Source organism: Lactuca serriola, chromosome 3 (assembly GCF_051521515.1).
Source record: "Lactuca serriola cultivar US96UC23 chromosome 3, Lser_US96UC23_V15, whole genome shotgun sequence".
In the NCBI taxonomy this organism is placed as follows: Eukaryota; Viridiplantae; Streptophyta; class Magnoliopsida; order Asterales; family Asteraceae; genus Lactuca; species Lactuca serriola.
Window position 1 is genome coordinate 158,744,380 of NC_136410.1, and position 72,089 is coordinate 158,816,468.

Below are 72,089 nucleotides of genomic sequence, written 5' to 3' on the forward strand. Positions count from 1 at the left end.
TATGTAACTAATTATGTATACAGGGACACCACCAAAGGATATGGATTTACCGGTGCGGTAAGTAGGTAAGATCACCAACGTAATACTCTTCGTGAGGTGCGGTGATTAGGGCCAAATGATACGGGATCTTCCCGGTGCGGTTCAAACCTACAAGTCCTTCTTGTAATATAGACATTGATTCGTTCTTTTCCTTTATCATATAATTATAATTGAAAAATGGATTAGGTCTAGTAAATATGAATGTTAGTACAATGTCTGTGTTTGAATTCACTAAGCTCGTGCTTACGTTTTTCCCTTATAACTTTTCAGGTGTTAAGATTAAAGAGGCTGAGGCTTGACATGGAGCATCGGGACATCGCTACTAGTTATTTTGTTGAGACCTTATTATTATTATTACTTCCGCACTTATTTTATATGATTATTAAGTTGATGGATTATGTTATGACTATTTCAGTTGTTTTAATTTAATTTAAGATGGGTTTTAAAAGTTAAAAATTTTTGAAAAAAAATTGGGTGTCACAAGTTGGTATCAGAGCCACAGTTTGAGGGAACTAGGCATTCTTGTGGATGTTCTAGACTCAAATTTGAGGCTCTATAATAGTTTATTCTCTTTTTAAAAGATTTTTTCAAACTTTCTGAAGACTAGTAGTGAAAGATGTCGCGGTGTGCCAGTCGGCCAGCCAAGTAAGCCTTATTTCTTATGTTAAATGTTTATGTTAAATGTTTATGTTAAATTGTTGACTATGAATTGGATTCTACTAGTCTTAAAATGCTAGATTACACACTTATTTAATGTTAACATGTGAGAGTGATGTAAAATTAATGGCTAGAGCGAGCTGGAAATTTTGAAACTAGACGCGATTGCGAAATTGGAACTTGTGTGGAAGGTAGTAGAAGGGCCCCTACTGTTTGAAACATCGGTGCTGGTTTCGGGTCGGGGCAAGGTTGAGAAATTTTCGGCAAGCTGAGTGTTTCGTCTTCCTAGAAATATCTAGGCTGAATTATTTCTAAATATTTTCCTCCTTCTACGGATACAGATGGCTCCGCCTACTCGCCTTAATCAGCTCCAAATGGAGCAAGTTAGGAATATTGTCGTTGAGGAATTCAATAAGGCTTTCAATGAACTAATCACGGGCATGACCAATGACATAATCAACCAGGTCAAAGATCTTCTGGATGAGCGCCTCGCAGCTATTCCCGGGGGAGCGTTATCGGCTCCGCCCGTTCGGGATTCGGCATACTACTTCGAGAAGTTCAGCAAGTGTAGCCCTCCTCTTTGGAATGGTGAATCGGACCTGGTTGCTGCTAAGCACTGGGTGTCAGATGTTGAGGGAGCCTTCATGACTGTTGGGTGTCCGGACCAGTACAAAGTTGTGATCGCCATGAATCAGCTGCGAAAAAGGGGAAAGACATGGTGGAGCACCATCACCGCTCTATTAAACGAGGAAGAAGTGAGGGCCATGTCTTGGGCCCAATTTGTGGAGAGGTTCAACGCACAATATGTGCCCAAGGTGGAGCAGCAGCGGATGCAGCAAGAGTTCATGGCCTTACAGCAAACTATCGAGTCTGTTAGCGACCTGAACGCCAAGTTCTTGGAGATGCTATCTTTTTGTCCCTCGTTTACTGGGAACGAGGCCTGGTTGGTCAGCCAATACACTACCATTCTACGTACCGAGATTCGGGAATTTGTTAGCATGCAGGAGTTCCCGACTTTATCCATGATCATGGATGCAGCGAGGAGGAGGGAAATCGAGTTGCAGACCCATTCCAAGAGGAAGGCCAATGACACCTCCTCCAAGACATCCGGAGATGCCCAGAAAAAGAAAAAGCAGGGTGGTAAGTCAAGGTATGAGTACAAGCCGTCTTCAGGTCAGGGCGAGAAAAATCTGTTGATATGCTACAACTGTAAAAAGCCGGGGCATCATTGGAAGAATTGTAGGGCTCCCCCTGCGAGTGCAGTTCCTCAGATTACTTCTGCTGCTCCCGTCTGCTATCACTGCAACGACACGGGACACAAGAAGCCCGAATGCCCGAAGTTGAAGGCTGGTAAAGGAAGTAGGGGTACAAATCCTGCAATTGCATCGTCTTGTAAGGGACCCACTATGGTGACACGAGGTCGTGCTCACCAGATGACTGCGGATGAGCCGGTGATTACCACGACAATGGCAGGTAAATTTCTTTTTTTTCTTTTCTCTCCTGCCATTATTTAATAAATGGTACTTACAATTGTTTACATGATTGTATGTGGTAAATCAAGCACTTATTTGCTAGATTCCGTGCCTGTTGTTGTTATCTTTGATAGCGGTGCTACCCATTCTTTTGTATCTCGTACGTTTATTAAACGTTTGGGGTGTAGTATTGGAAAATTGGCTCGCCCAATGGTTGTCGAAGTTGCCGACAACCGCACTATTTATGTCACTAATGTTTATCGGGGTTGCACTCTCGAGTTTTCTAGAGTTGAATTCCCTATCGATCTTATCCCTGATGCGAGAGCTCTGCATTATCGTAGGCATGGATTGGCTTGATGCGTTTGATGCGGAAATCCATTGTCGTAAGAAGCAAGTTCGTGTTCGAAACCCTAGAGGTGGAGAACTTATTATTTAAGGGGACATTCCCCGCCTGCCTATGGGTTCTTCCTCTTCTGCTATAGCACTAGACGACGTTCCTATTGTTTCTGACTTCAGCGATGTCTTTCCGGAGGAACTCCCTGGCTTGCCACCTATTCGGCAAGTGGAGTTTCGCATTGATTTGGTGCCGGGTGCGACTCCGGTATCAAAATCTCCTTACCACTTGGCACCACCTGAAATGAAAGAGCTCCAAGATCAACTTCAAGAACTAAGTGATAAAGGGTTTATACGGCCAAGCTGCTCGCCTTGGGGTGCTCCTATTCTCTTTGTGAAGAAGAAAGATGGATCCCAGCGAATGTGTATTGATTATAGGGAGTTAAACAAGCGCACGATAAAGAATAGGTACCCGTTGCCACGTATTGACGCTCTTTTCGATCAGATTCAGGGAGCATCTTGGTTTTCCAAGATTGATTTACGTTCCGGTTACCATCAGATGCGGGTTCGTGAAGAAGACATTGAGAAAACAGCATTCCGTACTCGATATGGACACTTTGAGTTCATGGTGATGCCTTTTGGGCTCACCAATGCACCCGCAACGTTTATGGATCTCATGAACCAGGTGTGTAGACTGATGCTTGACCGTTCGGTCATAGTGTTCATAGATGATATCTTGGTCTATTCTAAGAGCAAAGAGGAGCATGAGCAACACCTTCGAGAGATTCTGGAAACTCTAGCAAGAGAAAGGCTTTATGCTAAATTCTCAAAATGTGAATTTTGGTTGGAAGAAGTTCAGTTCTTGGGGCATGTGGTAAACAAACACGGTATTAAGGTCGATCAAGCCAAGGTTGATGCGGTTAAACAATGGAAGATTCCAAAAACACCTTCTTAAATTCGCAGTTTCTTGGGTTTAGCCAGTTATTACCGGAGGTTCATTGAAAATTTCTCTAAAATCGCCTTACCACTCATCCGATTGACCAAGAAATTAGTGAAATTCGTTTGGGGCCCAGAGCAGTAGCTGGCGTTTGATGAGTTAAGGAAACGATTGTGTGATGCTCCGATTTTGAGCTTACCTGATGGGGTTGATGATATGGTGGTTTACTGTGATGCATCGCTTCAGGGTCTTGGTCCCGTATTAATGCAATGAGATAGGGTGATAGCCTATGCCTCCCGACAGCTGAAACCCCATGAACGAAGCTACCCCACTCATGATTTGGAGCATGGGGCTGTTGTTTTCGCTCTTAAGATTTGGAGACACTATCTCTATGGAGTGAAGTTTATCATATACACTGACCATAAGAGTCTGAAATATTTGTTCGAGCAGCGGGATTTGAACATGAGGCAGATCAGATGGTTGGATGTGGTAAAATATTATGATTGTGAAATTCACTACCACCCCGGTAAAGCTAATGTGGTAGCTGATGCTCTCAGACATAAACAATCTGCCGAACCGATTCGAGCTAAATGTCTCCGGATCACGATGGTGTCGTCTTTGTTAGATCTAATCTGGGACGCCCAAAAGACGGCAATACTGGAGGAAAACATCAGGCGTGAGAAGATTGGGAAAGAGTTGCCTAAGATGGAATGAGACGGGCGGGGTTTGCTGACTTGCTACGGTAGGGTTTGGGTTCCATATACCGGAGGAAATCGGAAAACCCTAATGGATGAGTCTCATAAGTCAAAATTTTCTATCCATCCTGGTGCTACTAAAATGTATCGGGACCTTCGGGAGGCTTACTGGTGGCATGGAATGAAGAATGATGTGGCTCAATTTGTGGAAGAATGTATGACCTGTCGGAAGGTCAAGGCGGAACACTAGAAACCGCATTGGAAGTTGCAACCATTGGAGATTCCTGAATGGAAATGGGAGCATCTAACCATGGACTTCATTACAAAACTTCCTAGAACTGCCCGAGGAGCCGATACGATATGGGTGATTGTTGATCGTTTGACTAAAAGTGCTCACTTTCTGGCTATAAAGGAGAGCTCATCGGCGGAGAAATTAGCCGAGATCTTTGTTCGGGAGATTGTCTCATTACACGGGATGCCCGTTTCTATCGTCTCCAATTGGGACACCCAATTTACTTCTCGGTTATGGAGGAAGTTTCAAGAGGAGTTAGGCACACGATTACATTTTAGCACTGCCTTCCATCCGCAGACAGACGGGCAGAGTGAGCGGACAATTCAGACCTTGGAGGACATGCTTAGGGCATGTGCGATTGATTTTGGGGGTAGTTGGGATGACCATCTACATCTAGCTGAGTTTTCTTATAACAACAGCTATCACTCGAGCAATAAAATGCCTCCGTATGAAGCCTTGTACGGGAGGAATTGCAGGACGCCCGTTTGTTGGGGCGAGGTTGGGCAGAGGGTACTTGGGAGTACCGATATCGTGCTACAGACTACGGAGAAAATCCAAGTGATTCGGGATCATTTGGTCACAGCGAGCAGTCGTCAGAAAATTTATGCCGACAAAAGACGCTCCAATCTTGAGTTCCAGGTGGGAGATTATGTGTTGCTTAAAGTCTGCCCCTGGAAAGGTGTCATTCGATTTCGGAAGCGGGGAAAGCTTGGACCCCGATTCATTGGACCCTACAAGGTCATAGCCCATGTGGGGAAGGTGGCTTACCGTTTAGAGCTTCCTGACGAGCTTAGTCTAATTCATAATACGTTCCACGTGTCTCAATTACGAAAATGTGTTGTTCATGAGATTGCTATGATACCACTGGAGGACATACAGATTGACGAGCGTCTCAATTATGTTGAGAAACTAATCGCTATTTTAGAACGAAAGACGAAAGCTCTCCGCAACAAGACTATAAACCTAGTTAAGGTGCCGTGGCAACATAGGAAGGGTTCGGAATGGACTTGGGAACCGGAATGCGAGATGCGGGCTCATTATCCGGATTTGTTTCTAGGCGTTGACTTCGAGGACGAAGTCCGTTCATAGCGGGGGAAAGTTGTAACACCCAAATTTTTCTCGGTACGTTTGGTTATTTTAATTTAATTATCCTTGTAACCTTGGGTTAATTTATTTAACCAATGTCTGATTTCTTATGTTATTGGACTCTTTTGATCATCTTGTAAACTCCTTTTATTGAAGTCCATGGGCTATGGGCCTATTTGCAAAGTCCATCTAGTAAATAGTACTTAATGTGTAAATTGAATCATTTGGAACACACACAAGGAAAACACTCAAAACCCTCCCTCTCTCTCTCAAAAATCGTCCCTCTCTCTCTCTTTGGGATCAAGAGCAGCCAAGGGGCTGTTTGGAGCTTAATTCTTGTTCATTTCCAGCCTTGATTCGTATTGGTATGAACCTCCTTATCCTTTCTTACAACTTGATTCATAACCTTGTTCTAGTTTTATGATTTCATCTTCACTTCTTCTCCTTCTTATTTGATTTGTAATTGTATGTTATACATCATCTCAAGATCCTATCTTCACCCCATATATGGTGGATGATGGATCTAGGGGATTACATGTGGCAAAAGATCATGGAAACCCTAAAAGGGAGAATGATGATTTTATGTGCTTATGTTTATTTTCATGTTGATTATTATTACATCCTTGTGGCTAAATGAAATCCTAATGATCCCTAACCCTTTTTAGTACCACCATTATCATGGGCACTGAATTGGGATGATGAACACATGTTAAAATGTGTTTCAAAAGGAGAAGGATGGATAAGCCAAAAAGGAATCACGGGTGGCTACGATTCTGTTTTCCATCAGATCTGTAGTCATTTTGTAAAAATCATATCTGAAGCTCTAGAACTCAAAAGGACCCCAAACCAGTTCCAAAAGTTCAAAAACTGAGTTGGATAACTTTCTTAAGCAGGCCAACCTCACTAATAAGGGCTTTATCTATGTGAAAGAATCGCATCTTTGCTGTTAGGTCTGATCCGGGTCTGTTCTGATATGTCATTTTGTTTTCATCATTTCAAAGGCTTGGAAAAGGATCCAGAGTGATTCCAAGTTTCTATATGTTCCTTATATTATGAATTTAATATCTGGAGAATATGGGGTGTTATTTCCAATTATAAATTGGTAAGAATGGATCCACACTCCAGGTCAGTGGGCAGTCACCAGCTTTTGCTAGTGCTGTGATTGTCCACAATGTGAATTTTATATCTGGAGTTTGAGAGATTCTATTCATTCAATTACAACTCTGAGACTTTCACTTGTATGTCCTTTACTTCTCTTAATTTTGTTTTGGACGAATTCTACTCACAAGTTGGGTAGAATTGGCCAACATCACTTGACTGTATTGTTGGAGACAGAAGTGATACACCATTTTGTAAAATTCATATTTAATTCATCTTTTGGAGTTAGAATGAGTTCTTTATAGTTGTGGAATCCTGAGAAATCATAGTTTCCTATAAAATTTAGTTAAAGCTATGTTTCTGTTTTAGATTTTGGAGTAAATCCATTTTGAACAGCAGGTCTGTTTTAGAGACCTTGCTGTGATTACTCTTTTCTCAACTCATAGCTTCATTACTTCTCCTTTCTAACCTTTAGTCCTTCTTAGGTGAGGTTTTGAAGTTTGCTCAAGCTCAGTAGCATTATTTGATTCTTAGCTATCCTTACTACTCACTCAAGGTGAGTTCTCTCACACCGTTGTATTGATGATTGTGTTTGCTAGTTAGCTCGTGTGTGATTATTTGAATTTATTATAAAAGCATGCTATATAAGTATTGTTTTAATTCGTACATGTGCACTGTATGTAACTAATTATGGATATGGGGACACCACCAAAGGATATGGATTTACCGGTGCGGTAAGTAGGTAAGATCACCAACGTAATACTCTTCGTGAGGTGCGGTGATTAGGGCCAAATGATAGGGGATCTTCCCGGTGCGGTTCAAACCTACAAGTCCTTCTTGTAATATATACATTGATTCGTTCTTTGCCTTTATCATATAATTATAATTGAAAAATGGATTAGGGCTAGTAAATATGAATGTTAGTACAATGTATGTGTTTGAATTCACTAAGCTCGTGCTTACGTTTTTCCCTTATAACTTTTCAGGTGTTAAGATTAAAGAGGCTAAGGCTTGACATGGAGCATCGGGACATTGCTACTAGTTATTTTGTTGAGACCTTATTATTATTATTATTTCCGCACTTATTTTATATTATTATTAAGTTGATGGATTATGTTATGACTATTTCAATTGTTTTAATTTAATTTAAGATGGGTTTTAAAAGTTAAAAATTTTTGAAAAAAAATTGTGACAGGAGCATCATCTTCATCATCGCTTTTTGACCTGGTAGGGACTGTAGCAAACAGAATCGAAGGTCATATCTTCCCCTCCCAGAAATGTCTCGGTTTCGGCTGAGTGATTGGGAGATGAAGGCGATGGTGGAGATTCGGTTGTGTGAGTAGGTTCGGGTGTGGAAGTATGTTCAGTTACAGGTGTGTGTTCGGGTGCTGAAGTACGAGCCCCTGTATCAGATACGTTGGTTCGAACTCCAGTGGTTGTTGTTGTTGTCGCGTCTGAGAAAACGGGAGGTGGTACAGGAATAGAAGTGGGTGGAATTTGAGTGGAGGAAGTTATGGGGGGAATGGACATAGAGATAGTGATAGGTGGAGAAGAGATAGGTTCGGTTATGATTGGTACCTCATGTGAAGGCAAACGGGGAGGAGAGTCGCCTCGAACCGACTCCTATGAGTCTGAACTTTCATCCTCTGATTCGCTTGAGGAAGAAGCAAGAACGAGTTTTATTTTAGGCTGGGTTTTGCTCTTCTTCGGTAGAGGAGATTGGGCTGCCTTTGTTGGTTTTCTCTTTTTAGGAGAAGGGCCTTTTGCTCCTTTTACCACTTTCTTGTCTTTCCCTTTCTCAGGTTTCTTGCCCCTAGGAGCAGCTTTGTCAGCTTCGTTGATTGACTGAAGCATCTCTGGTGTCAGCTCTCTTGGACCCGAAGAAAGAAACTCCTTGTAGGTCTTGATGATGCGGCTCTCCCCTGATACACAAGCATACATTGACTCAGGAATTGAGCTAACAAAGAGAAATTTGGAAGGATCAGTAACGATGATCTTTGTAGTGTGGAAGATGCCAATCGAGGAGAGTGGAGAAGTGGCCACTATAGGAACATGATACTTGTCCATTGCCCATTTGGTTACGATCGTCCAGAACCTGGCATAGGAGACTTCAGTGTGACGAGAAGAAGAGGCGAGGCTTTGGATCAACTGCTTCCATAGAACTGAGCCATAATCGAGGTTGATCCCATTGTACAACCCATAGAGAATCGTCATGAACAGACGACTGGCCCCATCAGAACCTGCACTCCTCTCTGATAAGCCTTTGAACAGTATCGTGAAAAAGCCATTCCAAAGAAGAGGAAGACACGACTTCTTGAACTTCGTGACAGTGGTAAGGATTTCAATGTACCCCATGTTGTAAAACATGGAGAATAATTGTCCCACAAAGATCGAATCAGGATTAACCCTCGATTCATGTAACACCGAAATTTTTCTCGGTACGTTTGGTTATTTTAATTTAATTATCCTTGTAACCTTGGGTTAATTTATTTAACCAATGTCTGATTTCTTATGTTATTGGACTCTTTTGATCATCTTGTAAACTCCTTTTATTGAAGTCCATGGGCTATGGGCCTATTTGCAAAGTCCATCTAGCAAATAGTACTTAATGTGTAAATTGAATCATTTGGAACACACACAAGGAAAACACTCTAAACCCTCCCTCTCTCTCTCAAAAATCGTCCCTCTCTCTCTCTCTCTCTCTTTGGGATCAAGAGCAGCCAAGGGGCTGTTTGGAGCTTAATTCTTGTTCATTTCCAGCCTTGATTCGTATTGGTATGAACCTCCTTATCCTTTCTTACAACTTGATTCATAACCTTGTTCTAGTTTTATGATTTCATCTTCACTTCTTCTCCTTCTTATTTGATTTGTAATTGTATGCTATACATCATCTCAAGATCCTATCTTCACCCGATATATGGTGGATGATGGATCTAGGGGATTACATGTGCCAAAACATCATGGAAACCCTAAAAGGGAGAATGATGATTTTATGTGCTTATGTTTATTTTCATGTTGATTATTATTACATCCTTGTGGCTAAATGAAATCCTAATGATCCCTAACCCTTTTTAGTACCACCATTATCATGGGGACTGAATTGGGATGATGAACACATGTTAAAATGTGTTTCAAAAGGAGACGGATGGATAAGCCAAAAAGGAATCACGGGTGGCTACGATTCTGTTTTCCATCAGATATGTAGTCATTTTGTAAAAAATCATATCTGGAGCTCTAGAACTCAAACGGACCCCAAACCAGTTCCAAAAGTTCACAAACTGAGTTGGATAACTTTCTTAAGCAGGCCAACCTCACTGATAAGGGATTTATCTATGTGAAAGAATGGCATCTTTGCTGTTAGGTCTGATCCGGGTCTGTTCTGATATGTCATTTTGTTTTCATCATTTCAAAGGATTGGAAAAGGATCCAGAGTGATTCCAAGTTTCTATATGTTCCTTATATTATGAATTTAATATCTGGAGAATATGGGGTGTTATTTCCAATTATAAATTGGTAAGAATGGATCTACACTCCAGGTCAATGGGCAGTCACCAGCTTTTGCTAGTGCTGTGATTGTCCACAATGTGAATTTTATATCTGGAGTTTGAGAGATTCTATTCATTCAATTACAACTCTGAGACTTTCACTTGTATGTCCTTTACTTCTCTTAATTTTTTTTTGGACGAATTCTACTCACAAGTTGGGTAGAATTGGCCAACATCACTTGACTGTATTGTTGGAGACAGAAGTGATACACCATTTTGTAAAATTCATATTTAATTCATCTTTTGGAGTTAGAATGAGTTCTTTATAGTTGTGGAATCCTGAGAAATCATAGTTTCCTATAAAATTTAGTTAAAGCTATGTTTCTGTTTTAGATTTTGGAGTAAATCTATTTTGAACAGCAGGTCTGTTTTAGAGACCTTGCTGTGATTACTCTTTTCTCAACTCATAGCTTCATTACTTCTCCTTTCTAACCTTTAGTCCTTCTTAGGTGAGGTTTTGAAGTTTGCTCAAGCTCAGTAGCATTATTTGATTCTTAGCTATCCTTACTACTCACTCAAGGTGAGTTCTCTCACACCGTTGTATTGATGATTGTGTTTGCTAGTTAGCTCGTGTGTGATTATTTGAATTTCTTATAAAAGCATGCTATATAAGTATTGTTTTAATTCGTGCACTGTATGTAACTAATTATGGATATAAGGACACCACCAAAGGATACGGATTTACCGGTGCGGTGGGTAGGTAAGATCACCAACGTAATACTCTTCGTGAGGTGCGGTGATTAGGGCCAAATGATACGGGATCTTCCCGGTGCGGTTCAAACCTACAAGTCCTTCTTGTAATATAGGCATTGATTTGTTCTTTGCCTTTATCATATAATTATAATTGGAAAATGGATTAGGGATAGTAAATATGAATGTTAGTACAATGTCTGTGTTTGAATTCACTAAGCTTCGTGCTTACGTTTTTCCCTTATAACTTTCCAGGTGTTAAGATTAAAAAGGCTAAGGCTTGACATGGAGCATCGGGACATCGCTACTAGTTATTTTGTTGGGACCTTATTATTATTATTACTTCCGCACTTATTTTATATGATTATTAAGTTGATGGATTATGTTATGACTATTTCAGTTGTTTTAATTTAATTTAAGATGGGTTTCAAAAGTTAAAAATTTTTGAAAAAAAATTGGGTGTCACAATTCATCAGGTTCAAAACCTAGAAGCGAGCAAAATCGCTGATTTGAGATGGAGGTTTTGGTATCAAGGATGTCGAAGTAGATGCGATCAACGGATTTATCGTAGTGGGCTGTGTAGAAAATCTGGGATAGACATTCCATGGGCATAGTTTCGACTTTGGACAGTGCGAGAACCAGTGGAGAGTATTTGAGACACTCCACTATGGGATACATGAAGGCATCATAAGAAACAGGGGTGAGATCAATGACCAAGCTTTGCTGGGGTCGGATTGGGAGAATGTTGGAGGTTTCATGAACAGAGGAGGAATCTGCCATTGTTGAGTGCTTCGAAGAAGAAGATGAACAGTGGGAGAAAATCGTCTTTGTTTGCTCTTAGAATTTTGGGTGCAGTAAAGAGGTAAAACGACTAGGGTTTAACCCTTTATACCGTGTGTAGAGGTGAGAGAAAAATCCGCCCCCAAATCCTCTTGAAACGCAAATCGGTTCCTGAGTTGATTGAAGCGTGACAGTTTAAAACCCCGATGATTACGCATGAGAGAGAAAGACGTTTCGATTTAGCACGCCTTCCCATCAAATACCTTTTGGAATTCTTGAAACCTTCAGTCTCCCGGCTGAGTCATCATCTTATCTTCAAAATGAGATGTCATCATTTAATAAAAACAAGCACTTAGAAAAACCACAGCATCCCTTTGTGAACCAAACCAGACTTTTGGTGAAAAGTAAATTAAGAATTGGAGCTACATAAAGAAAAGTAAATTTTAGTGAACCAAACCAGACTTTTGGAAAATCAAAAAGATTTTCGTGCGTAGAGTGTCAAAGATGAGGAAATAAAGCAACATTTATGTGGGAATTTGTGATGTCGATATGGACACGAAACAGTGGATGTCAGGCACGAATCTCTTCCTTCAAAGTCAAGAGAGACTTTAAAGTGTCTGTGTGGATTCCCGTTGAATTACGATCAATCACTTGTTAAGAAGTGTTGAAAGGCATCTTTTGATGAGGCTTAGAAGGGTGGCCTTCGCTTTAGTTCATAATTCCTGATCTTGACATAAGATAGAAACCAAATGAAGTACTTGTGAGACCGATGTGGTCTGTTGAACAAGTAGGTTTGGACGATATTGAGTGACTTGTTGGAAGTGTTTGGTGTGAAATCTCCAAAACAAATTAAAATTGGATTCTATGGGAAGAAATGTTATGGTGTGTAATAATTTCATAAGAATCACACAAAAAGAAAAAAAAATAGAGATTTCATGGTACAGCCACTTGGGTGGTTACGTTGATTCATGGGTGAAAGCTAGAGCAAATTTAATTATTCACCGTCAATTCATAGTAGGTATTGAATTTTGGGTTTCACTTAGCACATAGTGACACAAAGCTAAGATCATAAACACAGAGATTGTGTAACCATAAACCTCAGTGGTTATTTCTGAGAGTCTCAAGGGTTACTGGTATGAACCGAAATATGATGGAGAAAAATGTTTGAGGTGGTGTAAAGAAACCAAAGTACCTCTGCTATAAAAGAGTGACCAAGCAGAAAACTCTTATCTCATATGAGAAAAGAGTAAGGTAGCTCATGATTAGAATAAATTTAGCAACCTAATTGGGAAGATAAGGTTTGTATATACCTAGTCAATAAGGCTTTATTCAAAATCAGTTGAGGCTTTGGACTACATGCAACAGCATGCTTCTAGGGACACTTACCTAGTATAAAGTGTGAGAATGATACCTGCCCCGTCGATATTCCATAAACTGTTAACATAAACAGAAGTAGAGACAAAAAGAAAGGAAATATTTTTGGAATTTTTTTGATATTTTTGTAAAGAAAAACAAAACAAACCAAACAGAAATTTTTTTTGAACCGAACCCGAAATGGACCGAACGCTCGGTTCATTTCGGTTCCTTAAAAAAAATATTTTTGGATTTTTGGAAAACAATTGTACAAAAATATACAACCAAAGACATCACCTTTTTTAGATAAGCGAAATCAAGTGTAGTGGGACCGAACCCGAAATAGACCAAGAGTTCGGTTCATTTCGGTTCCCGCGTGAACCGAGCCCGAAATAGACCGAGCGTTCGGTTCATTTCACTTCCAACTTTAAGTTTTGAGAAGGTGTTTTTGGTACTGACTCCGATTCCATCATACCTAGGCCTTGTAGGATTTTATTGAAACTTGCTTCAGGAAGGGCTTTGGTGAAGATGTCGGCCAGTTGATCAGTTGTTCGAACAAAGTGAATTTCGACGTTTCCATCTTCCACATGATACTTAATAAAGTGATACCTCGGTGTTATACGCTTGGTCTTGGAATGTTGCACTGGGTTATGATAGATCCTAATTACACTTTCTGAGTCGCAATATAGTGGGATCTTTTTCATATTGAGTCCATAATCCCGGAGTTGGCTTTGGATCCAAATTACTTGTGATGTGCAGGAGGCAGCTGCAATGTACTCTGCTTCGGGTGTAGATATAGAAACACATGTTTGTTTCTTCGATTGCCAGCTAACCAACTTTTCGTCTAGGAATTGGCAGCCTCCTGTGGTGCTTTTCCGATCTAGACCACATCCTCCTAAGTCTGCATCTGAGTAGGCTTGAACGAAGAAGCCTGAGTTTAAGGGATACAAGAGACCGAGAGAGGTGGTTCGCTTCAAATACCGGTATATGTTCTTCACTGCCAGCATGAGTGGTTCATGAGGATTTGCTTGAAACCTGGCACAATAGCACACTGAAAACATTATATCGGGCCTGCTAGCTGTGAGATACATCAGGGAACCAATCATTTGGCGATATAGCGTTATGTCGACTGCCGGTTTTTCCAAAGATGGTGTGAGCTTGGTGCCGAACGCCATAGGGACTTTGACCTTTGAGTCTCCCATCATGCCGAATTTGGCAAGGAGAGTCTTTGTGTATGCTTCCTTGTTGATAAAGATTCCTTCAGGTCCCTATCTGATATTTAAACCAAAGAAAAAGTTAATCGGACCCATTGAGCTCATTTCAAACTTAGTCTCCATTAACTTCCTGAATTCAGCTGTTAGGCTAGGATTCGTGGAGCCGAAGATGATATCATCGACATAGATTTGAACGATCATAAGGTGGTTACCTTCCTTTTTACGAAAGAAGGTTGGGTCAACCAAACCTTGTTTGAATTTAGACATCTTTAAAAACTTGGTTAACGTTTCATACCATACCCTAGGAGCTTGTTTCAGACCATAAACTGCCTTATCCAATATGTAGCAGTGATCTGGATGCTTTTCATTTACAAAACCAGGAGGTTGCTCCACGTACACGGTTTCTTCAAGTTCCCCATTCAGAAATGCACACTTTACGTCCATCTGGTAGACCTCGAAATTCTTGTGTGCAACATAGGCAAGAAATATCCGAACGGATTCCATCCTTGCAACCGGAGCGAATGTCTCTTCGTAATCGATTCCTTTTTCCTGGCAATATCCTTTCACCACTAACCGAGCCTTATTACGTATCACATTTCCCTCCTTGTCCATTTTGTTTCTGAACACCCATTTGAGACCGACAACCAAGGCATATTTTGGTGTTGTCCATTTTGACGGTCTTCGGCTCTATTTTGGAGATGAAAGAATTAAACATGTAGAATTCTACTTTGGAGAATAAAGCAGTTTGCTTCGCATTCAGTTGTGATCGAGTTAGAACCTTTTCTGATGCATCACCCACTATTTGAGATATAGGATGATCTCTGGTCCATTTGGTGAGAGGAGGATAATTTGGATCATAGGATGGATCTAATTCAGCATTTACCATTTCGTCCAACTCTGATTGAATATCATCATCATGGTGCATATCGGAATTCTCCCCCTCGACAGATGATGAATCATTTGGATGTGAACCAAAAAATCTTTCTTCGACTGGGCTTTCGGGCTGATCCGGACTTACGGTTGCTACAGGACTTTCGGGTGCAACTGGGCTTTCGGGTGCTACAGGACTTTCGGGTCCGTCAATGATTGGATTCTCCCCCTGGATATGTGAGTCCTGTCAATTTGAAGAAAATTGATTCTCCCCCTCGACAGAAGTATCGCTTTGGGGAGGTTGGTTTCGAACAGGTTCTTCTTCTCCTATTTGTTTGGCTGCGTCATCGATAATCTTCTTAAGGTGATCCATCTTGTTGTCTGCTGCCGTGGCCTCAGAGTGAGAAGCTTTCTTAGGTTCATCAAATAAATCCATGAACTGGTCAAAGAGATTGGCGATTGAGGCTGTGACTTCACTTGTTTGAGAGAAAATCTCTACAATTGCTTCTTCGTTGGACTTCAGCTTCTTAACATAATTGTCATCGAACGTTACATAATAGGTTTCTTCAATTCGTTTAGAATGCTTATTCAAAACCCTGTACGCCTTTGAAGTAAGAGAATATCCCAGAAAGATGCCTTCATCGGCTTTGACATCGAATTTGTTGCGATGCTCTTTGGAGTTGAGAATGAAGCATCTCGAGCCGAACACATGAAAGAACTTGACATTCGGCTTCCTATTGTTGATAATCTCATAGGGGGTGAGAGAGAAACGTTTATTCAGATAAGATCTGTTTTGAGTGAAACAAGTTGCAGCAATGGCGTCTGCCCAGAAATATAGAGGAAGAGAGGCGAAACTCAGCATGGTTCGGGCCGCCTCACACAGGGATCTGCTTCACCTTTCGACAATTCCGTTCTGTTGAGGTGTGTAGGGGGCTGAGGAATTGTGACCTGTGCCTTTTTCTGCTAAGATATTTTCGAATTCTTTGTTCTTGAATTCAAGTCCATTGTCGCTCCTGATGTTTCGAACGACTTTTCTCAGTTGTACTTCGACCTGCTTGATAAATATCTTCAGCTTGGGAGTTACCTCAGATTTGTGCTTTAGAAAGAATACCCAAGTAAATCGTGAAAAGTCATCAACAATAACAAGGATGTACTTGTTACCGCCAATGCTCTCGATTGATGATGGACCACATAAGTCGATGTGAAGCAACTCAAGTGGTTCAACAACTTTGGTGTTTATGATTGTTGGGTGACTTTGGCGACTTTGTTTCCCCATTTCACATGCAGCACATAAGTGTTCTCGATCGAACTTAAGCAATGGAAGTCCCCGAACATGACCACCGGTGACTAGCTTGTTGATGTCTTTGAAGTTGAGGTGTGAGAGCCTTCTATGCCACAACCAACTTTCGTCTGAATGGGCTTTGGACAATAGACATATGGCTGGATTCCCTTTGATTGGTTTGAGATTCAGAGGGAACATTTCACCTTTTCGTTCCGACTTGAGAATTACTTTGTTGGAATTATTCTCTATTATCTCTGAACCTTCGTCATCGAACGAGACTTTGAGACCTGTACCTCCCACCAGTTGAGACACACTAATGAGGTTATGCTACAACCCTGCTACATACGCCAGCTTCCTGATTGTAAAGTCGCCATTGGTTATCATCCCATAACCCTTTATCGTTCCATAAGAGTTGTTACCAAACTTGACGTTGCCACCGTTTTGAAGTGACCGAAAATCCCTTAGCTCTTCCTTCCTTCATGTCATGTGACGTGAGCATCCATTGTCTATGTACTATTCTTCGTCGAACTGCTCGTCACTTATAACCTGCAAAAATTAAGCAGATTTAGGAACCCAAAGTTTCTTGGGTCCTCATGAGCCTTTTACAGAAACAGGAATAGTAAGAGAAACATCAACAAGATATGTTCGTTTTATTAAGGTAGTTTCATCTTTCCTCTTAATAGTAAACACTTTGATTTTATTGGAGTTAGATGCAGGGATTTTGGATTCAGGTTCAGGAGTTTGGACTTTAGCTTGCTTTCGGTCTTCATTTGCTGAGGAAATCTTCCTTTTTCCTTTCAAATCCTTCATTGATTGTGAGCTTGGTGTAGGACGAGAATTAGGCTTAGAAGAAGAATGAGAACGAGAAGAATTAGAGGAATAGAAATTAGAATGGGAATCTTTCCTGACTTAAGGTTCAAAATCATCCTTTTGGTTGTGATCATTTGAGGGACCGAACCTGGACCTTCGGTTGCTGTTTGTTGATGAATCGAAACTGGCTTTTCGGTTGTTGTGGGTTGCTGGACCAAAACTGGGTCTTCTACTGTAAAAGCTTGATGGACTGAACTCTGGTGTTTGTCTGTTGTTGTTTGCCTGACCAAAACCAGGCTTTCAGTTGTTGTTACTTTCAGGACCGAACCTATCCTTCCGGTTTTGTTCTTCCCGTGGCCCGAAAGTCTTTTTTTGGTTCTTTTGATCCGATGGACCGAATCTCTTTTACTCTTATTTTCTTCTCCTTTTGACTTGGAGTTTCTATCAAAGTGAGTATAGTGAGGATTTTGGGAGCGCCAGAATTGCTTTCGCTCTGAGAGATTTTTCTTGTATCTCAGATTTCTCTGCTGCTTTTAATTTTTCACCTGTTTCGGTTTTCTGTGAATGTTTGCCTTTTGTTTCGGCTTCTGAACAACTAGTTCACTTTCCATGGAAGAGGTTTCGCTTGTTGAGGAGACGCATTCTACCGGAACCTCTTTTGTGCCACTAGTACTGGGCACGTCAAAGTTGGTAGTTTTGTTTAGTGGTTCTGCCACATATCTACCTTTGGCCTTCCATGATGTTCGCTCCGACAAACCAACTGTTTCATCTGCATTGTCTATCGGTGCAGACCATAAAAACTCATCACAACCATCTGCATTATCTTCATTCACCAATGCAGTGAGTTTGGCTGTTTGATGTCCGGTGACTCCTGTGACCTTGTAAACTTGATTGGGAGTGGTTCTTACCTTTTGGTAAACAACCACCTTCTCTTTAAGGATTAGGGACTTATTTTTGGACAGACGAGCGAATTCCACAGAATTTTCAGAAATCAAGTTTTTGTGGTTTTCAGGTTCACTCCTAATAAACTCTTAACAATCAACCTCATCCTCTACAGAGATTTCACTCATGTCATTGTCCTTATTAAGTTCAGATGCATTTTCAACATCAATTTTATTTTCTAAACTTAATTTGGTACTCAATGAGTCAAATTTTTGTATAGTTTTGGCTCTGAGTTTCAACCTATCATTTTCATCCAAAAGATTCTTAAGCATGTTATTATGGTCTTTGGACTTTATAAATGATTCAATTTTGTCCAGACCATACATACAAGTGGGATTAACATCATCTGAAGATAAAACGCTTTCACAGTTGTATGCTTCGGCATCGATTTCATCCTCCTTTAGCTCAAGGAAGGGCAAAATCATACGATGTATTTTCTGGCCTATTTCACAGTCTAAATGCAGTTTAGTATGTTAGTATAAAGTCTTTTTGCAATCAAACAAAAAACATTTCTCTGTTTCAACAACTTAAGATTATCTCTTTGCAAATAGATATTCTTATCCCTAGACTTAACCAGCTCCAACTCCTTCTGCTCAATCCACATTCTTCGCTCCTCACTCTTGAATGATACCCTGCTTATTTTGTGACAACCCCATATTTTCCAAAAGCGATGTAACACTCAAAAGTCAAATACAACGAAAACTATTTGGAATCAACGATATTAACCTCAAAAATAAAGTGTTCAAATATCTAAATTGGGATGCATCAAATATTAGATATCGTGCCAAGGTTTCCAAAAACATAAAGAACATTTGAAACCGAGTTATATTGAAGAAATTATACCCACACGAATATTTACGGCACACCGTTAAAACATTATTTAACGTAAAAAGTGAAATTACAATAAAATGCATTTTAGCCTTAAGTATCTAAACAAATGTTGTAGAGTTCGTTAAACTGTAAACGTACATAAAAAGATCGCCCAAATTGGACCTCGTATGAAGAAGTTACGAATTGACTACGTTTCGTAACAGTAGTAGAGGGCTAAAAACTCGAATTGAAGATCGAGCGTTATTTACCTATCGCAACCTAAACGAAAGTTGAAGACCTCCATAGCAGGAGTAAACTGATAAAAAGACAAACGAAAACCGACGTCGAATAAAGAAGCTATGAATTTTTAACGAACTTTAGCAGTCCCGGCCTATTAAAAACATATCATTAAAAATAAATTCAAAAATAGCCGACGGAGTCTAAATGAAAGTTGTAGAGCATCATCTCACCTACGCATGGATATAAAGAACGCGAAAAACGGAGCCCGTATGCGAAAGTTACGGAATTTAGAAGACGGAAGTCGGGATTACGCCCAACGTAATATAGGAGTACGCCCAGCGTACTTAGGAGCAGGGTCGAGTCCCATCGGTTGCACCTCTACGCCTAGCTAGACTCGAGTCGTAAGCCATGATGCAAAGTTACGCCCAGCATAACCGAAGTACGCCCAGCGTAACGCGTACGACCAGCGTACTCCGGTGGTACGCCCAACGTACTCGACTTTCCAGCACTATAAATAGAACGCATGAGCTACGGGTTTTAGCACACCTTCTCTAAACTCTCAATCACCCTCTCATACTTTCAAGCTCCATAAGCTGTCCCGACGCCCTCGGTATCCACACACGAGCTGGTGGTTGTCGAGGCCAACACAAATAATAACCCTAAATATTACACACTAAAATAGTGTATAGTGGTAAAGGGATCGAATCCACGGAGATTGGTTCAATTTATAACTCTATGAAAAATCTCTTTGTAAAAATACTTGTAAGATGACAATAAAAATAAAATGGGAGGTTTTGGTGTTTTGAAATACTTGAAACAAACTAGAATTAACTATGATTTAAATAGACAAATGCAACAAAAATAAGAGTTTGATGTAAAATTAATAAGGGAGAGATGGTTGACTTAAAGTTTCCTCACTTTGACTTTTGATGAACATATCATTAGAATCCAATGGTGCAATACTTTGATTTAAATCCTTAATTTGGCTATAGTAATCCAAGGAGCTTGAGATTACCTAGACTTTTCTTAATTGTTGAAATGGCTAGAGAAGCTCATAACAATTTCCTTAGTCAAAGTCACTAATTCCAAATAGCATGTAATTAGTGAAAGTCAACTAGCGTTAAGAACCAAAAAGTCACCAAATCCAAGAGGGGTCAAATGCTTTCACCACCATGTTGGAGGAAATGTTTTTATGATTGTGTGAAGCAAAAACAACACAAAAATCATTTGTTGCTTGCTAATTTGAGGATCATTTACTTAATCAAGAAATTAGCCAACTAATCACCACAAACATATTTAAACTCATGAATAAAAACATACTAGTAGTAATAATATGATAAAACACAAAACAATTCCATAAAGATTTAAGAACAAGTTCATGGATTCTTCAACATCCAACAAAAGTTCAAAAGATTCAACAAAAAGTCAACCAAGATTTGCTTAGCCAAGCATGGCTAAACTCAAATGAACAAAGTTAGAAAAGATTGTACCAAACATTTGACAAGATTCAAGAGATGAAAAGAAGATATTCTTCAAGTGTTCTTGGCCTCCAAAAGTGCTCCAAACTCTAGAGAGAAAGTCTGAAAATCGGACCTTCAAGATAAGGCTAAAGAGGCACACCAAACTTCCCAAAATAGAGCTCTTAGCAAAATCCCGAAATTGCCCTAGTCAGGAACCCACGCGGGCCGCGGGGAATCTTACGCGGGCCGCGGGCTCTGACGGGTATTTTTGGGCTTCTTCAAGTTTTGGGCCCCCACAGCTAATCCATTGGCCCAGTTCGAATCCAATCAACTCCTAGGCCATTTTTCTTCAATATTTCTTCAATTAAAGCCCAATTTGCTTATCCACATCACTCTCAAACTTCCGCAATCTCCCAAATATCGATCTTGCACACTCAAGAATTCTCCCGCATCTTTCAAATTTAAAGCTCAATTCTTCCAAGACTTCAAGCAATTGACAGGTCCACCCCATGAGTCACCTAAATAGCCATCAATCACGAAATCCCCAATTCCTTTCAAGCCCAATCGCCTCCCAAGAGTGCCGCCCCGCTAGTTTCCAAGAAAATCTGCAATAATGCTCAAGAAACTAGAAAGTACCCAGAAATGGTCATAAAAATAACAAAAGGGAAAATATGAATGGAAGTTAATTAAAATGCGAATGAAATGTACTAAAATAAACTATAAAAAGAAGTAAATAAAATGATACTTGTGTATAGATCTATACGGGATTGACAACCCCGCACCTATAATGTTAGCTACAGTTAGACCGGCAGGTCTGGGGTGACAAATGTCATAACACTACAACACCTGAAGAATGTTGCTACATGCAATCAGTGTCATTAGTATGGTTATAAAACTCACATGAAAGTATAAAAACAAGTTTGATTTATGAGATTCATAAATGCATTCAGTATTTACATTATTTTGGAACACAAAGTTTATCTTTATCATTCAAGTACGAAAAATACTAACGCACTCCAAATTTTGGGAACTTTTCAAACTATATATATAAAATATTGGATTTTCTGAAAACCACGTTCATCGATATTCTACCAAAAGGACATACTTTTCAATACAAAACACTTATGAACTCACCAACTTAATTGTTGACACTTTTTCGAAACCACTTGTATTTCTCAGGGAATCCATAATACAGGTAACCACCAGCTTTTGAAGAAGGAACGCTAAGGACCTTTATCATTAAACATTTATATCATCATATTGTAATATTCTTTTGCAAATATGTATAACGCAACAATATACGTTTTTATTATATATATGACGGTTGTGTTACTTTCTTTACAATATTCAATTGTTGTGATACTACGTGAAGTCATCCACCCCCGAATGTTTCCGCCATTCTGGTTTGGGGGTGTGACATATTTGGTCAGTCAGATTATAATTCGTGACACGTGTTTGAGTTAAACAACTATCTAGATTTGAAATTCTTGAATTCAAGTTATTTAATTCTTTTTCATATGATGTTTGTGGAATTTTAAATGAAGCAAAAATGGATTGTACCTTCTTGATCAGTTCATCTAGTTCACTGATTTGCACACTAAGAGGCTTCGCTATAAAGCACACGTCCTCTCGCCCCTTATCCGCTTTGTTTCCACCATCAGTGTTGTATCCTCTCATCTGGGATATATCTGTCACCATCAAACATCGTCCACCAGCATCACCACTCTTCGCCACATAAGCCTTTCCATGAGTAGGCCTTCTCACTTCATCATCTTCTGAGTCGGTCGCCCACACCTGTACACCACCGAACTCATCGTCATCTACCGAATCCTGCACAACAAGAGCATTCATAGAGGGATTAGTAGCAGCTTTCTTCCTTTTAATCTCCTCCAGTCTTTTCAGGAGACTTGCTTCTTCATACTTCTCCTCATCTTTCTTTGCCATTTTCTTCAACACGCAATCTTTTGCGTAGTGATTTTTCCCTCCACAATAAAAACAGTTGACACCAGAATCAGCTTCACCCTTCGCTTCTTTCTTTGGTTCTTCAACCTTCGGCTCCTCTTTCACCTTTTCAGAGCTGTAGCTTCCCTGCCAATTTCGGTTCTTGTTGGTACGGAACTTCTTCTTGAAGAACCTCCTAGGATTTGACACCATCATTGCATAATCTTCAGATGTCAGATCGTAGTCTCCTAGATTCAGATCTTCTTCGTCTTCTGCTGCACTCTTACCTTTAGACAGAAGGGCCAAAGACCCCAAGTTTGAAACCATGCTATTCTCTTGTAGCACAATCTTTTCCTGGGATTTCAGAATCTCCACCAGTTTCGCCAAAGAATATGATTTGAACTGCTCATGCGCTTTAACCGTCGACACAACCTCCCTACATTCAGGTCTTAGGCCATTTAAGAAAGTGACCTTCTGTTCGATGAGCTTTCTTTCTATGTCATGTTTGATCATATTACTGAGAAGATGATTGAACCGATCGAATGTTTGTGTAAGAACCTCCTCTAGCTTCTGCTTGAACTCTCCAAATTCAGAGAGAAGTAGGGTCTGAATCGAGTGCTCCAGATCTTCATCTGTGGAATACAGCTCTCGCAGCCGATCCCAGACTTCCTTTGCTGTACCACAAGAACTTACCAACCGAAATGTATCAGATTGAAGGGCGAATCGAATTAGTCTCAATGCCTTAATGTTGCATTGGAACTTCTCCTTTTCGTCCTGAGCGACGTCCTTCACATCTTTTAATAGATCATTGTACTCCTTTTGAGTTTTAATGATTCTTGAAGTGCTTGAGTGAGCAAAGGGGCCAGCTGTGATAGCTTCCCATATCTGATACCCATTATCTTCCGATCCAATAACGTAATCTTCAAAATGGTGCATCCACACTTCATAGTCTTGAGTGCAGACAATTGGGATCTTGGTTGTTAATCCGATGTTGTTAGAGATGTTGATGGGATTGGATTGAGAATCGTCTATGCTTGATCGTTTAACCTGTTATAAGATTAGACTTTGTAATACGTAATATTAGGGCAAGATTAATAATTAATGAGATACGTCAATTATGGAGTGACAGATCAATAAATATCAATGATTGCGGAATGAACCCTAATCACTTCTTTCACAGAAGAGATGTGTATGAATTACACAACCTCCTGCTCTGATACCAATTGATGAGTTTGAAAAACTCTTTGATCGTTTAGATCTTACACAGGTTAATCAGAATAATGCAAATAGAATAACGAACAAGAGAATGAATCAGAAATAAGCTGAATGATTCAATAGATTCACGCCTAAGTAGAGCTCGATAAAGAACTTCCGCTGTAGAGGCTTCTAGGGTTACAATCGATAAAAACAATAATCGAAAAACTTCTTCGTACAAAGATGCATGCAAGCATCTATTAATACTAAACCCTAATCATAAAATAACAGATGGACAAGCCAAATCCGGATACAAAGTTGGACTATGGACCGAGCCCAAGACGCAACACATAATGGACCCAACACAACTATTGAACAATTACATTTTACCCCTTGCACCTTTAATTAATTCTAATTAATCCCAAATTAATTTCTGATTAATAATTAATTAATTCTAACTTATTTCATATTAATTTATTAACCATATAAATTAACAAATCAATTAGTTAAGTATTGATCTCATATTAATTTATTAATCATATAACAAATTAACATATCAATTATCTATTTCTAGTTAATATATTAACAAATTATCTCTCTCTCCATCTCTCTCTCTCCTAATATCATTTCTAGCTTTTTCTGGTTATGAGGGCAACCCAAAAAGGACTTTGCTTCCGTTTTTAGCTTTATACCAATTTAGTTATGATCTTAGACACCTTAATCCAACAGATTCAACATTTTAATATCTTTCTCCCTAACCATTTTTAAAGAATATATGAAATCAAATTGGAAATGACAAACCTGACACTTTCTGAAAAACAAGTTCCACGGGAACATCAGCATCACGAGAGGCTTGGTTTACGACAACATTGGAAGAAGAAAAGACTTGGAATTCCAGTTTCTAGGAGGAGCAAACTTGCAACCATCTGTATCAGATTCGAGGGGTTCTGTTGTCCTCGTTTCATAAATTTGTTCAACATATTTCAATGGTGTACGTATAATCCAACCAAATCAATTCAACAAAAAATCACTAACCCTAATATTTTTTTAGTTACAAATTGAAAAATGTGTATTCAATCAAAACAAATAAAAACCCTAAATCACTCTTTTAGCAATTGAAAAAAAAAACTATGTAGAAGTGGTTTTTTATACCACTGTCTGAACCCGGAGTTGATTGATGGTGGTGAGGAAATGCCGCAATGATGTGAAATCATCAATTTTGAGGTGATCCCCCTTTTGGTTCATGTTTAGGTGCAATAACACACCTGGACAGCCAACAACATACTTCTATAGTCATCAACACACATGGATAGGACCATTACATGAGGTGGCGAAGTAAAAAACTTCACAGTTATTGTTTCTTGTATTAAACATAAAATTTGATAACAAAAAATAATATAATTACACAATTATAGGAGTATAGAAAAAGTATATGTTAACTGTTAATTGTAAAATTATATGTCAATAACCAATTATTCAATATTCGTATAGGTCACTTTACATATATCACTACAGGAAATTCACTAATTACCAACGATGTATTTAGCGGCTACACGGACAATAGCGTCGACACTTTCGTTGCTGATAATGCCTGGTAACCATAATCTGTGTGACTGTTTTTAGACAAACTGCCGCCATTGATTAATTTCGCTGATTCAATGGTTGGATTCAACTGAACATCGCATAAAAGAAATAGCTGCAACGACTGTGGCCATTAATATCCCCTAAACAGCCAAAAACAAGTCCCACATGTTAATTCAGTTATCACCGCTAATACATGTGTTTCACTGCTAAAGGTGTTCACAGTTAATATCCCCAATCAACCCTCTTTTCCCCCATTACGCAATGATGAAGAGATTAATCCACTGGTGTGTAGCTCCAACTATTTCTCTAATTAAAGGTGCCACCAGCCATCCACACACATCCTTTCTCTTTCTCTTTTTCTTTCTTGTTCTATTTACTTTTCTCTTCTCCGTGGGTGAGGATTATAGGCCAACACTTGCTCATGCCTCATTCATAGTCATTCACCATCAACACTAATTACGAACCCCATCTTCTCCTCATCTCGTTTAACTAACTTCTATTTTTTTTCCTCATATAATCGTTACCACAGTTGAGTTCCCTCGGTCGAACACTCGCACATTGGCGATTCCTCTTTTTCAAAACATAAAAATCCTATTGAGCAACAACAATTTCCATGGGAAAGGCTATAGGTAAAAAAGATAGTTATATATAAAAGTAATTTAGGAATTACCTTAAATATGTGAGATGAACTACCTTAATGTTTTTGTCAAAAAAGATATGTATAAGGTGAAGATTTCTGAAGCTTGAATTTTATATTTCAATAGCCAAAACCCCAAATGCCCAATTTACTTAAAGATATAATCTAATAAGAGATAGTCCAATACAACTTAAAATTAAATAAAAGAAAAAAAATGAAACACAAAAAGCATATTTACTTAATAGTGAATCACATGTTTATGTATTCTAAAATCGTCACTAGCAATTTCAAATACACACCCACTTTCACTTCTAATGCTCACGTAATCAACAAATCTTGCTCAATAAGAAGAACACTATAATCATCACCAAAACTAATAATCTAAAGATACTTTTCAACTTGCTTCGTTATAATAATCGAATACATCATATTGATAGCATGATATTCTTCCATGTTCAAATAAAACGATGGAAAGACATCATGGAAATTAGGGAAAAATAACAATAAAGGTACAACGGTTAAAGGAGAAAACCCTCTCTTCTTATAAGCATTGGGGACCAAATACATAGATCGTCTCATAAAGACCTAGAAAAACATGATAGAACTATCACCCTAATAAACGACACACCTATAAATAAAATAGAGACTCCTCAAGATGTACGAGCCTTATAAGCTTATCGCCTGTGAGAACATGGATCTGATTGCGCAGTGACAAGACTTGAAAACTAAAACCTTGAGTTAATGCTTAAGATCAATGTCTGCTTCTGATTAAGCGTTCCAGTCAAGTCTGGCAAGACCAGTCAAGACTTAAGATGAGAATCAACAAAGTACTTCAAGTATTAAATATGGAGTAATAAGTATAATCAAAGTAAAGACAATAAATGAAGACGAAGAATGTTTGAAAGAGTGATTTGAGAGAAAAGTTAAAGTGAAGTAGATGTGCATATATCTATCTTTGAAGCAAGAATCCATCTTCGATTCTTGTCATTAAACACGCCTTATATAGGAGAAAGAAGTACATCGTACACACCAAAATACATACACAGGACCGGATAAAAGAGTCACATCTGACACTCTGATTATCCCATTTGACAAGAAGACTAAGTCCTATGTAGTGTTACATCAAGTAAAAGACAAGAATAATTAATGCTCAAACAGATGCACTATTTCGGATGACTTCTTCACTTCAAGCCATTATCTCTACTCCGGACACCAACTTCGTTTCTAACCATAGACTGATCTCGTACCTCATCCCACTTCGTAGCTAAGACTGACTTCAGAACATCCAAAGTTTAAAGATTGATAGAGGTTGGCTTTCAGGTTCCAACATCACGAAAAGGGACATCATTCGGAGAAGAATGCTCGAAATTTAGTCTTAATGGACATTATGGTATGCTGATGTACAACCCCAGGAAGACCTGACTCTACATAAAGACCTCAAGTCGAATAGCAAACTTAAAAACCAAACGGGCCAAAGCAACACCACAATCGGGCTTCGAGCACGACCAAGGTGCCAAAGCAATCCTTCCATAACCCAACACCCATCATGGCACAGCAAGGCCTACTCCCAACATATATAATTTCGTGTGTCATACACGATCACCTGCAAGAAAAAAAGAAACAAATAGTACCTTAGTGTTTTCATGCAAGAGGACCGGACCTTTGTTTCTCCCACAAACACCATTTATCTTCATCCATATTACATATCACTAAGCGATTTTTAGCTCTCAAAATCTCTACAAAGCTCCTAAATAATTGCTTGAGTTATAAAGATATACCAAGTTCTTACAACTCATCCCTCCGTAATCTATCCCTACAACACTTGGTTGCACAAAATACTTACATTATGAAACAAATTAATAGATTTCGGTAATATGTAATTATATATATACTTAAATTAATTATATTAATAACTATTTAATAAGACTATTATATATTGTAGTATTAATTAAATTATAAATAATTATATTCAAGTGAATAATTTAATGAAAATATTTGACTACCAATAATTTGATTTGTATACCTCCAAGAATTTAAAGCCACTCCAAGCGTCGGTGAGTGATAAGAAAACTCCCACATGTTTATAGGAGAAAGTTAAATTTCCATTTGAATATCAACATTTACATTTAAAAATTGTGATAATTGTAGTTTTAGCATCAATAAATCAATAATTTACCATTGGAGACACCAACCATTCTTCAGTTACATGAACACCAACTATTATACTACAAAACGGTTCTTTATATTTTTCATGGCACACAATCACGATACACCGTCTTTTACACATATCCAATCAAAACTGAGTGGAAAACAGTAACGAAAAGGTAGAAAAACACTTGAAATCAATCATAAAATAAGTAAAGATCTATAATTCTTTTTTATTCCGGTGGACATTTAATTGAAAACCCACACTTACACACGAACAGAAAAGAACAGTCATCAACAAAGAACACAATCTAACACCATAAACTTCAATTACTTTCTAGAGTAGCAAAGAAACAGAAAAAGAAAACCATCTGTCCTTCCATCAGTTGCAAACTACACATGTTCTTTATCCCCTATCACAGTAATTACCTTTAGTACATGGCCTATTCCCTACATTATACGCTCCTTGACACTTGTTTCCACAAGCAGGATTTCCACGGTTTTGACTAGCCAAAGTACGTTTCACTGTTTGGGCCAGAATCCGTCTATGTTCTTCAGTGTCCATCAGAAATTCTTCATCGTCTTTCACTAACATTGGGCATTCACCCACAGTGCCATTACACTGATCAGCATATTGGTCCCATGATGATGTAGAAGCGTCGCAGTGGTTGATCGATAAGAGAATGATTGATGGTAGAAAGATAAGAAAAGTAAAGCAGATGAAGATGGTGCTTCTTGGTGCCATGAGTTGACTTATTTTGGGAAACAAATTGTGTTGATATTATTGATGCATATAAGTTAGAGAAAATTACATGTTTGGTCCTTGTGTTTTACCGACTATTGCATGCGTAGTCAAATTTTAAAGTTATCTAAATCGCGTTATTATATTTTCATTTCATTGAATATAGTTCGTGACTGATAGGGACCATAATTGTAATGAAATGCAAACCTAAAACGATACTAAAACAATTTGAAGTTTTGAACCAAATTTCAGTTTTGAATAAAATATATATAGTGAGTAGTGACCATACATATTCGTAATTAACTCTGTAAATTATAAAGGAAGAAAAGTGGGTACTGATACTCACGGAGTCACGGGTGTAAATAACCTCCTTGTTAGAAAACCTTTCATTGTCAAGACTCTGCTAAATATAATTTTTGTAAACATATTGAATTTTAATATATTTTATTTAAATAATAAAAAATTTCATTTATCTTGTTTGCAATCAATGCAAAGGGAACACTGGAAATAATTATAATAACCATGTGATAAGTTTCAAAACCGGATGATATTAACTTTGTATATCAAGGTCGACGGCAAAAAAAAATACACAAAAATATATTTTGCGACCGATAATATTAGTTTAGTTTGTATATCAACGTTGATGGAAATAAGAAATACAATAAATATGTTTTGCGACCGATAATATGTTCAGGGGCGGTTTTAGGGTGGATCGCTAGTGGTACCGGCAACCTCTGACTTTTCCGGACGCAGTGGAAAATTTTTCAAAAATTTTATTTTTCTACTGTCGTGCAACACTAACTTTCACGTGACACCCCTACTGTAAAATCTTGTGTCCGCCTCTGAATGTAACATCCATAAATTTTACACCAAATTTAAACTCTTTCGATCATAAATAAAATCAGATAGCATCGTTTACAAAAATGTTTTCAAATCAATATCCATCAGAGTGTCTCAAAATCATAACATAAGGATGAGGAACGGTACGGTCACGTCTTCGCCTTGCCATGATCTCCTGAAGTACCTGAAACAATAAACTGAAACTGTAAGCCCGAGGGCTTAGTGGGTTACTGCCAAAATACCAATGCCACACTGACAATGCCATATCAGTAACAAGCAATCAATCAACATGCATACTGGGTCATCGGCCTAACTGGACCGCCCTACTGGGCCTACAGTCTATCTGAATCAATCCCGATCCTTCGGCATAACTGGTCCACCACGTGGGCATGCAGTCTCCCCGGATCTGTCATAGGGTATGTTGGGCTTCAGCACAAAACAAGACCGCCTCAACCCAACCAATAAGCAAATAACCATGTGTGCATAACAATCATATACTAGCATACACAAACATCAAACATATCTATCTCAATGATCATCAATAATAGAATTCTCTCGTAACTAGAGTACCGACCTACAAGGTCACTAACATACCAATCCATACAGATCATAAGAGCATAACATACTGTCTACCCTGATTCCGATCTAACAAATCATAACCACATGTAGCATACCATAACAATAACAACTATAGGGCCCGTCGTGGTGCCGTTGACCCTATCGATATAGTGAGGATAACTCACCTTGCAGATGTCGACTCGTAAGATAAACTCCAACTCTCGGATCACTTGACACAGGCTCCACCACCTATGATCATAGTACAAAATACTCTTGAGTCCTTAACCTTATAAGTTACTCCATAACCCACTAGTCAACCCCTGGTCAAAGTCAAAGTCCTCAGTCAAGCTCAACAGTCCATGTTGACCCCCAACTCGGCGAGTACCCTCGGCTACTCGCCGAGTTCCTTTAAGCACATTCCAACTCGCCGAGTCATCGGGGTGACTCGTCGAGTTCCTTCGATTCTTATCCAAAGTTTAAGGCCACCCGTCGAGTTCCCTCCTTGCAACTTGACATATACACACACATACATATCCTAGGGAAAACTCACCCGACTCGCTGAGTTGTTCTTCAACTCGTCGAGTCTTATGGTAATCTTCATTGGACTCGTCGAGTTGCTCATCCAACTCGTCGAGTTTACGACCATCTTCATGTGACTCGTCGAGTCAACCTTGCGACTCGCTGCGTCCATTCAGTCCTTTTTCCATACAGACCTATTTTGAGCCATTCAGCGGCTCCAAATCACAGATCCAAGCTTCTAGGACATGCTTTTCACGTAAAGTTGAAAACTTTATGTGCATGCATAGCTAGAAAGGTTCTTAATGCCAAATCTAAGCTCTTAATGGAGCTTCATGCTCAATAGGGACCTCAATCATGACCAAAACTGAAACTTTATGCTTCTAGAATCCAAGGAGGGTCCAGATCTGAAGTTACAACCTCAAATCTAGCCCATAGCTCCTCTTTCCAGCTTAATATTCCCACAAAAACCCTAAAACTCAACCAATAGAAGAGATCCACAAGGAAAAAGGCAATTTGGTTACCTCTAGAAGATGATAACTGAGATAGGTGTTGATTCCCACACTCTACTTGCTCCAATATCCTTCTCCTCCAAGCCTTCCCCCTCCAAAGATCCACTTTTCAAGCTTCAAACACACAATGGGCACACACACACGCGTATTAGGATTTTAAGGAGCTCTCAAAGATTGCAAAGAGGCCAAAGGAGGCTGAGGCTCCTTTAAATAGAGGTGCAAACCACGGGATGTAGGGTTTCATCTGCCAGCTCCTACTCGCCGAGTCCCAATATGGACTCGTCAACTAGGTCACTTAACACGGGATCCCATCCCGCTGCTACTCGACGAGTAGGTCAACCAACTCGTCGAGTAGAGCTTAACCCAATAAATCATATTTAAACAATAACTGAGAATCGGGGCGTTACAACTCGCCCCCACTTGAACTACACTTTGCCCTCGAAGTCCGCTGGGATAAACAATGTCGGGTAATGCTAGTGCGTCTCCGCCACCGGCTCCCATGTCCACTCGGATCCTCTCCGATGTTCCTACAGTACCTTTACCAAAGGTATTTCCTTATTCCCTAGAATCTTCTTCTTCCTTTCCAAGATAGCCACATGCCTCTCCACATAGTTCAGGCGCTCATCGACCTGAATGTCATCCAACGATACCACTGCCTCCTGGTCCATAATGCATTTTCGCAATTGAGAAACATGAAATGCGTTGTGGATTCGGCTGAGCTCCTCCGAAAGCTCTAGCCTATGAGCCACCCTGCCAACCCTAGCAACAATCCTGAACGGCCCAATATAATGGGGACCCAATTTTCCCCTCTTCCTGAAGCAGATCACACCCTTCCAGGGTGAGACCTCTAGGAGAACCATGTCGCCTACCTGAAATTCCAGCTTAGATCAGCGTCGGTCTGCATAACTTTTCTGCCGACTCTGAGCGGTCTACAATCGCTGTCTACTCTGATGTATCTTCTCGGTAGTTTGCAAAACTAACTTTGTCCGACCCATCACCTTGTGCCCAACCTCGCCCCAGCAGACTGGGATCCTCCACTTCCGCCCATACAACAGCTCGAAAGGCGGGGTGCCAATACTGGAATAATAGTTGTCGTTGTAGGCGAACTCTGCAAGAGGTAGGTGGGAATCCCAACTCCCACCGAAATCAATGACGTACGCCCTCAAAATAACCTTGAGGGTCTGTATGGTTCGCTCACTCTGCCCATCAGTCTACGGATGGAACAATGTGCTAAAATGCAGCCGCGTACCTAGTTCCTCATGGAACTTCTAACAAAAACGGGAAGCAAACTTGACATCTCGATCGGAAACGATAGAAACTGGAACCCCATGGCGAGAGACAATCTCTCTGACGTACAGGTCGGCCAACTTCTCTGCCGACGAGCTCTCCCGTATGGCTAGGAAATGGGCACTCTTGGTCAATCGATCCACGATGACCCATATAGCATCGAACCCCTTTGTCGTCTTCGGAAACTTCGAGATGAAATCCATTGCGATCTGTTCCCATTTCCACATGGGAATCTCCAGAGGCTGCAACTTTCCATGCAGCCTCTGATGCTCGGCATTGACCATCCTACAGGTCAAGCACTTCTCAACTAACCAATCGATATCTCGCTTCATACCAAGCGACCAATAAGTCGAACTCAAATCACGGTATATCTTGGTGGCTCCCGAGTGAATAGAAAAACGAGACTTATGAGCCTCCTCCATCACTGTCTGCCGGACCCCTCCGGACATCGGAACCCAAACCGACCCTAACGGGTCAACAATCCTCGGCTATCCTGAACAAATCGGGTGGTTTCTCCCTTAATCCTTTCCAACTTCCAGTTCTCTGGTCTGATACCCTCAATCTGGGCATCCCTGACCAAGCCCACCAGCGGGGAATCCACCGATATCCTCGTACACCTGGCTAGGGTAGAGGACCCAGCTGACTTGCTGCTGAAAGCATCCGCAACCACATTCGTTTTACCAGGATGGTAAAGGATCTCACAATCATAGTCCTTGACCACATCCAACCACCTGCGTTGGCTCATATTCAGGTTCGGTTGATCCATAATGTGCCTCAAACTCTTGTGAACCGTATAGATAGTACATCGGACACCATATAGATAACGCCTCCAAATCTTGAGAGCGAAAACCACCGCTCCCAACTCAAGATCGTGCGTAGGGTATCTCGTCTCATGCGGCTTCAGCTGCCGCGATGAATAGGCTACCACCCGTCCTCTCTGCATGAGGACTGCCCCTAAACCTGTGATGGATGCATCTCAAAATACCACAAAATCCTCATTTCCCTCGAGGAGTGTCAACACCGGTGCTTTGCATAAACACTGCCGGAGGGTCTCAAACGCCCTCTGCTGCTCAGGGCCCCATCGGAAATCCACCCCCTTCCTCGTTAGACGAGTGACGGGTACGACAATCTTGGAGAAATCACGAATGAATCTCTGATAATACCCTGCTAAAACCAAGAAACTCCTAATGTCTGAGGGAGATCTCAGAGTCTCCCACTACATAACCGCCTCCACCTTGGCTTGGTCGACCGAAATCCCCTCCTGGTTAACGAGATGTCCAAAGAACTGGACCTCTCGCAACCAAAACTCACACTTCGAGAACTTGGCATACAGCCGTTCTCGCCGCAGAGCCTCCAGCAGCTCCCTGAGATGCTCCTCATGTTGCTCTCGGGTCTTGGAATATAACAAGATATCATGTATGAACACAATAACCGAGCGATCGAGCATCGGTCTGCAGACTCAGTTCATCAGATCCATGAACACTGTTGGCGCGTTGGTGAGACCAAACGGCATCACCACGAACTCGTAATGACCATAACGAGTCCAAAATGCGGCATTCCCCACATCTTCCTCCCTTACCTTGACCTAGTGGTATCCTGATCTCAAATCAATCTTGGAAAACCAAGATGCACCCTTCAGCTGATCGGCAAGATCGTATATCCTTGGGAGCGGATAACAGTTCTTCACCATTAACTTGTTCAGCTCCCTATAGTCAATGCACATCCTGTGTGAACCGTCCTTCTTCCCGACGAAAAGGATCGGTGCTGCCCAGGGTGAACTACTCGGACGAATAAACTACTTACCCAGTAGCTCCTGCAACTGAGATGATAGCTCCTACATCTCAAGCGGTGCCAAATGGTACGACGCCTTGGCGATAGGGGCCGCACCTGGCACTAGATCAATCCTGAACTCAACCTGCCTCACCGGAGGCACTCCAGGTAACTCCTCCGGAAACACATCAGCAAACTCTCTAACCACCGGGACCTCTGAAACTGAGAGCTGCTCTCTAACCCGCATATCTACCACATACGCCAAACGACCGGCACACTCGTGCTAAATATACTGTCGAGCCCTGGCTGCCGAACAAAACCCTGATCCTGACCTGGTGCCCTCACTATATACTACCAGTTCTCCCCCACTTGGGGTTCGAACCACCACCCGCTGTCCCTCACAGTCGATCATGGCCCCAAAACGGCTAAGTCAATCCATCCCTACAATCACGCATACATCCCCCATGGGAATAGGAATCAAATATATCAGGACGGACACCCCGAAAATCTCCAACTCGCATCCTTGGTAGACCGAAGAAGCAGAAACCCTGTGTTCATTGGCGATCAAAACTGGCAACGGACACTCCTGATCATCTATCGACACACTAAACCCTTTACTGAAAGTCTGAGATACGAATGACCGACTCGCCCCCGAGTAAAATAAAACCAAAGAAGGCAAGGAATTTACTAGAAACGTACCAAATCGTAGGTACAATCCATAAGCATAACACAATTACAATAATTGAGACATAGAATAGAAATGTACCAGTAACCACATCTGGTGCTGCCTTGGCCTCCTCGGCCATGAGCTGGAAGGCGCGAACCTGAGCCTTCGGAGGCTCCACGTTGACTGGCCTCCCATTTCTAATCCTCACAGTAGCTGGTGCGGAACCCTGCGCCGACTTGGCGGCGAGCTGCGGACTGTTGGTCTTCACATGACCAACCGGATGACAATGGTAACAAATCATCATATCTGCCGGAGGGGCGGACTGACGGCAGTCCCTGGCATAGTGACCCTCCTTGCCAAATTTGTGGCACCCACCACCTGCTCTACAAACTCCTGAATGAAGCCTGCCACACTTTCCACAAGTGCGGCTCTGCTGACCCGCAGACCGTGTATCAACGGTCATAGACCGCTTAGGCGCCGGCTGAGACTGTGTCGGTTCCTGACACTACTCCTTCAGTTGCAGCTCTATCTCCAACTCACACTGCCTCGTGGCTTCCTATAGATCCAGGAGGGTATCACAACGCTGAGTAGCCACAAACTGCTATATATCCGTCTTGAGCATACTCAGATAACGAGTCATCTGAGACTGCTCTCACGTAAACTCCGGGAAAAACATAGCCCTCTCAGTGAACATCCTGGTAATCTCCATCATAGACTCCCCATCCTGTATCAATGTCAAAAACTCCTGAGCAAGCCGCTCCCGTTCCACGCGTGGAAAGTAGCGGGTGCGAAACATATCCCGGAACTGCTCCTAAGTAACAGCAGCCCGCTAATCATTAGAATATGAACCTGTCGTCAATCTCCACCAGTCCTTTGCCCCGAGCCTGAGCAGGTTCAAGGCACACCTGACCTTCTAGTCAGTAGGACAAGAGCACATGAAGAAATAGCCCTCCACATCATACAACCACCTCATAGCTCTGATCGTATCCTGTGTACCATCAAATGTCGGGGGCTTCATACTATCGAAGTCCGGGTACTGGAAAGCCCTGACGGCTCCTCATCCTACCCCTGCCGTAGTTACAGCCGAAGTGGCTGCAACGACTGCTGTCTCTGGAAGAGCTGCATATCGCTCATCAAAATACTCAACCATCTCGGTCTTGATCGACCCAAACATCTCTGGTAGCTGCGCTCAGAAAGCCGCAACGAACTCATCGTGCAGAATCTCCCGGATCCTGGCATCCAACTCCTTAGTCCCTATCTGAACCATGGGCTCAGGTGCTATCGACACCTTTGACCCTTTGTCTCCCGACCCTGACCCTGATCCGAATCCCGATCTTGATCCGTACCCAGCAGCAAAACGTCTCGTCACAACCATACTGAAAGGTACACTCAAGACATCAGATAAACAACATAATATCGGGAGACCAAAACCCATAAATCCTAGGGGTTGTGACTTCCTTGCTACGCGTATGGGTCATGTGCTTCCAGTAGTACGGGACCATCCAACCTTCCACACCTACCCAAATTTGTCTCAACTATCACCACAACGCCCTAATACTATACTCAACATAATGTGCGCTCAACCCTCACTACTAGGGGACATCGCCTATCTCACAACTGATTCCCATAGCTCTACACAACTCACACCTCCATGGAACATCCATCAGCCCCTGCAGCGCTGGTGTATGCTAGCTGCACATAATGCTGGACCCGATAGACTTTCGAATATCCAATCCTACCCTAAGGTCGAATCACACATCCTCAAGCTATAAGATCTTGACTATACACAGCCGTGATGCATACACTAAACATCTAAAGTTATGATGTCAATTCCATATACAAGAAACGCTAGGCTAATAGGTATCATATAATCAGGCAAATCTATCATGCGATTCCTGAAGATCCCTAGCCTAGCACTAGCATGTTGTTCTAACATATAAGAATATCAAATAACTGTATGGTATTTTGGGGTTTACTTACTGGCTCCCGCTGATCGTACCCTCTGCATCGTCTATCCTTTATTTTGAAAACCATTTTTAAAACTTACTTTCTGAAAACCTCCTTGATTTGAGACTGGATTCACACGAGTGTTCCTCCAATTCACTTAAACCAAGGCTCTGATACCAACTTGTAACATCCATAAATTTTACACCAAATTTCAACTTTTTAGATCATAAATAAAATCAAATAGCATCGTTTACGTTTTCAAATCAATATCCATCAGAACCTCCCAAAATCATAACATAAGGATGAGGAGAGGTTCGGTCATGCCTTTGCCTTGCCATGATCTCCTGAAGTACCTGAAACAACAAACTAAAACTGTATGCCCGAGGGCTTAGTGAGCAACACCCAAAATACCAATACCACACTGACAACGCCATATCAGTAACAATCAATCAATCAACATGCATACTGGGCCATCGGACTGACTGGACCGCCTTACTGAGCCTAAAGTCTATCTGAATCCATCCTGAGCCTTTGGCATGACTGGTCCGTCACGTGGGCATGCAGTCTCCCCAGACCGCTCATAGGGTATGTGTTGGATTAATGTCTAAGTCCATAACAATATTTGGTATGTACTTGACCCGACCCGGCATGGTCCATTTGGGTTGCACTTCACCGACACAATTTATATGGATAATCTTTTGAGAATAGTATGTTTATGATTAATATTAATATATTATAAGTTCTAATATATTAATATGGAATCATATTATTTAATTAGTATTGATCAAGAATTAATTTATAATTAATTAAGTGATCAAAAGGAACTAATTAAATATGGACTCTTATGTATATGGAATGGGCCAAGTTCATTTAGGTTGGGCTAAGCTTTCATGGATAGTCCATGGAGTGTTTAACCCATGGATCCTAGGAAATGAAAGGTCATGGGTATTAGGGTTTAACCCTAATCCTCCATACTATATAAAGATGTCTTTGGTTGGTGAAATTGGCACTAGTGGTGATACACTAAGAGGGCTAGCCGATTTCACTAAGAGAGAACCAAGTATTCATATTCTCTAAAGTCTTCCAAGGTGTCTTGGTGATTTGTGATTCCACTTGAGGCTTCCACACTATTGGGGCTAAGCTCTTAAAGCTTGAAGACATCAAGCTACATCAAAAGGTATGTCTTCTAACTAGTACTTTGTAGATTAAGAACATCATAATATGCTAGTTAGGATTAAAGCCTTGGAAAGTTCTTATTTGCATGTATAATAGAGAAAACATAGATCCAAGGTTTATAGGGTTGCATGTACACCATAGGAGTGTTAGAATGCTCAAAACCCAACAGTGGTATCAGAGCCACGGGTTGTTTTCTGTTATATTGATGCAAATATTTTATTTTCAAAGTTGGAAAAAAAAAAGGAAAAAAAACATGAAGTTTGTCAAATTTTAAGATAATTACTTGTTCTTGTGAAAAACTAATTATTTGTAAAATTTGAATAATTTGCTTTATGAGTTGAATTAGGTCAAATTTAATAAAAGATAAAATAATATGATTATTTTATTAGTTTTAAAAGTTTGATCTAAAGAGTTTTATTTTTTAAAACCTCCATAAGTTATGGATATGAAAAGGTTTTAAAAAAAAAATTGATTCAAAGTTTTTATGGAGTTACAAAATTTGGTGTTAATGTTTTAAAGGATTCCATAACTTAAGAATAAGTTATGGATCACCAAAAGTTTTTTGTATTACCTTGTTTTATGAGTGAATTTAGATTAATGAATATATTATCTGATAGTTGGTTTTAATCCAAATTAATCTAAGAATTGATTCTAAAATGTGTTTTTGTAACTTGTCCTCAAGTTATATGAAAAGTCACATTTAAGAATCATAAAACTCATAAAAATTGGCAAAGGTTACAAAAATGAAGAGTCTAGTTCTAATTAAATGGTTTTATGACTCCATAACTTGTCCTCAAGTTATGGAGGACCAAGAGTCTCTTCATTTAATAAACTAAAATAAAAAATAAAAAAAAAGTGTAACATTAATTAATTCCATAAGTTATAAAATAAAGAAAAGTTAATTCTTTTATTAGTTTAAAGTCTTCCATAACTTGTCCTCAAGTTATGGAACTTGAAGAGTTTTTGGATTAAAACTACTTTAAACACATAAGTTATGGAATTAATTAGTTTTGAATAGTTTCAAAACTTGCCCTCAAGTTTTGGAATTTGTAAAGTTCTCTCTTATGAATACTTTAATTCCAAGTTAGCCCTTAGAATTTTAAGAGTTAAAATTCAACCCTTATACTTTATAATATTATAAGTTAATAATATATATATATATATATATATATATATATATATATATATATATATAATATATATATATATATATATATATATATATATATATATATATATATATATATATATATATATGTATAAGAGTAAAGTCAGTCTTACCGCTAGTACGCCTCATTCACGAAGCCGGTCTATAAGGTGGGTATAAGAGTAATGGCAACTTAATGGGTGTCCACTCTCACCCACCGCTTGCTTGACTGGTGGAGGGTCGTTAGCCGAACGGGTTTGACAGGACTATAATTCTCCCTTCATTAAAAGTATTAATGATAAATACTAAGTAACTAAACTCTTAATAATACCCAATCTTAGTTACTTAGGAAAAATGTGAATAACGTGCTAATCCATGAAATTACACTTTGCACTTTGTTTAAGTCGGTTAGTGGAGTGTGTGTGGTTAACCGACACACTAACTCGTATTTAACAAGGTAGGTAAAGGGTAACTTAATGTTTATCATAGTATCGATGGAGCGTGTGTGGTTAACCGACACATCGATTGAGGGGTAAACACTTAAGGGTACCAAGTAATTTGCATGGTTACTTCACACCTTGTTTTGTGATCCTCGGCATCCCAGTCACAAAACCTGAAGGGCACACTCGAGATTGAAACATGCCTTTGAACAGTTCAATGAATCTCAAAGATCTAGGAGTTTCAAAACCAATTAAAACCTAATAATACATTTCGTTTATCTTGGTGGAAATTGGTGAATCGTCATTCACCTACCTTCAAATATTTTATAGCTTGGATTACGGCATCCCTCTTCTAAGTTATAAAGTAGTTTGTTGGGTCCTAGCCTTAATATTTCATATTGGGTGTCATATTAAGGACTTTAAAAATCAACTTTCTTGAATATCTCCCAAAAGATGTCTGGTTTAGACATATATGATCTTCCCAAATCTCTTAAAACAAGCTTTCCTAAATGAAGATGATGTCCCATGGAAATCATACTTCTTTCACCTCCTCTAATTATTCTCCCTAACCCACAAGTTCAAGGTCACTTAAGCCCTATTGGCAAGGCAAGGTCTAGGTGTGATCACATCTTGGAGATGTAGTCACATATTGACAAGCCGGGAGAGTTGGGTGTCAAAGTCTTGAGAAAGTTGGTGGTTCAATCACTTTCTAAGTCACATAGTGAGTTCCTTTGGGACACCTATGAAACAAACTATGACAAGACCCTTAATGATCTTATCTATTTGTTAAGATCAACTTCCTTAAAACTTGATGGACATTGACAATAGTGACACAGGAAATCCAGAAAAGCATTCTCTTCCTAATGGTAAAGGGATCGGCCATAGTCAACTCGGTTGACCAAATGGTAAAGAGAAAAGCTAAGTATGTGATAGTCCCTTGTACCATTATCAAAGGGTCCATATGTTTATATTTCCAAAGGAAGGGGCATTGTTTGCGAAGCTGCCAAATTTACCTAAGGATGTTGAAGTCAATAAGTTTGACTCTACTTCAGGTAAATTCCACTATCTAACTCTGCTAAGTTTCTATTCTGAGATTCCTGATACATGATGTGACTGGGTCACATGGTGATGTTTTAAGAATCAAAGAAAAGTGAAGAAACTTAAAGAAAGAATATGTTGAATCTGATGGCGTAGATGGATTTCTATCGCGTAGTTTGAAGATCGGATTCTTAAGCTACTTCTTAGGAGTTATGAGATATTGCCTAGGAATAGATAACAACAAGTTTTCATATGGATTGTAAGGATAAGTTTTTCCGCAAAGTTTTAAAATAAAAGAAAAATTTTTGATTTTATTTATTTTAAAATATCCTTACAATGCCATTTGAGGAAAAATTGTTGCTTATATGATTCCATTAATAGCAAGAGTGGATATATGAAATTGATTCTTTCATTTGTGGTAATGTCTAAATTTACCAAATAAGGAAAAATTCTCATCACCCAAGTTTCAAGTGGACCGGAACTTGGAATCATGGAAGTTGTATAGCATGATGAATGAGAACTTTCAAGTATTGGAAAATTAAGACTAATTACTTATTCACATGGATGTGTGAGTCAAGTAATGGACTAAGGGATCGAGTACATAGTCTTGTGCACTGGTCAAGTCCACCACAAAAGATCGATAAGATTATTCGTCATAATTTACAAAAGCTCAGTAAATATGATTATACTTACAAGCTTAAGTGTAACTCTAAGACATTGGAAAAAGGTTCCAATGTATGACAGAGCGAATAAGAAGAATCAAATTAGGCAGAAGGATAAAAATTTCTCAAATCTGAAAAGATGGGAGAGTACTTTCGTATCAGTTTGTGATCATCTTAATGATTTAGAGACCTTATCACAATTCATCCTCTAAGAGCCTTCTTATAGCTAAGAAGAGGAACTTGAATTGTTGAAGTGGTTAAATCAAGAATATGATTCATACTTCGTTCCAAAAACAATTCTTAGAGTTATACTCTAAGATTGTAACTTGAGTGACATGTCTTAAAGAAGGTTTAAAACTCTTGTACATTTGAAATTGGTAAGTTGTGATGTTTTGGATAAAACAAAGACCAACTAAGGCCAATTGTGTGAAGTGTTTGTCTTGATTAGAATCCGCACTATCTCTTGGATGTTTGACAAGGGAGTCTTATATGTCAAGAGGACAGTGGGAGTCTTAAAGGTCTTGAAAGTCTCAAGAACTAATCAAGAATAAACCTGAAGTTCTTCACTAGCACACGACTTGAGGTTTATAACCTATCATGTTGACATATTATGTGCCCATTCCAGTTAAAGTTGGCTTTGCATATGAGTTCTTAGAGTTCTCAATTTGTTGCACAACTTCTTGGAAGCAATGGCAGGCCCTTGAGCTGCCAGGTGGCAAGAAATTAAGATTGAGTTCAGTCCATATGAGTTTGTATTTGTCATTATCCTTGTCTTGTGTTTATGGTTTTGACAATTCACATGGATAAGAACACATACACCATTAAATCTAAGTGTCATAAGGTTTCTCTCTGATTCATGAAAATGATGGTGAGGAAACACTTTCACTAAGTAGATTTTAGCTAGATAGCAATTGTGATATTTGCATTCTCAAAGTCGTTAGTGGAGCGTGTGTGGTTTACCGACACACTAACCTGGACTTGTGAGAAGTAGCAAAAAGGTCTAACCATTATGATTACGGCATCCCTCTTCATAATTGTTTAGACACACAAGTGTGATATCTAAGGGAAGGTGTATGCTTTTGATTAAGTTTTATCAAAACAATCTAGTATCAGAAATATGAAATTTGGTAAGAAAGTCAGCTGATTTCTGAGTACATGTCAAAGCTAGTGGGAGCATAAGTGTTATGCTAATAATCATCATGTTAGTGGGAGCATGATAATTATGATAAGTATTGCAAGTTAGCAATGTTAATTATAGAAAACAAAAGTTTCAATTGGGAAAAAGTTGTTTTGTTATAATTAAGGGAGAGAAAATTATACTTCATCTCAAATCTATAAGCTTAGATCGTGAGGTTTTAATCATTTAGTCAAGGATATATATGAATTTCATGTTGGAATGGCTCAACATAAGGAAATTTTGTATATGAGTCCATTATTTGCGTTCTAAAATTCGATTATGATTACGGCATCCCTTTTCATAATCTGAATTATGAGAACTTGGAAAATTGAAATGGAAATGTTATAGCAAAAGACTGGTTTAGTCTTTATGTGAGACATCATGAATCGATTCCCATATACTTCGGATATAGGATCGATTACATGTGCTATATTCATCCTTTCTAAAATTTTCCAAATGCCTGGGGCATTAAGAAGGGAAAAGGTTTAGAACTGGATATGACTAAAAGGATTAAACAATTGTCGAGGACAATCTAAGGTTTACCAAAGATTGGTTGCTCAAGGACAGTTGGAAGTATAGTGATAATTCTGGAAGGACCATATTGAAATAATCTGTAAGGAGGCAAATCTTGTTCAGAAGTGATAGTCAAAATGGAATCTGGAAATGTTTCAAAGTTAGAATTTTTCAATCTGTTTAAGATTAGGAAACTTAATGCAAGAAGGATGTTCCCAAGGAGCTGATCTCCTTTGGAATGGTCTGTAATGGTTGTTGTCAAGTCCTTCTGACTTTGTGCATAATCATTACAAGAGGTTCAATGCATGTAAGTTTAGAATCTAACAGATTTCAGTAAATGGCATGAATTTGGAATTCTTGCATTTGCAGTAAGGATTTGGGAGTGTGAAAAGAGAATCATTGAAGTTATGTTCAATTGATCTAGTTCACAAAGTAAAGATCATAGACAAACATAGTATGCATACTTGGTGTGTGGCATGACTAGTGTTTAGAAAAACATAGTGTACATGCTTGGAGCATGGGACAACTATTGTTTTAAATTCAAGAATAAAGTTGATAGCTGAAATAGTATACAATGAATAATGTGCAATCATATGGTGATAAATAAAAGGTGTTTTATTTATGTTCATAGGTTTTGATACCATATTGGATTCAATTATTATTGTGTTTCACTTTTCATGTTTTGACTTCCCAAATAAACTGGGTTATTCTTCCGGAATGACTAAGTTATTCAAACCATCCACAGTCGGTCATATGTTGGAAGTAGATATGAATTAAGACTGTCATGGGTTGGCTTGTAGAGGTCTAAGGTGTTGGACAAAGGGCTACAACACTCATGAGTGCTCATAAGTTCTGAGTATTGGAATCAACCCGCGCTCATTGGAATCACTTCATGGATTTTATCACGAGTGATCATGAGACGATAATATCTTATATTCTTCAAACCTAGAGATATGAGTTGTTACTATGAGTTGGTTGTACATTGATTGCACGAAAACGCATTTGGTAACTCGGTGCTATAAAACGTGCCTTTGTGTATGATTCAAGAAGTAGTAGAACAAGCCATATGAGTCGAAGTTTATCCATTCCTTTTACCTTCGGGATAAAAGCGATATCTGTGGGCCCCTCGATGATTTGATGATGACAAATGGAAGTGCTCGGCCGGGCCAGGACTGATTTGATTTGTTCAATTAGTCAGTCGTTATAAATCGGAAATCGGGAAACAACAAATGGACAGAGAGAATGATTATAATCCATGTCTCAGTCCATATGATATCTAGAATGGAGGAATATATGATCCCTTATCTAATGGACAAGTTCGTTGACAAGATCAGAGTTCGACAGCAGCTTTAAGAGCTACGATTGCCAGTTAGGTTTGAAGTCATACGCAATAATAGTTTTAGACTTATCCAAGTGGGAGACTGTTGGATTAATGTCTAAGTCCATAACAATATTTGGTATGTACTTGACCCGACCCGGCATGGTCCATTTGGGTTGCACTTCACCGACACAATTTATATGGATAATCTTTTGAGAATAGTATGTTTATGATTAATATTAATATATTATAAGTTCTAATATATTAATATGGAATCATATTATTTAATTAGTATTGATCAAGAATTAATTTATAATTAATTAAGTGATCAAAAGGAACTAATTAAATATGGACTCTTATATATATGGAATGGGCCAAGTTCATTTAGGTTGGGCTAAGCTTTCATGGATAGTCCATGGAGTGTTTAACCCATGGATCCTAGGAAATGAAAGGTCATGGGTATTAGGGTTTAACCCTAATCCTCCATACTATATAAAGATGTCTTTGGTTGGTGAAATTGGCACTAGTGGTGATACACTAAGAGGGCTAGCCGATTTCACTAAGAGAGAACCAAGTATTCATATTCTCTAAAGTCTTCCAAGGTGTCTTGGTGATTTGTGATTCCACTTGAGGCTTCCACACTATTGGGGCTAAGCTCTTAAAGCTTGAAGACATCAAGCTACATCAAAAGGTATGTCTTCTAACTAGTACTTTGTAGATTAAGAACATCATAATATGCTAGTTAGGATTAAAGCCTTGGAAAGTTCTTATTTGCATGTATAATAGAGAAAACATAGATCCAAGGTTTATAGGGTTGCATGTACACCATAGGAGTGTTAGAATGCTCAAAACCCAACAGTATGTTGGCCTTCAGCACAAAGCAGGACCGCCTCAACCCAACCAACAAATAAATAACCATGTGCGCATAACAATCATATACTGGCATACACAAACATCAAACATATCTATCTCACTGATCTACAATCATAGAATTCTCTCGTAACTAGAGTACCGACCTAGCAGGTCACTAACATACCAATCCTTACGAATCATAAGAGCACAACATACCGTCTACCCTGATTCCGATCTAACAGATCATAACCACATATAGCATACCATAACAATAAAAACTAAAGTGTCGGCCTTGGTGTAACATCCCGAGTTCAGGAGTGCAAACTCAGGGTTCAAAGTGTAATTGCGAAAGAGCAACTCGGCGAGTCCATGGGTGGACTCGGCAATTAGCGTCGCGATTCTGGTTGCGTGTTAAGTGGCTAACTCGGCGAGTTAGTGCTGTGTGGAGAAAACCCTAATTTTGATGATGAGCCCTATATAAAGGACATTATACCCTCTCCCCAGCCTCTTTACCCTCTCTTGAAGTCCAGAAAACCCTAGGGAGCGTTTGTGAGTGGTTTGAGAGCATTTGAACCTTGGAGAAGAAATTTTGGAAGAGATCTTGGAGAGTTAAGAAGCTTGGAGCAAGGGGCTTTGCTAGGATTCGGATTTCTTTTCTGTTGGAGTTTCCTTTTGAGGTATTATTTCATTGCTTGGGCTTTTATTCTTCATTTTGAGGTTTTTGGAAAAGATAGCATGTGGTGTTTTGAGTTGGAGGTTAGATCTGAGGTTTCTACCTCAGATCTGGAATGGAGAAGGTCTAGAGTGCATTAAAGTCCCTATTCTTGAGTGATTGGTGAAGCCATCTTGTCCCAAACCCTAACCCTAGAGTGTTATATGCTTATATCTCTTTGGATTCACGTAAAGTTTGCCACTTTACGTGATGGATGGGTTGTAGAAGGGTAGATCTATGGTTTGGATCATTTGCATGACCTGGAAAGCTTCTGTATCGATTAAGATCTAGAGGTACTCAGCGAGTCACAAAGGTGTACTCGGCGAGTTGCTTGAAGATGGGCAGGAACTCGGCGAGTTGGAAGAACAACTCGGCGGGTTGGTTGAAGATAGCCTTGGACTCGGCGAGTCTGTTCTTGGACTCGACGAGTCTGGTCGTGAGGTCCTAACCATCTTCTGGTTGAGCCATGAATCGGTGAGTCAAGGGAGGACTCGGTGAGTTGAGTACGAGGGGACTCAGAGTTGTGGGACTCGGCGAGTCTTGGGGTGACTCGGGGAGTTGAGTCGCATTTTGGGGAAGTTCTGAGCATGGGGACTCGATGAGTCGACGGGTTGACTCGGCAAGTAGGTTCAACCAGGAGGGTTGACTTTGACTGAGGACTTTGAATTTGACCAAGAGTTGACCAGTTGACTTCCAGGAGTATTTTGGTTGTTATTGGTGATTATTGGTTTTGGTGATTCAATGATGGAGTTCGTGACACTGGTCGGAGCAGCGTGGACTGTTCTTCAGTCGGCAGTAGCAGGCGAGTCTTCTCACTATACTTTACCTAGAGTGGTAACAGAGTTATGTGATAGAGATATTATATGCTATCTATGTGATGTGTGGCACTGCATTATTTCTATGTGATTTATGCTGTGTGTATATCAGAGTTAGGACCGGAAGGTCCACAGAGCTAGGACCAGAGGGTCCGTAGAGTTAGGGCCCAAAAGCCCATAGAGTTATAGCCCCAAGTGGCTAATATATGTTATATGTGGTATATTTAGAATTATGTGCCAGTGTATTTGTATGTTGTTTATGTGTTGAGATTTATTGTGATATGTGATTCAGAGTTCTCAGAGTTAGGACCTTTGGGTCCATAGAGTTAGGGTCAGAGGCCCCACCGAGAGTTGGGACTGGAGGGTCCCACTGAGACACACTGACCAGAAGGTCAACAGAGTTATAGCCTTGAGTGGCTAATATGTGTTAGAGTGGTATTTTGGGGAACTCACTAAGCTTCGTGCTTACAGTGTTTTGTGTTATGTGTTTCAGGTTTTCTCCGGATCACGGGACGGCACCGGCTCGATTGTACACACCAGAGGAAGCGGTTGTTTTGAAGATCCTGGTTTATTAATTGTTTAAACAAAAGAGTCATGTATTGTAATTTAAACAAAATGGGATTTTTATGAAAAGTGTTAAGGAGAAAAGTAATTTTAAATGAAAATTTTGCCTTGAAATATTTCGGCGTTACAAGTTGGTATCAGAGCCTTGGTTTGAGGGATTCGGATGCACCTTCGTGTAAATCTGAACTCAAACTGAGGAAGTAAGAAAAGTTTTCAAAGAAATGAAATTCTAAAAGTGAACGAGAGTTCAAAGAGAAAGCGAGAAAGAGCAGTGTGTACAATCAGCCAGAGCCCGAATGGTGATTTCCCAAAATACCCTTACTTTTGTGTTATGAGATATTTATGATACATTTTATGAGATATTATGCATGCTAGAGGCAGGCTAGGTATTTCATATCTTAGGACTAGAGTGACCTGATTTGTGATGCCTTAGCCTAGGAGTTGCTGTTATATGTGTTATGCTTTTGAGTATGAGTGAGAGTATTCAGTTGGAATCCTCTTAGGGGATTTGACTAGAGGAGTAACCTAGGAGAGACGCCTAGATGAGTATTGTGGTGCTTCTCAAAATAATAGTTAGAACCCGCTAGGGGTAGAGTTGCAGAGTTCAGTGGTGCTTTTGAGAATGAGCAGAGCAGGCGGAGTTATCACCGAGGGTGAGTTCTATGTATTCTTCGATTCTCGAATGCTGCTTGCTTTGTGCTTTGTGGAACTCTCGATGATGGGAGTCATCTACCAAGTGAATATGATGATATTCAGGAGGTAGATGGCTAGCATCATTAGGAGCTCTTCAGCAGCTGATGGCGGAGAAGTAGGAGTGACCTTAGCCAGATAAATATGCTGGCGGAGTAGAGCATTTCGCTGAGGAGTAAGCACGCGTGGTGGAATTAGTGAACGAGAAGATTGAGTAGAGCATTTCGCTGAGGAGTAAGCACTCTGGAATGGTCCGTGTGGAAAGTATGGGTAGATGTGGTAGGTAGTATGGGCCCGTACTACCAAAAGCAGAGGACCCATACTCGATACAGGGAGTATTCTGAAGGTTCTAAGTGGCAGACTGAGGAGTGATGTTATGGTTCGAGTACCATACATCAGAGTAGATTGGGGAGTAATGTCATGGATCGGGTTCCATGATTGGTAGCTGGTTGAGAGGTGATTCCATGGTTTGAATACCATGATTTGCATTAGATCGCGAGGTGATGTCGTGGTTCGAGTACCATGACCAGTGACAATTAGTGTTATTGGTTCTACCAGTTGCCCGTGGTGATTGGTTAGATTGAGACCGGAGGTGAAAGAGTATTGGGCTAGAGAGCCATGATGGACGAGTTTTAGTGAAGTATCCCTTAATGAGGAAATCGAGTTAGCCCCGAGGGATTGTTGATGAGATGCCAATTGGAGTCGCAAGACTCAGGAAGGAGTAGAGATGGCAGTTATAGAGGATTACAGCCTGAGTTGAGCAACCAGCCGATAAAAGAGATGTCACCTTCTGTGATCTAAGTGGTGCTATTTCCATTTCTAGTGAGAAACATAAGAGGTGTGAGATTTCGGTTTTAGGGTTTATGGGTAAAACCCTGCGGATTGACATTTATGTCGATTTTCCTCCAGTGTATCAGGCAGCATGTCTGCCGTGAGGTAAGGATATATCGTGAGCATGTAGTCGGTTGGGACTAAGGTGGTCAAGGACCACATTGCACCCTATTTGAGTATAGTAGGGCATGTGGTAGTAGTATCAGTGGGCAATCCAGTTGAGTATATCAGGGCGGCGGCTTTTCTATCTATGATGGATATAGAGTATGGGAGTGGAGTCCCAGTTCTTGTGAGGATTCAAGTGATGGAACTTGGGTGGAGTAGTCGAGGGCGAGGAGTACGCTGAATTATGGTTTCTGTCTAAGAGTTAGTGATCTTACTGGACAGTTGAGGTATTCGGTATTGGAATGGTATGAGGTTTTGAATGGCTAGAGACAGTCGTGATGAGAATCCCTGAGGATTTCTTCGGAGATTTAGGGTATTTGAAGTTTCTTGATCTCTAAGTGGGGGAGATCATTGGACGACGTGTGGCACCTTCCGAGGGCAGGTGCGATATTGCTAGTGGAAACAGTCTGTGGGATGGTTGTGCGTCAATTGGTGTTGGTTCAAACCCTAAGTGGGGGAGAACCGGGTATTTTATAAAGGGAACCAGAGATTGTGCAAGAGAGGTTAGGGGTTGGATACAGGAGTCTGGTGGTGACCAAGGCCGTTTCAAGGGGAAGACTCGTAATGTTGGTACGGGCAGTTAAGAACTTCTGGGTCGAAGTATGGATTGCATATATCACTTTTTGGATGGATAGGGGATTGTCGAGCGGCCAATTTCCGGGTTGGTGTGTGTATTTCTTGTGTGGATTTTGAGCAGTAGGGGAAAGGGGTTTCGGAGGATCACCAGCGTATTCTGAAGCGTTAGTGCTTTCTTTGTTTCCATTTGAGTGTTTGGGTAATGGATAATTATTTATGGAGTTCAGAGGAAATGAATTGTTGTATCTGTATGGTGCTGGGAGTAGGAGAGCAATGTTTGAGGCAGGATTTCGTGATGTCCGTAATGTTAATCCGTGGTGACCGAGAATAATGTCCTGATTTCGGAGTTATTTAGAGCCTTGAGTTTGAGACGACCAATGGTATATCATGTATCTACGGTTCCAGTGGGAGCCCTTCGAGTATTGACAGCAAGAGGGATTATTTTAGAAGTTGGATATCTGCAGAGGTAAGTAATTTTGTTAAATTGGTTTCCGCCAGAGTCTGTAATGCATATGTGGGTCAAGTGTGTGTAGCTATCTATGATAGTCTACGGGCATGAGTGAGTGGACATAGTGTGGCGTTGGGATGAGTTGAGAGTATGGGGTGAAGCTGTGGGGAGCCGTAGTATTCACTAGTCAGAGGGTGATGTGATGCTACGGGGAGCCATAGTATTCATAAGTCAGAGAGAGGGAGTCATGGTATTACGGGGAGCCATAGTACTCACTAGTCAGAGGCCGTCGTGTTATTGCGGGGAGCCGTAATACTCACTAGTTGTGGGACTTGGTGAGTCTTGGGGTGACTTGGCGAGTTGAGTCGCAGTTTGGGGAAGTTCTGAGCATGGGGACTCGACGAGTCGACGGGTTGACTCGGCGAGTAGGGTCAACCAGGAGGGTTGACTTTGACTGAGGACTTTGACTTTGACCAATAGTTGACCAGTTGACTTCCAAGAGTATTTTGGTTGTTATTGGTGATTATTGGTTTCGGTGATTCAACGGTGGAGTTCATGATGCTGGTCGGAACAGCATGGACTGTTCTTCAGTCGGCAGTAGCAGGTGAGTCTTCTCACTATACTTTACCTAGAGTGGTAACAGAGTTATGTGATAGAGATATTATATGCTATCTATGTGATGTGTGGCACTGCATTATTTCTATGTGATTTATGCTGTGTGTATATCAGAGTTAGGACCGGAAGGTCCACAGAGCTAGGAGCAGAGGGTCCGTAGAGTTAGGGCACAAAAGCCCATAGAGTTATAGCCCCAAGTGGCTAATATATGTTATATGTGGTATTTTTAGAATTATGTGCCAGTGTATTTGTATGTTGTTTATGTGTTGAGATTTATTGTGATATGTGATTCAGAGTTCTCAGAGTTAGGACCTTTGGGTCCATAGAGTTAGGGTCAGAGGCCCCACCGAGAGTTGGGACTGGAGGGTCCCACTGAGACACACTGACCAGAAGGTCAACAGAGTTATAGCCTTGAGTGGCTAATATGTGTTAGAGTGGTATTTTGGGGAAGTCACTAAGCTTCGTGCTTACAGTGTTTTGTGTTATGTGATTAAGGTTTTCTCCGGATCACGAGACGGCACCGGCTCGATTGTACACACCAGAGGAAGCGGTTGTTTTGAAGATCCTGGTTTATTAATTGATTGAAAAAAAGAGTCATGTATTGTAATTTAAACAAAATGGGATTTTTATGAAAAGTGTTTAGGAAAAAAGTAATTTTAAATGAAAAATTTGTCTTGAAAAATTTCGGCGTTACACTTCGTGCCGTAGACCCTATCGACATAGTGAGGATAACTCACCTTGTAGATGTCAACTCGGAAGATAAACTCCAACTCTCGGATCACTTGACACAGGCTCCACCTCCTATTATCATAGTACAAAATACTCATGTGTCCTTAACCATATAATTTACTCTATAACCCACTAGTCAACCCCTGGTCAAAGTTAAAGTCCTTAGTCAAGGTGAACAGTCCATGTTGACCCCCAACTCGTCGAGTACCCTCGGCTACTCGCCGAGTTCCTTGAAGCACATTCCAACTCGCCGAGTCATCAGGGTGACTCGTGGAGTTCCTTCGATTCTTAGCCAAACTTTAAGGCCATCCGTCGAGTTCCCTCCTTCCAACTCGACGAATACACACGCATACATATCCTACGGAAAACTCATCTGACTCACTGAGTTGTTATTCAACTCGTCATGTCTTATGGTAATCTTCATCGGACTCGCCGACTTGTTCATCCAACTCGTTGAGTTCACGACCATCTTCATGTGACTCGCTGAGTCAATCTTGCGACTCGCCGAGTCCATTCAGTCCTTTTTCCATACAGACCTATTTTGAGCCATGCAATGGCTCCAAATCACAAATCCAAGCTTGTAGGACATGCTTTTCACGTAAAGTTGCAAACTTTATGTGCATGCGTAGCTACAAAGGTTCTAAATGCCAAATCTAAGCTCTTAATTGAGCTTCATGCTCAAGAGGGACCTCAATCATGACCAAAACTGAAACTTTATGCTTCTAGAATCCATGGAGGGTCTAGATCCGAAGTTACAACCTCAGATCTAGCCTATAGCTCCTCTTTCCAACTTAATATTCCCACAAAAACCCTAAAACTCAACCAATAGAATAGATCCAAAGGAAAAAGGTGATTTGGTTACCTCCAGAAGATGATAACTGAGATAGGTGTTGCCTCCCACACTCTACTTGCTCCAGTCTCCTTCTCCTCCAAGCCTTCCCCTCTGAAGATCCTCTTTTCAAGCTTCAAACACACAATGGGCACACACATGTGTATTAGGGATTTAAGGAGCTCTCAAAGACTGCAAAGAGGCCAAATGAGGCTGAGGCTCCTTTAAATAGAGGTGCAAACCCTAGGATGTAGGATTTCATCTGCCAGCTCTTGCTCGCCGAGTCCCAATATGGACTCATCGAGTAGGTCACTTAACACATGATCCCACCCCGCTGCTACTCGACAAGTAGGTCAACCAACTCGTCGAGTAGAGCTTAACCCAATAAATCGTATTTAAACAATACCTGAGAATCAGGGCGTTACACTGAATATGGTATGTTGATATATATCAAACTAAGCAAAAATTATGTCAACCATATAAAAAAGGTAAAATGAAAAACAAAAGTAATGAAATGGTATACAACGTATTAAATAATACTCAAAAGTACTTTACAACAATATAAAGTAATGAAATGTTCTTTTTAACCATATAAAAAAGAGAAAATGACAAATTACTCCTGCAATGTATTGCATATTTGTTCATTCAGTCTATTAAATTATTTTTGTGCTTTTTAAAGGGATAAAGTTGTTGTCACCGTGCTTTATTAATCACTACAACATACTATAATTTGTTTCATAAGCCACATAAGTATTTGAATCACTAAGAATGATCCGAAGACCTGAAGAGGATAAGCCCACTAAGATTCTATGTTCAACAGGAAAAATTCATATGTGTATTTGTAACCAAAATTTGTCTTCAAACAGTGTGTTTTTAATCACTTAGACCAGCTTGTAGTTGAAAAGTTTGTATGCACCATAATATCAGTAACATGGCTTCAGATGACAAACTAATCAATGAAGATGAGGACTTGAGGTGAGTGTGGGTGGTGTTTCTCACGTTTTCAGTTGGGTTTCAATAGAAACAAGTGAGCTTTTGGTGGAGGTTTCTCGGTGGTATTTGAACGTAATGAACCGGCTGTGAGTGGTGGGTTGGTTATAGAGTTATAAGGTGGGTTTAGGGTGATGAAGAAGATGAATAGTATTAGGTTTGTTAGGTCCTTCATGGGGTTGTACATTTAAAGCAAATGTAGGTTAAAAGAAAATGTGTTAACAAATGTTTATGTGGCAAAGGAGTAACCGGGTGACTCTTCATTTTTTCTAAAGTAACCTGTTAGACCTGAAAAAAGTTAGTTTTATTTCCCTCGGAAAGCATGAAAATAAGTTAAGGGACTGAATGGAAAAACATGCAAATACATTATAGGGCTGATGTCTTATTTTCCCTATAAAATGATTCAATGGTATATTCGGATTTACACCGCATATTACAAAATTGAAGTGTAGTGACCCAGATTATGATCACATGTGCGAATTGTAAAGATCTAATGAATCATACAAACATCAAGAACACCAGTAGTAAATAAACATGTTTAAGCTCCATTAGAATAGTAACCGTACAAGTGGGTTTTGTTATTTCTCTGACTAAACTAACTCTCCGAATGGGTCTTACAAGTTCATCCATAAAAGGGAGTCACTCACTTCGTATATAGGAAAGACTCAACTCATTATATATACAAGAGGTTAAGCCACATCCAAGGAGAACTTTTTACCTTAACATTCTCCCCCTCAAAGTTATGATTGGATGTCCCGGCTTCAATTTCCAAACGAGCTCGTGCGATTAAGACCAACTACCCCTCGAAGTAACACCGATCTTCAAATCTGCAAATGAATACCTGAGAAGCTTCGAATACCCATTTCTACACCCCCCTTTTATAATCAACAAGTGATTATAAAACCCACAAAGGAGGAGAAGCTCTCGAGGAATAAACTTGACGAATTTCGCCCGCGAAGTGTGACCAAAATGAAATCATGAAAATCTTGCACAAAAAACCAAGAAAATTTTCCAAATTTTGTGAAAATTTTGACTTTTGGGTGATAGTTGCAAGAAATTCGAAAACTTAGTTAAAACTATTAATTTGAAAAATTCTGGACGGACTTGTTGCGCCAAAACAGCCTCAAATTCGAAACTTTACCCCAAATGCGAAATTGGGCATAAAGTGACAATTCGCATAAGCTTCAAGAACTGAATTCGAAAATATCCCCATATCTCATAATTATACCCCAATGTCGAAACTGAGTAAATTCTGCCAACTTGCTTAAACAATAGGGATTCGAAATAAAAATTACGCATTCTTCACATAAAAGTGTGTTCTCCAAGCCACTTCTTATATGCTTTGATTTGATTCAAAAGAAGTTCGCTTTCTCTGCTCTTCAAAAAACACAAATATAGGGTCTTTACTTTAATTCATCATTGGACTGGTTTTCAGTTCAAGAGTCCCCTATTGTGTATTTTGATGCCCCTATCTTCAAAGGCAGAAGAAAAACATCATATTTGAATGATTTAGAAATGAATATTAGAAAAAGGATTGACGGATGGAAGGCCAGGTTTCTCTCTTTTGGTGGTAAGCTCACTCTCTTAAAATCAATCCTTTCCCCAATCGAAAGTGGGTAAAATCTGTCAATTTGTTAAAACTTTAGGGATTCGAATCGAAATAATCCTTCCTTCCCTAAACTGATACCAAATGCGAACAATAAGCATCATACGTTGAAATCTCTATTCGCAGGTCGAACGACTTCTTTGACCTCATGTCGAAATGGTGTTCGACATCCAAATCAATCACCACAAGTCGAAACTGATTTCGATACCAATTAAACCAAGCAACATATCTCGACCCAAGTATTTTCAATTCGACTGTGAACCCAGAATGCGATCTCAGATCCTTCACATGTCGAAATAGCCATGCACACATCGAACGACTCCAACTTAATCAATCTCACATTCTCTCTACAACCATGCACATCGAGCTTCAATTCTACCTTCCCTGTAGACGCGAACTAACACACATATACCATCGACATCATCAAAAAAATTGTTCGACTTCCAATTGACCCCAACACAATATCCAGATGAAATCAAAATTGTTTCCAGATTCACCAAGAACCTGATTTTGACTTTCGATATTGACTTTTCAATCGTCTACAAGCTTAAGGCGTTCGACTCTAAACAACTACGTTTTTTACTTCCAATTTCGTTTTTAGTTAGCACAAACTTTTGAAATCAAAGTACATTAGTTGAAATTAGATTCCACTTACATAAGTCGAAATAGCAAAATACAAATCAAACTACTCCAATACAACGTTCAACTTAGACTCAACATCTTTCACCAATTCGAAATCGATTTCAATGCTAACCAAAAACATTCGTCTCCAATGTTTTTGCATTATACAAACCAACCAATTTTCGATTCAAAATACTATAGATTCGACTCCAATCCAAATCACAATTCGATTCTAGCTTCTCTTGATTTGAACTAATGACTAATATAACGAAATCAGCTTTGACTCATACTCAATCAAAAAATAATATCAAAATGGAGTTTGATTTTAAGCTTTATTGCTCTAGCCAAGTTCGATTTCAGTCGATATTCATCCATACGAGTCAAATCGAAGAACATCTATTCCACTTCATTGATTTTGATCATGATGTTGGATTAGTGTCTAAGTCCATAACTATTTTGGTATGTACTTCACCCGATGGTGCATGGTCCTTTTGGGTTGCCTTCACCAAAGCAACTTGATAGGATGAATTATGGAGAGAAATGATTAATTATGATTTATTAATATATTATGAGAATAATATATTAAAGGAGAAATCGTATTGTTTAATTAATATTAGTCAAGAATTAATTGATAATTAATTTTGTGGCTAAAAGAGATTAATTAAACATAAGGGACTAGAACTGTAATTATAAGATAATTGCATTTGGGCTATGGATTACCTTGGAATAATACGTTGGACAAATTCTACGAGGAAACCTATTAGAAATCGTCCAAGGGATATTCTAAAAGGGTCCATGGCCTGCTTAGGGCTTAAGCAGTCAAATTAGGGTTTCCTAGTTGAAAACCCTAATAGCCAACATGTATATATAGTACCCTTAAGCCCCAAAAACGTGGCTAGAAGAGTGCCACTAGGGTTTCTGGACGTTTTGGGCAGCCTCCTCTCTGCTTATTCTGCATCCTCTTGCTCTTGGTGTTTGTGAGCCATTAGAGGAGTGACAATTGTGACTCTAAGCTTTCTAAAGTCATTACAAGGATGATTTGTGATTGTTATTGCTATATAACAATCAAAGGTAATTCTCTAAACCCTAATTTCAGTTTATAATATGTTAGATCTAAGATTGTAAGTCTTGGATACATTGCATATACAATACAGAAACCTAGATCCAAGCATTAGGGTTTGCATGAGCACATAGGATGTTCTTTTGGCTAAAACTCATCAGTGGTATCAGAGCCTTGATTGGTTTCTGTTGTATGTGATGCTATGATTGAATTATTAACTAAAAATCGAATTCTGGCCTTCTGTTGGAACTGAATCGGCAAGTCACTACATGGACTCGACGAGTCTGCCCTACTCGGCGAGTTCCAATGTGTGACTCAGCGAGTCGGAGCGTCAGACAGAGGGAATTTCGGAATTTATTGTTGTTTTGCTTAAGGATAATTGCCATATTCATTTTCAACTTATAAAATACGATTTTTAATGTTTCTAAAAGATTATCCTTTCCAAAACACAAGATAATTGCCAATTGATTAGATAATAACTTCCTTATATGATAAAGATTGATTATTTGTATTAATTGGGTAACTTATCTTGCAAGAAATTGAAATTAGGTCAAATATAGATAATGAAAAAAATTAATTGTTTAATTTTTATTATTTGTTATTTGATGCTTGTGTTGTGAAAAGGTTTCATTTGTGCCCATGTAAGTTTTATGGTTTAAATTTGAACTTGTTGAAAAATGTTCTTATGTAACCTAGTATGTGACCATCACTGAAATAAGATGAACTGTTTTTATACAATCTAACAAATATTATCAGTTATTTCAGGTTGCACAAATGCGTGATAAAACGGAAAATACGAAAACACGCGAATGACGAAAACACATATGTGTGACTAAACAATTTCAACAATATATATATATATATATATATATATATTTATATATATATATATGTGTGTGTGTGTGTGTGTATTATATACATATGTATGTATTATATATGTATATATGTATTATATATGTATATATGTTGAATAGTCTACAAGAAATGGTCAACAAAGTCAAGGAAATGAGAAGCAAAAGAACCCCCACGTTTTTGCCTCCTACTCTACATCAACTTGCAGCCAACTCTCCATATACTCAAGTGCACTAGAAGATATTTGTTTCATGCATATATGTATACATGAGTTTGTGTGTGTAAGTGTGTGTGTTCATTTTTGTAATCTTGTAACACTTCCTACAAACTACAAACACTCCCAAGAACATCAAAAATCATCATCTTCTTCAAGAACAAAGACAAATCCCTGGAGAAAATGAAGAACACCAAGATCAAACAACAATGAAGTGAAGAACACCAAGATCATCAACAAGCTAAATGAAGAACACCATCAACCATCTTCATCTTCTTCATTGAAACTCAAGGTTCTTCATCTTCATTATCCTTGTTTATCACACCATTTACCACCAAACACCTCCCTTATATTAACCTCCTTCCAATCTCAAAATAATCTCCAAACACCCTCCAAATACCCTCCTTAAACCTCCTCCAAAAACCCTTTCAAATCACCACAACCATCACCACCTTGCTGTTTTTCGACATCAGAATCTTCAAGTCAAAAACGAAGAAAACTGGGCTCGTTACAAGCACAAAAAGACTAGGGAGATTTTCACCATCAATTCTTCAGGACCTTACCTACATCTAGAAATTTTCGTGGACGATTTTGACCACGGGAAACCCCAAAGAGACGCGAGAGAGAATTGGCTATCCAGAGAGATTTCTGTTTTCAAGTTCAGAATCTGCATGTTAGAAAACAGAAAACCGAGCACAACACAGCCAAAATAAGACTAGGGAGATTTTCACCACAAATTCTTTAGAACCTTAGCTTCATCTAGGAATTTTCGTGGACGATTTTGACCACGGGAAACCCCAGAGAGACGCGAGAGAGAAATGACTATCCAGAGAGATTTTCTGAAAACTAAAGGTTTTTAATCTGTGTATGCAAGGATCTGCGCGAACACGACCCGTGTTGTTTTTGCCTAAATCAACACGACCCGTGTTCAGGATTTTGACCTTTAAAACCTTCTAAAAACCTCCTACACGACCCGTGTCACTTGTGCCTTATCTTATACGACCCGTGTGCATGTTTTTACCCAAAAATACTTCAAATACAAATACATAAACCCATGTATTTTGTACTCTTTTGTAAACACTTGTTTTACATAAAATCGAGCTTTAAATGAACTTTTGTTACTTATCCAATGCCGGATTGATCTTTGAACTAATATAGACCAGTCGCTCCAAGAGTCCCAATATCGACCAGTCCATTCAAAGAACATATATCGACCAGTCGCTCCAAGAGTCCCAATATCGACCAGTCCATTCAAAGAACAAATATCGACCAGTCGCTTCATGAGTCCGGTTCAGTCAATTTATTGACGAACCTACTTGATATATATTTATATATTTATATACTTTATTATAGCTTTACGTCATTTAAATATAGTCATTTATATTATTTATAGCTTTATGTCATTTAAATACAGTCATTTATATTATTTATAGCTTAACGTCATTTAAATACAGTCATTTATATTATTATAGCTTTCAGTCATTTACAGCTTTCATATTTATACTTATTCCGCAATTCTTATTCTTTATATATATATCTATCTTATATCTTAAACTAATATATCTGTCACACAGTAACTGGTAACCGAGCCTTTTGTTGTGGTGATCAGATTGTTATATTTCCAACAAATCGGTATCTGAGCTGATATATAAAAGGAATAATATCCAACAATTGGTATCAGAGCTTGTGTGATTTACCTTGAAATTTTTGTCGAAAAACTTTTGGTTATAGCGTTTATAAACCTTCCATAAGCTTTTCTTTAAAAATTTCATTTTAATATCACTTGTTCAAAATCCTTTCAAAAAAAATGTCTTTGGCAAATTACTCCAACATGAACTCTGTCTCCATTGCAAATAGCTTAGGATCTGGTTCACGGGCACCCATACTTATTCCTGAAGAGTATAATTCGTGGGTTGGCCGTATGAATCTTCATCTTAATTCTATAAATGAAGATGTCTGGAAGTGTGTAGAAGGAACATATGTTACTCCAGAAAATATGGCTACTCTTGCTACAAATCAAGTCACTCAAGTTGAAATTACAAAAAAGTTGGAACTCCAAGCCAAAAAGGAACTTGTTTCTGGAATACCTCACAGTATTCTAAGTCAAATGGATGACATTATACTGTTAACCGCAAATCAAATTTGGGAGAATTTGAAAAATCGTTTTTGTGGAAATAAAAGAATTATCGGAAACAAAAGAACATCTGTTTTGAATGAATTCGATAATTTCAAAATGCTTTCATCAGAAACCATCCATGATGCTCACGATAGGTTCAATTTGATTATGGTTAAAATGAACAATTTGGGTATCAAAAAGACACAACACGAGATAAATCTCAAGTTTTTAAACAATCTTTTCGAAAGCTGGAAAATGGTTAAACTCATTATTCAGGGAAATCCAGCTATTCATACTGAAACTTTGTACAACTTGTATGGAGAACTTCAATCGTATGAATCCTCGATTGACCCACCAACCACTGCAGCTTTTGGAGGACCACTTGCACTTGTGTCCACAACTTCTCAAAACCAAACACCTTTCAATGATCAAAACTTTAATCATTTTAATCAGACTACATCTTTTCAAAACCAAGTCTTCCAATCTGATTCAAATGATGAAGTAGATTATCAACAACTGTGTGCGTTGGTTGCAAACACAAATCTCCAGAGATTTATCCCAAATCATGGTCAATCAAATTTTAGACCAAATTTTCAACCAAGACCATCTTTTGGACAAAATAACTCAAGTTTTCAACCAAGACCATCTTTTGGTCAAAACAACTCAGGTTTTCAACCTAGACCTTACTTTGGACAAAATTCTCAAAGACCTTCTTTCCAAAATAACTCAAACCAAGGTTTTCAAAACCAGGGATTTCAAAACGATCCCAACTCAGGTCATAATCACAATCCAAACAACAGTTTTCAAAATCAAAACAGAGGTTTCCAAAATCAAGGTTACAACAATCAAAACAATGGTTTTCAAAACAATGGTTTTCAAAACAACCAAAATTTTGGATTCCAACAAAACCATTCTCAACCTTCCCAACAAACCCAAAGTCAAACACCTGAAAGACTTCCGATTAAAAGTCAAAAGGATGATAGTGATGAAGAAGTGATCATTTGTCACAACTGCAAAGGAACAAATCACTATGCCAGAGAATGTCGAGCCAAAAACAAAACCAAAATCAAAGACTCAGCATACTATGCTCAAAGAGCCGATGAATTGAAGAAACTGGAAAACCAAGAAAAGCAAAGAGCATTGATGGCAATCCATGAACCAAGTGTGGAATACTGGCCAACTTCTGATGACGAAGCTGAACACGAACCAACACAATCAAACTTCTGCTTCGTAGCTGGTGTTGAAATACCTTCAAGAGCTCCAAACGTCATAGAACAGGTATGGTCTATGATCTCTGAACTTGGTTTTTCAAAAACAATTTTTGAGTCTCACATAACCAAAATTGAGACTAGTCTGGAAGTTGATCTCAAAACATATCATGACACAATGGTCAATTATGATATTTGCAAATCTGAGTTACAAACCTTGCAACTCAAATTTGGAGAATCAACAAGAACAAAAAGCAAATTGGAAAGAGACGTTGAAAGAAAATCAGAAGATTATAATCACGTCTTGGAACAATTAAATCAGTCCCTAATTCAGAAAAGGGATTTGGAACTAAAAAATCAGTCAGTCATTTCTTCTGAAATAAAAGATGTTTTAGAAATGGAAATCCTTCAGTTGAAACAAAACTTTCAAGAATCAACTGACAAATACAACGTTTTAAATGAAAAGCTGACTGATTCTTTAAAACAAATCAATTCTCTTGAAACCGAGAATAAAAGACTGATATGGAATATGGATTCTATCAAAGTTGCCAGAAAACTAAGTGATGATATTTTCACCAAGGCAAACACCTTGGGAACTGGCAAAATTGATACGAATTATAGACCAGGAATTGGAAGAGAATCCTTTGAAATTGAACAAGCAAAACAGGAAAACATGACGAATTGTGAAAACTCTGAATCTACTCTACCAAATCTTTTCACATCTGTTAATGAGGAAGATTCAGATGAAGAAACAGTTATCAACTGTAGTCCAGATGATACTGCTTTCAGTGTTTCCAAAAAGTCTTTCAAAAGAGTTGTAAATTCTGAAACAGACTCTGCAAGTTCTTTAACTCACCAAATCAAAAATACCGATGGAACCACAAAACTCAAAAACTTTTTGAATGGAGAAAATTCCTCTTATGAGGATGGTAGTACTTCTATACCAACTGCTTTTCCTACAATGACTTCATCAATTGTTGGAAAAACTAGTCTGGGACAAAAATACTCCAAGAAACAACAAACAAGCAAAAAATCCATTCAAGTCACCAAAACCCCACTAATCAAACCAAACCTTTTTGAAAAACAACCAAAGAAACCAAACGTCATACCTCATAAACAGGTATCCAAACAAAAACCAAAATCTTTTCAAAAACCTTTTGAAAACCGCTTTCAAGATATTACTTTTAATCATTCAAGGAACTTTCAAAAACCATCACATCCGAAAGTTTCAAACCATCATCGTCAAAAAGCTTTTCAAAACCGCCCATCACATCCCAGATATGAAGAAAACTTTTCAAACAAACCTTCACATCTAGGATATCTTTCACCAAATCACAGATCTTATCAACCCACACGTTTTCAAAAACAAATCGCATTTTGGGTAAAATTGATAGATCAAATCAAACCTCAACCATTCCATCGTTATAAACCAAACCATTACAATAATGTGAAGTCAAATGATAAAAGAAATTCATTAAGAAAAGCACCCAAAATAACAACTGACAAACCAGGACCCATTCAGATTTGGGTACCTAAAGTTTCTGTCTGATTGTAGGTACTTAATGCTGGAGAACCCAATGATGATACATGGTATATTGATAGTGGCTGCTCCAAGCATATGACAGGAAACCGGAACTACTTACGTGACTTCAAACCTATACAAACCAATCAAGATGTTACCTTCGGCAACAACATGAAAGCAAAAATCAAAGGTTATGGAAACATAACAAATGGTAATTTTACCATAAAGAAAGTTGCCTTCGTCGATGACCTGAAACACAACCTCATCAGTGTTTCTCAACTGTGTGATAACAATCTTGAAGTTCTTTTCACCAAACAACGAAGCTTGATCATGGACGCCAAAACCAAAGATGTTATAGTTGATTCTGACCGTGCCGGAAATATGTATCCACTTGACATGGATCTTATCTATGGTAAACCCGATATATGTCTGCTATCTAAAGCCCCAGCAGATATTAGTTGGTTATGGCACCGCCGCCTTTCCCATCTAAACTTTGGGTACATCAACAAATTAATCGGCGATGATCTTGTTCGAGGGCTACCACTTCTGAAGCTTGATAACGAAACTCTTTGTGCCGCATGTGAAAAAGGAAAACTTTCCAAATCCACTCACAAAAGCATCTCAGAATCTAGTGTGTCCGAACCACTAGAGTTGTTGCACATAGACCTTTGTGGCCCTGCCAAAACCCAAACCATTCAAGGGAAGAAGTACATTCTTGTTGTCGTTGATGGTTTCTCGCGCTTTACTTGGGTCTTTTTCTTAAGACTAAAATCAGAAGCACCTGAAGAGATGATCAACTTCATCAAACAAATCGAGCTGAAGTTGAAACGACCTGTTCGAAGAATCCGAAGTGATAATGGTTTAGAGTTCAAAAACAATACTCTAGATTCATTTCTCAAAGACAAAGGAATTGAACACAACTTCTCAGCCCCATACACTCCACAACAGAATGGTGTTGTCGAAAGAAGGAACCGAACTCTATGTGAAGCTGCAAGATCAATGCTTATCTTCGCTGATCTGCCACAATACTTCTGGGCAGAAGCAATATCCACAGCTTGCTATACTCAAAATCGTTCCTTAATCCATAAACATCTTCATAAAACACCATATGAAGTCATTAACAACCGAAAACCAAACATCAAATTTTTCCATATTTTCGGTTGTCGATGCTTCGTAAAGAATAATAAAGATCACCTTTCAAAATTTGAATCAAGGTCGGACGAAGGAATTTTCCTTGGTTACTCTTTTTCTTCAGCTGCTTATCGAGTACTGAATAAACGTACTAGAGTAATTGAAGAAAGTACCGATGTTCATTTCGATGAATTTTATGTTAGGAAATTGGATCTTGAACATTTTGGTTCAAAAATGATTGAAAATATTTTTCAAAATCCAATTCAACAAACACCTTCTCCTGACATAGACATTGAAATCGATCTTGATTTGCTTTTTGAACAACCAAAAACCGCTTACAATTCTGAACTTCTAACTACTTTAATTGACCCTACAGGAACACCCAGTGAAGTAATTCCACAAACAAACCAAAATGATGCAAATCAATCCGAGGGGGAACCACCAACACATACTTCCTCTTTGGAACAAACACCAAATCCTCCTTTAAACACCCCATCCCCAAATAGCCAAAACAATCCCGATGCATCATTTATGGGGGAACCTTCAAACCTATTCCAAGATGAAACGCCCGGAGAAGAACAATGGGATACTGAAACTCCAATTATTATAGCGGAAGAGAATCGCTTAATAAAGTGGACCAGAAATCATCCAACAGACCAAATCATCGGAGATCCCAACATAGGCATTCAGACTAGAGGCGCATCCACAAATGAATGTTTATTTGGAGCCTTCTTATCCACGACCGAACCCAAAACCATACATTCTGCTATAAAAGATCCAGATTGGGTAAAAGCTATGCAAGAAGAGCTAGCAGAATTTGAAAGAAACGACGTATGGAATCTTGTTCCTACTCCACCCGATGTTACTGTTATAGGTTCAAGATGGGTATACAGAAACAAGACTGACGATCAAGGAATCATTTGTCGAAACAAGGCACGTCTTGTAGTCAAAGGATATTCACAACAAGAGGGAATCGACTACGATGAAACATATGCTCCAGTTGCCCGAATTGAAGCAATTCGCATCTTTCTTGCATATGCTGCACATAAGAATTTCAAAGTATTCCAAATGGATGTTAAATGTGCATTCCTACATGGAGAGATAGATCGCGAAGTATACATCCAACAACCACCAGGTTTCGAAGATCCCAAATTTCCAGATCACAGCTTTAAATTGCAGAAAGCTGTCTACGGCTTGAAACAAGCACCTCGAGCTTGGTATGCCACGTTGTCAACCTTTCTCGAAGAATCAGGTTTTAAAAGAGGTTCAATTGATCAAACACTCTTTCGTAAAATCTTTAATAAACATCTGTTAATCGTACAAATATATGTTGATGACATTATTTTCGGTTCTACTGATGAATCTTTAAGTGTTAAGTTTGCAGATCTAATGAAGAGCAAATTTGAAATGAGCATGATTGGGGAGATGACTACTTTTCTCGGACTTCAAATCAAACAGTCAACTGATGGCATTTTCATCAACCAAGAGAATTATGTCAAAAACCTACTCACTCGTTTTTCAATGGAAAAATCCAATACCGCAAAAACCCCAATGGCTTTTGGATACAAAATTGATGCAGACTTAAATGGCAAACCCGTTGACCAGAAAAGATATCGTGGAATGATCGGATCACTCTTGTACCTCATTGCCAGCAGACCTGACATCATGTTTTCTACATGTGTTTGTGCTAGATACCAAGCAAATCCTATGGAATCCCATGTAGTTGCTGTGAAACGTATCTTCAAATACCTTAAAGGCACTCCTAAACTTGGCCTTTGGTATCCAGCTAAATCTGATTTTCAGCTGAACGCTTTCACCGACTCAGACTACGGAGGATGCAAGCTAGATAGGAAGAGTACATCTGGTAGCTGTCAATTCCTAGGAGGTAGACTAGTGAGTTGGACTTCAAAGAAACAGACGTGTGTGTCCACATCAACAGCAGAAGCTGAATATGTCGCTGCCGCCAGTTGTTGTTCACAAGTCATATGGATGCAAACTCAACTGCGTGACTATGGCTTCAAAATCTCACAAATTCCCATATTTTGTGACTCAACTAGTGCAATTGCCATTTCTCACAATCCCGTTCACCATTCCATGACAAAGCACATCGACATTCGATATCACTTTATCAAAGACAACATTCAAAAGGGTCATATCGAACTACACTTCATCAACTCCGAAGATCAAATTGCCGATGTCTTCACTAAGGCTCTCGATGAAACGAAGTTTCAATACTTCCTAGGCCGTCTAGGAATGTTAAATCCAGATAACATCCATCCTTAAACTTTTACTTTTTGTTTGTACAAAAGTGTGTTTACTTTCATTCAAAAAGAAAATTCAAAAACATTTGAAAACTGCTTTCTTTTCAAAAAAAACCAAAAACATTGAAATAACCAATATTTCCAAAAACATTCAGAAAAACAAATCTTCAAAAATATTATAAAAGACTTGCCATAATAAGCTTTTATAGAACCTTGTGATTAATCGTCTTTTGACTTAATTTTCAGATGCTTATGCTCGATGAAGATATTAAGTCATATTGATTCTCAATTGGAGTGAAGGTTCAAATCTCCTACTTTTCATAATGTACATAACTTTATTTCCTTCAATTTTATTTCATTATTGATGATTTTAAAAAGGGACATAAGGTTAGGAGGTTCAGATGAAAACAAAAACCCATGTGAGAATTTGTGCCTCATCAATCTGAATCATTGTGGAATTCATTTCTTGTGAGCTTAGGTGTGTCACTATTGCTTATAAGGTATATCCGATTATACCTTGTCACGGTCTCATTTTTGCTTAGATATCAAAATGACCAGGGACGATACATTCATTTCATACATACTAGACAAACTGTCTTTTATGCCACTAATCCCTACCTAGATATAAGCCAACCAAAAATGATGTCTTGAGATCCCGTGATCCATCAACAAGAAAAGACAAAGCAAGATAAAAAGGAATCAACAAGAAAGCCAAATCATTCACCGAAAAAATACCAAACAAAACAAAAAAAAACTCTACATTTGGTATTTTCAAACAAAGTTCAATCAAATGGTTATTTCAAAGCAAACATCAAAAGATCTCGTGATCTGTTTTTAACCATTTTTCACAAAAAGGGATATCTTAATCCCGCAAGATAGATACTCTCAAAAATCCCAATTTTCTCAAATGTAGCAAATTCTCGATGCTAAAACAAAATATCCTTTTACAACAAAAAGGATATTGATCAAGAAAAAGGATACCATCAAAGAAAAAGCTGCAACAACAAAGGATTTCCCGGGATACTGTAGCCTTCATCAATGAAAGTTCTTAGTTGCAAACTGCACTATGAAAATTGCTAAACCCCTCTACATGTATTTCCCGACGGAGAGAGAGAGAAAGTTAATGGCATGAATGAAGAAACCCGCTGAGTAATGCCGAAACCAGTCTTATGTGATTGATTATCTAATAATGAGACTAAGTGACCTTTCAAGAAAAGCATAGTTGAACACCTCCAATATGAGTGTGAGTAGTCAGAGAGAGATATCACTCATTTTTAGTGATCATTAACTTGTTCTGCTGCCAGAACAACCAAACACCCAAGTGAAGTGTGAGCTATACCTATGAGCGTTCATCTGAATCGACCTGTTAAACCACTTGTCGTCATTAATAATGCTATAAAATCTTAAGAAATTTCTTTAGATACATATATGGCTACCCTTTGATAACCGAACCCGAGACTTTGATTCGGAAACAAATTTCTGAAAATCTTTTACATAAGATATGTTAAACCAAGTCACAAACTTTCAAATCAATTGCTATGGTTTTTTATATATCTTATCTATTGACAAATCTTTTATCTCGAATCTTCAAAAGTTAAACTGTCAATATGATTATACTCCTTATTTCAGCAATGATCACATAGGGGGAAATTGTTGAAAAATGTTCTTATGTAACCTAGTATGTGACCATCACTGAAATAAGATGAACTGTTTTTATACAATCTAACAAATATTATCAGTTATTTCAGGTTGCACAAATGCGTGATAAAACGGAAAATACGAAAACACGCGAATGACGAAAACACATATGTGTGACTAAACAATTTCAACAATATATATATATATATATATATATATTTATATATATATATATGTGTGTGTGTGTGTGTGTATTATATACATATGTATGTATTATATATGTATATATGTATTATATATGTATATATGTTGAATAGTCTACAAGAAATGGTCAACAAAGTCAAGGAAATGAGAAGCAAAAGAACCCCCACGTTTTTGCCTCCTACTCTACATCAACTTGCAGCCAACTCTCCATATACTCAAGTGCACTAGAAGATATTTGTTTCATGCATATATGTATACATGAGTTTGTGTGTGTAAGTGTGTGTGTTCATTTTTGTAATCTTGTAACACTTCCTACAAACTACAAACACTCCCAAGAACATCAAAAATCATCATCTTCTTCAAGAACAAAGACAAATCCCTGGAGAAAATGAAGAACACCAAGATCAAACAACAATGAAGTGAAGAACACCAAGATCATCAACAAGCTAAATGAAGAACACCATCAACCATCTTCATCTTCTTCATTGAAACTCAAGGTTCTTCATCTTCATTATCCTTGTTTATCACACCATTTACCACCAAACACCTCCCTTATATTAACCTCCTTCCAATCTCAAAATAATCTCCAAACACCCTCCAAATACCCTCCTTAAACCTCCTCCAAAAACCCTTTCAAATCACCACAACCATCACCACCTTGCTGTTTTTCGACATCAGAATCTTCAAGTCAAAAACGAAGAAAACTGGGCTCGTTACAAGCACAAAAAGACTAGGGAGATTTTCACCATCAATTCTTCAGGACCTTACCTACATCTAGAAATTTTCGTGGACGATTTTGACCACGGGAAACCCCAAAGAGACGCGAGAGAGAATTGGCTATCCAGAGAGATTTCTGTTTTCAAGTTCAGAATCTGCATGTTAGAAAACAGAAAACCGAGCACAACACAGCCAAAATAAGACTAGGGAGATTTTCACCACAAATTCTTTAGAACCTTAGCTTCATCTAGGAATTTTCGTGGACGATTTTGACCACGGGAAACCCCAGAGAGACGCGAGAGAGAAATGACTATCCAGAGAGATTTTCTGAAAACTAAAGGTTTTTAATCTGTGTATGCAAGGATCTGCGCGAACACGACCCGTGTTGTTTTTGCCTAAATCAACACGACCCGTGTTCAGGATTTTGACCTTTAAAACCTTCTAAAAACCTCCTACACGACCCGTGTCACTTGTGCCTTATCTTATACGACCCGTGTGCATGTTTTTACCCAAAAATACTTCAAATACAAATACATAAACCCATGTATTTTGTACCCTTTTGTAAACACTTGTTTTACATAAAATCGAGCTTTAAATGAACTTTTGTTACTTATCCAATGCCGGATTGATCTTTGAACTAATATAGACCAGTCGCTCCAAGAGTCCCAATATCGACCAGTCCATTCAAAGAACATATATCGACCAGTCGCTCCAAGAGTCCCAATATCGACCAGTCCATTCAAAGAACAAATATCGACCAGTCGCTTCATGAGTCCGGTTCAGTCAATTTATTGACGAACCTACTTGATATATATTTATATATTTATATACTTTATTATAGCTTTACGTCATTTAAATATAGTCATTTATATTATTTATAGCTTTATGTCATTTAAATACAGTCATTTATATTATTTATAGCTTAACGTCATTTAAATACAGTCATTTATATTATTATAGCTTTCAGTCATTTACAGCTTTCATATTTATACTTATTCCGCAATTCTTATTCTTTATATATATATCTATCTTATATCTTAAACTAATATATCTGTCACACAGTAACTGGTAACCGAGCCTTTTGTTGTGGTGATCAGATTGTTATATTTCCAACAAATCGGTATCTGAGCTGATATATAAAAGGAATAATATCCAACAGAACTTAAAGGTTTTGTTTTGAAATTTAAATAGTTGAAACCCTAATGTTTGGAAATGTTTCAAAACTTTCCCTCAAGTTTTGGAATTTAAAAGTTGATTAAAAGTTTAACTTAGAAATGTTAAATTCTAAAACCCTAGTATTGTTTTGAAAAGTTCAAATCACACCCTTATGGTCTTATTAATTAATTAAAGTGTATGCATGATTATTAAATATGACCACCTAGTATTTTAAAAGTGTAAAATACACCCTATACTATATATAACATTAAAAGTCTAATATATATGTATGAGTAAAATTCAGTCTTACCGTTAGTAGGCCTCATTTAAAAGCTGGTCTATAAGGGGTGCTTAAGAAAATTGCCTATAAAATGGCGATTGAATGGGTATCCACTCTTACCCACCGCACTCTTGACTAGTGGAGGGTCGCTAGCCGAACGGGTAGGATAGGACTGAAACCTTCCATTATAAGTATAATGAAGTACAAAAGTAACTAAATGCTTTTACAAATTCCCAATCTTAGTTACTTTAGGAAAAAGTGAATTGATGCAATTCCATGAAATTACACTTTGTGTCGTTGCGAAGACGTTAGTGGAGCGTGTGTGGTTAACCGACACACTAAATGGTTCTAAGCAAAGGTAGCAAAGGGTGACTCAATGTTTGTCATAGTTTGGTGGAGTGTGTGTGATTAACCGACACATCGAATAGGTGACTGTAACATGTGGGGGCACCATGTAAGTCTGCATGGTTATTCACACCCGCTTTGTGATCCTCGGTATCCCAGTCACAAACTAGAGGGGCATATCGAGATTTAAACATGCCATTGAAAAGTTCAATGAATCTCAAAAGATCTAGGAATTTTCAATAGATTTAAAACTTAAATTTCTTTTTTGTTTTTCATGGTGGAAATTAGTGAATCGTCATTCACTTACCTTCAAATATTCTGCAACCAGATTATGACATCCCTTTTCTAGGCTGTAGTGTATTGTGTTGGGTCCTAGCCTTAATATATCATTTGGGTGATGTATTAAGGACTCAATCAATCAACTAACTTGAATTTAATTTTTCTCCCGTTTTGTAGATGTCAAAGTATGACAACTATGGTATTCACAAATCCCGTGGAATAAGTTTTTCACATGAAGATGATATTCCACGATTCGATCGAGGAACACGAGATCCTGCTTCACTTCCTCCACCTCCTCCTATTATTCTCCCTAACCCACAAATTCAAAAGATTGAAAAATTTAAACTCACTCAATCCCTTTTTGGCAAGTAAACATGAAGAAGGAAAGTCAGTGTGTGCACACATCCTAGAGATGAAGTCACACATTGATAGGTTAAGAAAGTTGGGATCTGTTGTCTGTGAGGAGCTGGCTATTGACTGGGTTCTTCAGTCACTTCCTGACTCATATAGTGAGTTCGTAAGAGAGTACTATATGATGAACCACGAAATAACCCTCATTGATCTCACCTATATGCTTATTGCTACTGAATCAGCAATGATTGGGCGCACTGGAAAAGCAAAGTTGATTGGTGGATCTGCCTTCCAGACCCCTGTGGATATAGGCAATGAAAGGCATGCCATGATCGAAGGGTTTGATCATAAGAGAAAGGCAAAGTCTGAAGTAGTTCCATGCGCTGTTCCAAAAGAGTCAATTTGCTTTTATTGCCAAGAGAAGGGCATTGGAGACGAAGCTGCCCTATCTACCTAAGAGATCTAAGAGATGGGAGAGTCAAAACGTATGGCTCTGCTTTAGGTAAAATCCATTAACTAACTCTTTTAAGTTCCTATTATAGATTCTTGATACATGATGTGATAAGATTACAATTGATTTTTTGTAGGATCGAAGAAAGGAAAGGAAACCTAAGGGAAGAAGTGAGTAGAATCTAATCGTGAAGAAATGGATTTCGATCGCATTGCTTGAAGATTGGATTCTTAAGCTACTATTTAGAGTTAGAATAGATTGCTAAGAAATACGTATTGACATAGTTTTTTCAATGAATTGCATTGTAAGGACAAAGTTTTCCACAATAAAATAGATTTTGATTTTATATTTATCCTTGCAATGGCGTGTATAAAAAATTGATGTTTGAATGTTTCTATTATTAGCAATAATGGATTTGATTCTTAATTATGTTATTTGTGGAAAGGTCAAGAATTTAACAAATAGGGAAAGTTTATCATCGCCCAAGTTTCAATTGGACAGAAACTTGGAATCATACAACTTGGTTGCATGATGAATCAAAAATTTCATATTTGGAAATTAGACTAGTTCACTGACAAAGTGTCAAGTGAAGGACTAGGAGATCGAGTACACAAGGTTGTGTGTTGATCAAGTCCACCACAAGAGTAACAAAGATATTCGTCATGATTTACTAAGGTTAAGTAAATATGATTATACTTATGAGATTAAGTGTAATTCTCAGTTGATTGAAAGAGTTTCAATCAATAGCAGAACGAATAAGAAGAATCAAATAGGCAAAAAGATAAAAGTTTCTCTATTCTAAGAAGAAGGGAGAGTACCTTTTATTATGTTTTATGATAGGTCTTA